Source organism: Thalassophryne amazonica, chromosome 8 (genome assembly GCF_902500255.1).
Source record: "Thalassophryne amazonica chromosome 8, fThaAma1.1, whole genome shotgun sequence".
Lineage (NCBI taxonomy): Eukaryota > Metazoa > Chordata > Actinopteri > Batrachoidiformes > Batrachoididae > Thalassophryne > Thalassophryne amazonica.
Window position 1 is genome coordinate 50,536,314 of NC_047110.1, and position 54,170 is coordinate 50,590,483.

The window sequence follows — 54,170 nt, forward strand, 5'->3', positions numbered from 1 at the left end:
CCCACTTACTCCAAGCAAAGGTGGGGGGTTGGAGCCTATCCCAGCAGTCATAAGCACTATCTGGTGTAATTTCAACATTACCAACAATTATTAGCTTAATTGACCACTTAAATGGTGACTTTTACCAAGTCATACTGTTTTTTATTTATTTTTTTTGCTGAAGCTTCAACATTTTTTACTTAAAACAAAAATACCAGTAAACACACACAAAAAAACATTCTTTACAAAAGTTTATTGGCTTTTAAAACCACTTTAAAAATCTCACCAGTGAGTACTTTCCATTGAAAAAAGAAACAACGCGTTTGCAATATTAACAAGCTACTGTACATTAAGCGGTACACCAGACAACACCACAGAGGAGGTTTAATTTTTTTTCTACTGGTAGAAATGGAGAACATAGTCAAACAGAGTTGGGTCTGGGTCAGTCAAAGGTAAAGAATCAGTCACTGCTTGATGGAGTTCCTGTATGTGTAACAGGTGCATTTCCTTCAATTTCAAATATCAGTGCCTTCTTGGTAAAGAACACAAATTAAGAAAATATCAATGGTTCTTCACAAACGCATTTAGCAAAAAGTAAAAATGTACATGGAACAGTTGTCAACATAACATACAGAACAGTTAACTTAGTAAACAGTACATAATGAAAATAATTCATGAAACTAGCACTGCCAGTTTGGTTAACAGAACCTGCCCAAATCACAGATGACAGTGGTCACTAAGAACACAAAGAACGTCAGAATTCGTCACACATGCGTGTGTACAATCATTTATCAACATAATAAACATGTAGGCTTTCAAAGATTAATTGAACTCCCCCACCCCTCGATGCTTTATATTCTCATGTATGAGAATGAGTAAGAATGTGTATCTCATTGAGATTAATGCACATTTTGCTACAAGACAATTAGTCATTTTCTGACAAATCATTTCCTTACTCATCTCATCATATAAAATATATATATTTTTAAATTTTATTTATTTATCTTTTGCGGGCATCCATCACTGTATTTGTCCATAAAGATGGGGCCAAGCCATGTGTCAAAAATTTAGTGCAATAATGTGAACCTCCAAAGTTTGCTAAAACATGAGCTTTTTTTCCAGTGTCTGCTGAAAGGCGTCGAGCACAATGTCTGTCACAGAGATGTTCGCAACCAGCTAACAATATCACAACTTTCCTCCCCATTAAACCATGCTATTGATCCTGCTCAAACCACAACATCACTTCTGCAACTGCAGACTTATCTTTGAACATAAAAAGAAAGGAAAAAAATATCAGCAAGCGAGACCAGACAGTATTACTTTTACGACACACTGAGCCAGAAATGTAACACACAACATACAGTATCTTGCCAACTATAGATCTGGTAAGCTTTTTTCTTTCTTTTTTCTCCCAATGGCACATACTTAACTAGATTAATGGCCATAATATAGTGTCTGGACACATCAAATCTCTATGAATCTATCCTATTTACAGATGGCGCTTTAACATGACTCATACAACATTGAGAATAGCCAAAAACTCAAACAAGCATCCTACTTTACCACATAGCCTACCTGGCTAGCAGTGATGGATTCAACATGCTTACAGGTCCATGGTTACCTATAAAACATAGGACAATGACCATTTCATAAATTTACATACTTTACATGAGATTTACGCAACTTAAATGTTTTTGTCAATTGCAGAAAAACATTTGACCATCTCAGAGGCCGCTTGTTTCCCTGTTGGTAATGGTTACTAGGAGTGCACGTGTAATAATCTCTTTTGTCAAGCAGGACATCTTTGGTATGGAAATAAGGCTGGATCTCCTTGAGCAATTTCATTCATCTTGAGCTCAAGATGACACCAATGCACATTAGCCTCTAGCCTTCTGTGTCAATGAGCCTTCTCCATACCACTGATATTCTTCTCCAAGCTCAGAGTAGAGCATGCAAAAAAAAAAAAAAAAAAAAAAAACCTGACTGAAAGTGTGCCTGCCATGGGTTTAATAAAATGATACCATATCATAGTCCTCTAAATACATTACTGACAAGGGCACACACAGTGTGGTCTTTAGCCTATACAATATGCATCTATACTGTAACACTGCAAAACAACAATTAAAAACAGAATAAGAAATAGTACTTAAAATATCAGAGTAACAGCTGCCTTGTTATGATTAAGCTCTGGATGGTTCCGAAGACACCTCATCATCATACTATGTACAGTTCCTCTCTACAGATGGCATAAGGCCTTGGACTTTGGAAATAAGGCAGCCAGTTGTTGATTCCTTTAAATGTATTATCCACTAGGTGGCCTGAATACCTGTCTTGTCCTTGCTTTTTCATCAACTCCCCCTTTTTTTTTATTAAGATTTTAAACAGTACAAGTATAGGCTTTAAGAAAGTTTCACTCTTGAACAATGCTCAGATGTGATCAGTATTCCACTGATTTGGTATATGATAAAGTATAAAGTTTATGTCATAAACTCAGCACCTGGTAGCATGCAATGCTACCCTTTTTAATATTTAGATATGGCAGGCAGATGTACTACAACTATCATGTGCACGCAGAACTTGAATTGCACACACTGAAGCAGTATACAATAGCATATTTTTTTGGTGAAGTCTTTTGTGCCAAATTTTCTCAGTCTCGCTTTCATTAAATGTATCTTTAAATACAAATATTGCATTATTAATTGATTATAATATGGAAGATTACTTTTCTTTCAACTCACATACCATAGTAATCTGCTCTTTGAAAGTTCTTGTGGCCATCAAGTACTCATTTACATAAAATGCCTACAGTTTTTTTTTCATATCAGATGAGGGACAAAAGAGTTGAAAATACTGTGACAAATGATAAAGGAGAGAAATACCTAAACATCAGTAGGAGAGATTATCTGGTGAGCCTGGCACTTTTATCAGGACAAATGGCAAAGTCCAGACAAATCCCAACAAACTATTGTTTAAAAACGGATATACTACATATGCACCAAACAAACTACAGGGATAAGAAATTAAAGAGCATTAAGATTAGCCCAACATTTCAACTGTAGTAGGCTGGTCTTTACTTTCTAACCAGTCAAAACCAGAGTTCACAGTATCACTGCATATCTGTTGAAAAAGCGGGTCATTCTTCAGTTCTTCCAGTGTTGAGTCTTCATATTGTTCCTGCTGCTGATTGGGGTCAAACAGCAGGTTGGTGTCCAATGTGTTAAGGTCAGTGATGCTACTGGACAGATCAGAGGTGAGTCTGATGTCATTTGAGAAGTCAGATGCCACAGCATTGAGCTCTGATGCTACCTGACCCACCAACTGGGAACTGGGGTTGAGCCCATCATCCCCCAACAAGTCCTTGACAGTGTTGTTGAAATCCAGCTGTTGTTGTTCATCCTCCACCTCCTGCTGCTGCGTGCTCTGGAGAAGGAGCTGTGGCTGTGTCTGCACAGGGTTCTCCTGGAGCTCCTGCTGGTCTTGGTCACCAGGGCCCACTTGTGCTTGGCTGTCTCCGGTGGAGAAACTCACCTGGTCTCCACTGCTAGTGGTGAGGTAGCCATGCTGTTGGATCTCAAAGGCAGCAGGGCTGGAGTTGACAGGCAGCTGTGTCTGGTGGGCAGTTCCTCCTGAGAAGCCAGGGGTGGTCTCCAGGATCTGCGTGAGATTCATACGGGCTGTGTAGTTTGAGGGGAGGTTGTTTATGCCCAGGCCACGAACAGACTCATCCCCGTCAGCTTCCATCTTGCTGAGAAGTACATTGGTGATTTTGGTGGTGTTGCTCTGACCCTGCACAGGCAGCATCTCACTCTGCATCATGATGTTCAGAGGTACAGACTGGCTACGCTGGACCATGCTGTGGACAGAGCTGACTGTCTGGCTGTTGGACAAGATGCTGAGTACTTCAGAGGTGATAGGAGAGTTAAAGGGAGAGACAACAGCACGGGTGGTGGTGGAGGTGGATGTGGTGAGGGTGTTAGTGCTGGTGGCTGGAGCACTATTGCCATTGCCACTGGAATTCCTCTGGCGCACTGCTGGGCTAACACTACGGCACCGGAAAGTGGTGGAAGCAGATGAGGTTGAAGCCTTGTTGTCTAATGGTGCAGGCACAGCAAAACTCTCTTGTTTAGTAGGGGTAGATACACCAGTTACCATCTGCTGTTGCTGCTGTTGTTGGTGCTGCTGCTGCACTGGGGAAATGGGGGTCAAACGGCCAAAGTGAGCACCATCCTGCCTCGACTGAGCCTGAAATGATTGACCAGGAATGGCAAAGGCATGTGGCTTACGGAACTGATCATCCACCAGATCTTGGTAGCTGGGCAAAATGCCAATGCTATGGTTGGACAAAGGGCCACCACTGTTGTTATAGCGGTTGTTGATCCACTCCAGTTTGGCCTTGTCAGGGTGAGTCGCCATGGGCCTTTGCATTGGCTTGACAGGGCTACTAGAAACAATGCTGGCATCATGATAACCTGTTATGCTTGAGTTAATGGGAGTGAAGGCAAAAGGGTTTCGACACTCCACTGGGCTCGGGGGAACACTACTACTGCAATTAGACAATGGAGTACTGATAGGGGTGTGGCGACCCATGGCACCATCTACAGGGGTGATGGGAGCTATGCGAGAGCACGGGCTCTCTCGTGTTATGGTATGTCCAAGTGCCATTTCAGATGTAGGGGTGGGAGTTGGGGTTGGTGTTGGCGTGGGAGTTTGGACGGGAGTTGTGCTGCTGTGGGTAGAGTGGTAGAAGGCAGTGCCAGACTGGTGAGCATTGAGAATGGAACCTTGACTGCTGGCTGACTGGCCTTGTAGAGACACATCAACACAGTCAGTGAACAGGCCCTTGAGCTTCATCTGCTCCTCCATTTGTACTAGCTCTTCCACAATGCTGTCCTGGGTCATGTCATCATCATTGAATGGGAAGTAGTCCATGCTAGGTTGAGATCCTGCAAAGTCAACCATTTCCTGTGTGAGGGTGAGCTGGGTTGAAGCCTCAGAAGGCTGAGCTATGATAGAAAGTTGGTCCGTAGTGGTTTGTTTGTGTTCTGCTGGTATCTGTTGTGAAAATGCCTGCTTGTGAAGCTCATCCAGCTGTCCCTCCTCCCACACTGTGCTCTTTAATTCACTCATCACAGAGGCTTCTTGTGCTCCTGAGATGGCTGGTATGGTGCGAGAGTCTCCAGTGATCTGCTGTAACAACGTCTGATCAGAATTGCTGTTTCCAGCTGCTCCAGTGCTGGTGTCAGTGTTGAGAGGGTGATCCTCGTGTTTCACCATCAATACCTGGGGTTTGACAACAGTCTGGGGGCCCTCAGCATGTGTAAGTGGTGAATCGGAGAGGGAAAGAACCTGTGTTTGCCCAATGGTGGTGTGTTTCACAGTCACTTTGCAGGGGGCACTCTCTGGTCTGGCAGGGGTTCCTGGTCTGGGGATTCTCTTCACTGCTGCGCTGACTCCTGGTTTGACACCATCAGCTGCAGCTAGTGGCTGTTGAGAGATGAACACCCTCTTCACAGGAATCACATGGGATTCCCCACCTGGTCCTGTACGTTTCCTGGGGCTCTTAACATCTGGGCAGGAATCTTTAGATAATGGACTAACAGCAGAGGAGCCATTGGATGACATGTTGCCATTGGAGTTGTGATTATCAACAGTCAAGTACAAAGTACTGTCATGGTAGTTACCATTATTGCTGTCCTGAGTCCCAGCTATAGCTACTGAGGTGGGAGGGGATATGGGGTCACTTTTTATTCTTGCCCCTTTATCTGGTCCTGGAGAACACTTAACCAGAAAGTTTGGTTCACTGGCAGCCCGGAACTTAGCTAATCGTTCCTCTTTAGCCCCAATAGCCGGGCTTTGAAGAGCACCCTGTTTCTCTGTGCCAGGAGTGGCGTTACTGTCATTTCCAGCTTCAGACACTACTTTGATGTCAGTGGATGGTGTGGCACTGGTTCTGACTACAGGAGACTGGGGGGCAACCAAGGTCCCACTGTGTGACTGCTGGGAATCATCTGAAGCAGCGGTGGCACTCACGCCTGCTGAGGCAGGCCGCACGGTTGTGCTGCTGTTGTTGCTAGTGCTGCTGTTGCTGGGAGTCAAAGCGATTGCCGTCATTTTCACCACATTGACTGAGCTGACGTGGGGAGTGGGCATTACAGTTTTTATGGGGCTGTTGGTGATGAGCAGGGTGGGGGGTGAACGCAGCGTGATGGCACTAGTGGCAGAGGGCTTGGGCAGAATTTGAGCATAACGTGTACCGTGCCGTGCTAGCCGGTCACTCACAGGACTAGCTGAAATATTTTGGGAAGTCTTGGGGGACTGTTTGATAGACTGAGTGACCACTTGGAAGTTGACAGGTAGCACCTTCCCTTCCGCCGTCCCCACAGGGCTGGGCGAGGTCATCAACTGCCTGCTTCTCTGTACCTTAAGAAGAGGCATTGAGAATCTTAGCATTTAGAGACATTCCTCCAAAACAAATTTCAATACAATAATAAAAATCTACAAGCAAATTATTTTCAGATTCTTCTTCCCGCTACATACCGTGACTGGGCTTGGAACAGCTGCTACAACAATCCCTATTGTGGGCTGCGGAGAGAGCAGAGCAGGGCTGCCACATGGGATGGTTGGACCCGGGGTACTGGCCTCAGTTCTCTTGACCTGGGTCTCAGTAGGCAGGGGCGAGTGAAGCTTCTGCTCCTGTTGCTTTTTCTGGATTTTGCGCTGAAGCTGCTGCTTTGCGTCAACAGAGGGAGAGGGCAGAGTCTTCACCTGGGGCTGGAAAGAATTTGCTTCAGCTGTGGGCACAAATGCAGAGGCTGGAGTTGGAGTCTTCATTCCTAAGAAAGAAAAAGAAAGAAAGAATTATGTCTAACAAGAAGCGACAGTGTGACTGATGTGAAGCATTTGTCATCAAATCAGCAAATACTACTGATACACAGTATTCGCGCTTCAGACCTGCATTTTAGGTCCAAGTTGTGCTACGTATAGCTAAGAAACATAAGTAGCGATGCCAAAAGAATGACAGCTGTTTCCAACATTTTAACATGTCAAATTTACTTCAATAAACTTTAATGTCAATCCAGCTGATGAGAGTATAGAAAACAGTAATAATAAGAAGATGACGATGACGACAACACATTCTTGATATACTCTTTAAAAGCTAATTTCTGCTGTTTAACTACAACTGTTCAATTGTACTTCCATTTTCTATTTAATACCCATTTCAGATGCGCTGACATTTTATTTTAACAATTATTTTCGTCTCAAACTGAAGCAAACTCAAGCACGGGCAACACCTCAATTACAGAAACTCCAATTTTACCCGCAAAAAACGCACAGCCCCCGGTCTTTCAAAAGGTCTTCCTCCACTAACCAGGACACACACTGCTTAGCTTCTGAGATCTGAGTGTGTGCATGCATGTGTGTGTATGTGGTGAGTATCCAGGCATTTTGATTGAAAACAATGTCACAGACAATGTTGATGAATTGTGCCAATTTCATGCAATGATTACAGACAGACATTTGCTCTTACTTCTACTCTTACTACTACTTAATTTACGGCTTCACTCTGTTCAACTTTGGACTTTCATCATGCCTAAAATTTGAGACACTCTTTATTATGGTCCAAACAAGCTTTTCAAAGGATTTCCAATGAGAGATTGCTTAAATGATGCAAGAATATTTCATTTCATACGGCAAACAAGCAGACACTACAGTGGGAACTCAAAACACAACATCCAGCAATACACCCTTCATTACAAATGTGGTAAACTGTGCTCAGTGAGACCCCAAACTAAACAGTGTTCACCACAGAAGGCCTGGTAACATTCCGTCTGTGAAAATGACGAAGGTCAAGAGTGAAGCCCAGTTTACTGTGGCACATACTGATGTGTTCATACTGATGCAGTCATAAATCCAGTTATAAGCGGGGAATTTCAATTGGAACACCCCTTGAAGCCCATATCGTTGACTCGTTTCAACTCCACATACCTCAAGTTCACAATCCAACATGGCAGCTCAGAGCATCAACAGTAGTAAAAGAAAAGCTGTAACTTTTACTGTAACGTGTTGTTTATCAAGTGGTGCCGTCAATGTTGCTAACCCACTAGATGATACTTACAACAGAGACTGGCTACACTGCACTGCAAACTAGGCGGTAAAGTGAAACACTAAAGTCTGTTAATGTCTGTTAACCATCTGTCTTCTTCCATGAGGTCTCTATGGTGGACCACATTTTTGTAGCACTTAATACTCCCAAAATATAGACACATGTATTTTGTTTTCTGACTTGGAGCAATGTGTTAAAACTGGAACAAATTTTATTTAGGTGTGACATCATTCCCAGTGCCAACTTCCAAGGTAACTGGAATGTGGCATTCCCTGGTGGAATGAACAGGGAGCCCCGAAGGAAGTTGTAGCTCTCTGTTGGTGTAGACGTCAAGGACTGCACCCTCATTTTCAGGAGGTGAAAAAGGTGTTGGACAGAAGGCTTCCAGTTCCAATGAGGCACCAACAAGGAAGACTCTTGGGCCCAAAAGCAGGATTGGGTTCGACTCAGAGCGCAATCTTAGAACTGCTTTGTGCAAACTGAATGCACAGCGTGTCCACTGGAGAGTGCATGAATATCAGTGACGTTTTGCTGATGCAAGAGCCAGTAATTCAGCTTTCTCAAAGAGACAGCGCCTTCGAGTCCTCCAGATTCACAGGATCAAAAGGTGAATGAGAGAGCACATCCAGCATTGTGTCAGCAGGTAAAACTGATTAACCCACTTCATAAAGTAACACACAAAAGCATTTTGACCCACAGGGACACCTGGAAAACCACATGGCAAGCTGAAACAGATGACAAATAGACCTTAATTGCTGGTAAGGCCTCACTTCCAACAAACCCTGCAGGAAGGAGAAGACTGAAATGAAACATGTTGTGCTTCACAACACACCTGTAATACCCACCATTTGCACTCATACAGAGATGGGGACAATTTGAATGGTGACTGTAAAACCGTGAGGAAGCTCAACTCCATTCAAATTTAACCTCTTACAAGCCAAAATCAATAAAGTGATCTGGAAGAAGATATATCTCCAAATTAACCTGGGAAATTAAATTATGATGTGCTGGAAGAGGCCACAGCTTGTGGGACAACGTATTGCTGCTATCCAGGAGCTGAGCGAGAATTCAGCACTAACTAGATGGACTTGCCACTGGAAGAAGTACAGTGGCACCCTCTTTTGGTGGAAATGAGTGCTACAATGTTACTTTGCATGAGGCAACACTGCTGGACTCGGACTCGTGAGTTAGTAAAGTTGAAAACATGTTTTCCAGCATTTTTGTGTTCTGTTTTGACACACATTAATTGTGCCCTTTGCAGCATGCCTGGTTGCACTGAGTGTGAATTTATATTAACTGTATTTGTGAGACTAATGTCTTTTACATGTTTGCAGGGGCACAGAACTGGTGTCGTTCATGAGACTGAACCTGGGCCATCTGTGCTGAAATGTTAAAGGTCACAAAATCATGGCTGGAAGAACAGTTATTGTGTAGCAAGCAGCTCACCATGGATTGGTACAGGTACCAATCCATGGTGACCCCCAGCTCATCCAACGATTCACCGCCAGGTACGGCGGTCACCTGCTTCTCCAATTCAGCAAAGTAAGCAAAAAGAAATAAAGATGCATTCAGGGCTCTCACTGTAGTGGCAGCAGATGATATGTTTTGCCAGCCTGTAATGCCTGCAGATGTTTAACCGTAAGGACTTAAGAACGCTAAGAAACACCTGTTTGGTGATGCATTTCACCTTTGGAAGCCTCTGGCCTGTATAATGTGATATGGATGCTTCCACAGTTCGCTTGGTTCAAACATGGCCAACATTTCAGGTAGTGTGTTTCGTCACATCCAATGGCTCTACAATACCACAGGTTTGTTGGTGTGCCCCGGTCACTTCTGCAACCCCATACATTTCCACTAGGGAAATCATTCCAGAGAAAGAAAGGTGAAACTGTCTTCCTCATTTGAACTGGGGAGATTTTTTAATCCTTCAGAGGAGTCAGAGAAGAGGTCATTGTTACCCTCCAGCTCCTGGAAGTCTATCAAGTCTACAGACTAGGTAGACGTATACTACATTCTTCTCCTGTATAAATATTTAGGTTTTCGGCACTAACTCCTATAATATTATGTAGTTACTATATTTCTTGTATATGTTGTTTACTATCCTGATTGTGTAAATGTCACTTATATACATGCTGTCTATATTCTTGAGCTGCTTAGGTGTGTAGGGAGAGTTCCCATGGGATAAAAAAGCTTTTCAACCTACCATCCCTGGTTCTCAAGACCAGGCACCTACTGTAAGTGGCTCTACTCTTCTTTTCTTCTTTTTTTTTTTAGATATACTTTAGTATACACTAGTAGAGTTCAACCTTAGAACAGGAATGTATAATAGAAGATATACCTTACTGAATTTTCATGAGGACTATGGAGCTGTGGTTATTCATCACACAATGGCATTCATCATATCTTCTTATCTCTGTGGTTCCAAAGTGGGGGCATGGAGGTGTTTTTTTTTTTGGGGTGGGGGGGGAGCACCAGGAAAATGAATGAGACACAGTTTGCTCATGTAGGATATTTTTTTTTTGTTTGCTTTGGCTGCATTGTTTGTTATAATACACTGAGCAACTGGGGCAGTTAGAATATTTATTTATATTTAGTTCAGATATTTTCTAGTTTTGTATAAATTACAATGTTTAAAAGAAATACCAGTGGAGTTCAGAAGGAAAAGATGCATACGTGTGTGTGGAGATGGGGGACTCAAAAATACACTCAACAAAAATATAAATGCAACACTTTTGGTTTTGCTCCCATTTTGTATGAGATGAACTCAAAGATCTAAAACTTTTTCCACATACACAATATCACCATTTCCCTCAAATATTGTTCACAAATCAGTCTAAATCTGTGATAGTGAGCACTTCTCCTTTGCTGAGATAATCCATCCCACCTCACAGGTGTGCCATATCAAGATGCTGATTAGACACCATGATTAGTGCACAGGTGTGCCTTAGACTGCCCACAATAAAAGGCCACTCTGAAAGGTGCAGTTTTATCACACAGCACAATGCCACAGATGTCGCAAGATTTGAGGGAGCGTGCAGTTGGCATGCTGACAGCAGGAATGTCAACCAGAGCTGTTGCTCGTGTATTGAATGTTCATTTCTCTACCATAAGCCGTCTCCAAAGGCGTTTCAGAGAATTTGGCAGTACATCCAACCAGCCTCACAACCGCAGACCACGTGTAACCACACCAGCCCAGGACCTCCACATCCAGCATGTTCACCTCCAAGATCGTCTGAGACCAGCCACTCGGACAGCTGCTGAAACAATCGGTTTGCATAACCAAAGAATTTCTGCACAAACTGTCAGAAATGTCTCAGGGAAGCTCATCTGCATGCTCGTCGTCCTCATCGGGGTCTCGACCTGACTCCAGTTCATCGTCATAACCGACTTGAGTGGGCAAATGCTCATATTCGCTGGCGTTTAGCACGTTGGAGAGGTGTTCTCTTCACAGATGAATCCCGGTTCACACTGTTCAGGGCAGATGGCAGACAGCGTGTGTGGCGTCGTGTGGGTGAGCGGTTTTCTGATGTCAATGTTGTGGATCGAGTGGCCCGTGGTGGCGGTGGGGTTATGGTATGGGCAGGCATCTGTTATGGACGAAGAACACAGGTGCATTTTATTGATGGCATTTTGAAAGCACAGAGATACCGTGACGAGATCCTGAGGCCCATTGTTGTGCCATACATCCAAGAACATCACCTCATGTTGCAGCAGGATAATGCACGGCCCCATGTTACAAGGATCTGTACACAATTCTTGGAAGCTGAAAATGTCCCAGTTCTTGCATGGCCGGCATACTCACCGGACATGTCACCCATTGAGCATGTTTGGGATGCTCTGGACCGGCGTATACGACAGCGTGTACCAGTTCCTGCCAATATCCAGCAACTTCGCACAGCCATTGAAGAGGAGTGGACCAACATTCCACAGGCCACAATTGACAACCTGATCAACTCTATGCGAAGGAGATGTGTTGCACTGCATGAGGCAAATGGTGGTCACACCAGATACTGACTGGTATCCCCCCCCCAATAAAACAAAACTGCACCTTTCAGAGTGGCCTTTTATTGTGGGCAGTCTAAGGCACACCTGTGCACTAATCATGGTGTCTAATCAGCATCTTGATATGGCACACCTGTGAGGTGGGATGGATTATCTCAGCAAAGGAGAAGTGCTCACTATCACAGATTTAGACTGGTTTCTGAACAATATTTGAGGGAAATGGTGATATTGTGTATGTGGAAAAAGTTTTAGATCTTTGAGTTCATCTCATACAAAATGGGAGCAAAACCAAAAGTGTTGCGTTTATATTTTTGTTGAGTGTAGTTATCAAAAAAGTTTGGGAATCACTGTCCTGGCTGGTGCCTGGTGTGGCCGACATGATGCAGTACTTGGTTTCAGTGAAGAAAACAAACCATGTCGTTAATGTTGTTAGAGAAAAACATTCTGTTAGGTGTGTGATTACAGCAACCATGCTGTCTGAGTTTTCTGTATGGCAGGGATCTCTAACCCTGCTCCTGGAGATGAGCCACCCTGCATGTTTACCGTGTGTACCTGCTACAATCACAGCTGTCAAGTCTGGTGTTTCTGTGCTCTTGAATGGATTACCACACCTGACTTAGTTAAGTAGCATTGGGGGCACCAGGGAGAGTTGGAAAACATGCAGGGCAGATGATCGCCAGGAGTAGGGTGACCCCTGCTCTAAGGTGAGATCAGATTACCAATATGATGTGTTTAACATCACATCTGTCGTTTTACAAAGCAATATGTTTTAGTTTTAAAGTAATGCACTAATTTTGAAGGTTTTAGCGTTTAGACACACATGCCGCATTGCATTATGGGTACATTAGTTTCCTGACATTAGTGATTGGTTGGTCGGTATAATACAGTTACTGAAACGTGTGGTAGGTTTCACAAATAAATCTGTATTTGTAAATATGTTATTTTTTTTCATTTGTTAAAAAAGTTAATTTGAAAACGGAAAATTCTGTTTGTTAAGTGATTCATCAATTTCAGCGAATCACTTTTCGCTTCTTTGCATTTTCTTTTTTTTATAATGAAATTTTATTTGGTTTTAAACATGAACAAGAACAAGCAGAAATGTCAACAACACTGAGCAGACTATATAGGAAGTAACATAAAGAAAAGTTACATAAAAACACAGAGGGCGCAAAATAAAAACAAAACACAACTGTTAAAGTAGATACGGGCATCACACTGCAAAGCAAAACCTTCCGGTCAATGTACAAGAGCCTTTAACAATAGTGTCTCTAAGGTTCCTGGGAAGGTAATCAATAAGAGGCTGCCACATTTCTGTAATCAAATTGTCACTGCCCCTCAGTTTTGCACTTATTCTTTCCATAGGCATAACACTAAAAATTTCATTAAACCACTCTGTGACTATCGGAGGTTTCTCCATTATCCACTTATTCAGGATACATTTCCTAGCCAGCTTTTTCGCATTTTCAATATTTCTTAAAACCCTGTCCACATATGTCTGGTTAGGTTGTGGTTGGGTTCCTGGTGTCACCGACCAAACAACCCCCCCTAAAAATTGGTCTGCCCTGCCTTCACTGCACATGTACCATTTCGGAGCGTCACCAGCGATTCACCGATTATCGCCTTGTTTCTTCAACAGTCATCATCTATCTCAGCGACACTTATCTGAAGCTTTTGTACACCAATCATTTCTACATAAATTCAGCACTATTTCATAATAAAAGATGGGAGAAGCGATCAGAGGGCACAGCAGCATGTCAGACACAGATGTGCTGCTGTGCCTACGTCATTTCGGAGCATTAGTGAAATGAGGCGATTATAGCCTCATTTCTGCTTAAAATGGCCTCGTTTCTGCCTTTAGAATGATTTAAGAGGTTTTACTTTGTCATCTGATGGTTAATCACACAGAAGTTGTCTATTGGCTTTGAGTAGGATGTTGTAGGCTAATCGGGAAGGGCGGATGGTGGTCACACACACACACACACACACACACACACACACACACACACACACACACACACACACACACACACACACACACACACACACACACACCACGTTCACTCATGAACTACATACTATCTGTCTTGCAAGAACAAATGGCATTTATGTGTATTTATGTATAAATGGTTCTGCCATTACTATACAGGGTTCTCCCCAGAAATTTTTAGTATAGCGGTGCTGTTGGCAATTTTCACCAGAGGCAGTGCACATTGCGAGTCATTTTGACTGGTTTTAGGTGCACTGAAAGCAAGAATAATAGTCAAAAAAATGACACTTATGTTATAATATCAAAGTTCTTTTCGCATGTTTCTGTCTAAGTTAATAAAATAAATAACATTGAAAAGTTTAAAAAACATTAATGTTTGATAGACATAACAGCTGCTCTCCTTTTCAAAAATGATCCACTGTACCTTTAATCCGGTAAGACAGGCAGAGTTTTCTTTTTAACATTTCTGAGTGGGATTGCACACTTAAAGAAAAAAACCAAAAACAAAAAAAAACCCAATATAACCCCTAATTGTCTTGTTTGAAGAAGAGCTAAATCTGGACTGATTTGATTGTCAAATCAGAATAAAATTTATTGCAAAGTAAGTTGTCACATACAAGTAATTTGATATGGTGTCACTGGTGCATAAACAACAATAATAAAAAAATTAAAAATTAAAATTGCTTCGCTGCTTTTTTACAGCATGTAGCGTCTGCTGTTCACACTTTTTCCTCCTCTCTCCCTCTCTCTCTTTCTGTGTGTGAAGAAACGAGACACTCGTCACTCACACCGTCTTTGCGGCTTATTTGAGCAAACTTTGGAAACATGAAGGCTTTCATCTGTAAAATAAAGCCTTAATGTGTCACTAGCTACGCAGGCAGAAGGAGCTCTTTTTACTGGAAGACTGTGACGGAGTTTTTGTTCTTTCACTGAGAGACCACGTGCTCTCTCACTGTGAGCTGCAGCGCTGTGGCTCTGCTCTGCTCGGCTGGCTGCTGGCGGGGAGGGGCGAGCAGGCAGCAGTCTGTTCAGCACAAACAGCCTGACTGCATTAAAAAATATCTCAGAGCACAATGCAGTATAACAGCGCTGTCATTACAGAATAATGGCACAATGCCGTTGTTCCATGGTCTGGGGAAAACCCTGATATATAACCAAAGGGGGGGATCACATTATTTCCCTTGATCGCGTTGGGTATAGAGAGTCAGACTCAGGTGTACTGAGTAACCCCGCTACATGCCATCTGCAAGCATACATGGTCATCCTGGAAAGCACTGGACACTATCTGGACTATCAGGATAATCAGGAACAAAGCTTTGGCCTGTTCAAAGTTCTGACACCAAGAGAATTAATTGGGAACAGGGCTGTGAAATGAAAATTGTAAAATTCGAAGTTAATTTGCAAGAGGTCTGAGGGGCACAGCCACCCCGGAGCTGGCGGTCAGAAGCCAAATTAATTTTGTATCTAATGATATATTTTCAACATGTCCCTGAAGAAAAAACTCTTGAAGTGCATATTTAAATGAACCTAGATTCAACCTTTCATTTTGTTGAAATAACAGAATATGACGTGGAAGTAGGACCTGGAATGATTTTCCTTTCAACTGTAAACAAAATTACGCATGAACTCAGAACAATTAAACGACATTAAATTCCTGAAGACTGAAAAGACTGTTAAAGCATTTCAAAAACCACTGCTAAAGCTTGGAGAATATTTTGAAAATCAAGGTAAAACATCAATAATATACTTTATAGTAAAAAAGTCACGTATTATTGTGTGAATTACTGTAAATCCATTAAAAGTCACAATGTCTTTTTTCGAATGAAAGTCTACGTGTGGAATCCGGTTTGAATAGCCCAATGCCTATTTTCCAGTGAAAGAAAAATTCTTACTGCACAAGATGCAGCACACATTCTATAAAAGGAACTGCTGCCTCAAGAAAAATTTCTGTAATAATTTGCATAGATTTTTTTAGTTATTTCAACTTTCAACTGAGTTAATGCCACAAGACATCTCTACTAAAGTTGAAATAACTTTAGTTAAGTTGAAGTAACTTTAAATAATCTATGCAAATTGTTGCATCACTTTTTCTCGTTGAGAACACTTTGCGATAGCCATTTTCCTAAGTTGATAACGATCACTATTATAGACCATCGGCAGAGTAAAACACTAACCCTCCCCCCGAAGAAATCTGCGGAATCCACAGCCCTGCGTTTTGGGGCTTCGGATGATGTTTACTTCCTGATTTCTATGTGTAGCCTAACTGGAAACTAATGGGAATGTGGACATTAGGCATAAACTCAAGAGCATGCATGTGATGTGTGTTCGCAGACTATTAAAATAACAGAAAGTCTGGTTGTGAGGAGTCCTTTTGCACATCATAGACCGAAATTATGCTAACTTACAGCAGATAACCAGTACAGACACTCAGATGTTGGAAGGGTCAAATGAGACAATAATATTTACCTGTTGGTGTTCCAGTCATAACAGTGAGAGCAGCCATGGACTTAGTACCGATGTAGTGGCTATTGAGCAGAAACCGGGCCAAGTCCTCCACATTATCAAACTGACGACTCAGGACCTTTTGGGCCCATTCACAGACAAGACCACAGGCGGCCGATCGCATTTCATCTTCAGCACTTGGCGACTGACCCGTTGGTTCCATCAGCTCGCACTTTAGTGAGACAGATAAAAAGTATAAAAAGTTTGAAAGTGTAATTAGAGACTCACTTTATAGTGCAAGTTTTTATAATTCACCTTACCCCATCACCAGATTTCTGCAGATCCAAGCTGGGCAAAGATGGCATGTGAACAAAAGCTTTCTTCCTTAAACCACTATAACAGTATGTAAGAATGAGTTAAGGTTTGTAAAATGGACTTAATTTGGGAAACAAAACATTATATAGGATTGAACAGATTGATAAAGTCATGGTAGGAAACTTTTTTCTGATTAAAATTGGCAAAAAATAGTGCACAAAATACATGCCCATGCCCAGGGTCATAAATGACCTCACTCAGTTGCTTGAGGGATAAACAAGTGAGGTCTCGACCAGCAGTGGACCAGTGTGCCACGACAAGGACAACCTGCACAAGATTGTGCAGGTTGTCCTTGCACCCAGTTGCCTCAAAGGGAAGTAGTAGTTTAACAGATCACAGTTATGCTGTGATCCGTAGCCAACCCCCACAGTTCGGCATGCATGTGAACAGCACATTGCAAAGTTTACATATGTGTGAATTTGTGTCATGGTGACTTGTTTTTAAAGTGATAACTGGATAATTTCGATGCAGTAAAATCAAAGTGAGTAGAAGTTAAAGCAGATACACATCGGTGTCAACCTGACTCCAGAAAGGACAAAGAGGGTGCAGGTTTCTTTGTAACCACCAACTCCACCAGGTGATTTATTTGATCTGAACTCATTCCATCCCATTTTCTGTTAATCAGTGAAATCATCTGGTGAATTTGGTGGTTAGAAAGAAACCTGCACCCTCTTTGTCCTTTCTGGAAGCAGGTTGACCTGTGGACACACGTCTATGTCATGCAGTCATGAACGCAGCCTGTTAAAAACAGCCTCACGCTCCGGTTGGTGCAGGCTCAGAGCACTTCTGGAACCCCCCCCCCAAAAAAGAGGCAGAATCTCTCTAAAATTGAAGGACTTGAGAACAAAGTGTCCGTCGTCTCTTCCGCGTGCAGCCGTGGTCCCACTAAACTGAGTGTCTCAACTGATGTGCATGCACAACCGAGCTGGTAGAATGTCCAGAGCTATGGAAAATAATGAGTATTCCCGACTTTTTCCAAATATCTGCTTGGCAGGACCACTGATTGACTCCTATCAGAGGGTATTCATCCTGAAAGGCTTATAAATAAAACTATAATTGCTAGCCTCTCTTTACCATCCTCATTGTTTCGAAAAAAAAATTTGAATTTATAAACGTAGATCAGCTTTGCTTAATTTCTTAATTTATTCATTGATACTGTTCATACTGCAATTTAATACAACAAATAAGCATTTTATTTTCAAACATTATGTAAAACATGACAGTTTTCATTTTTCCTTCAGGGCCACAGGCAAATGTTCTTGTTTTCACTGTGCATTAAGTTCTTTTAAAAATGAAAACCAAAGTAGTAACTGTCTTTTTATTTGATCTGTAAATGATCCAATTCAAACCATGGGTTTTGTGATCCCTGACAACCCTAGCCAACAGTTTTACTGATGAGCTCCTTCCATCAACTTAAAGTCATAATCATCTGTGAAATCACCTACTGAGGTGACTGGTAGCAAGGAAAACCTGCACTGTCTTGCCCTTCATGCCCAACCCTGGTCTAGGCTACATCCACCCCATGAGCAAGAACACTGGGATTCAGTCGGCGGCATTAGCGTTAAGGAAAACACCCCTTATTGTTTGTTTCTTTTTTGTTTGTTTTTTTTACACAAAGAAACCTCAAGCAAATCAAACTCACTGGGGTGGCTATTTGTTATGGCTATTCTATAAAGACTGAACAGACAGCACAATACAAGATGGACAGACCATGCAGTAAGAGGTAACTGGAAAAATACAACTGAGACAGTCAAATACCCTGTGTGCCATGGTGAAATAACTGAATACACAATGAGGTGTAGATGAGAGTCCCAGAGACACACACCGCACAGAATCTGCATGTATCAATTAGCGTGGACGTCACAGCCCTAGGTCCAATTCTACTCTTCATCACCTCATCATTGTACCTGTAAGACAAGCCCTCTTTTTCTGTCCAACTAGTAAAAACGTTATCCCACTTTCCAAAATGCTTAATGTCAAAGCCTTATAAAGTAAGTCCCTTCGGCATCTCCCTTCTTCTCACTCGGGGTCGACACAGCAGATCAGAGGTGGATCTGCATGCCGATTTGACACAAGTGTTATGCCAGATGCCCTTCCTGACACAACTCCATACTGGAGAACAGGCAGGGGTGGGCTCCAAACAAGAACCTTCCGCACTGGAAACAAGCACACTTAAACACGGCCACAAGGAGTTTATTTAGCATTTAACATCAAACAGTAGCAAACAGTGTGGAGCTGACCTGAATGTTTGCCAAAGAAAGGACCCTGACCATGAGACCAACGTGACAATCTTAAGGGCCCCTTCACACATAACACGAAAGATGCAGAAACCGGAAGAAAATCCACAAACCAAACATAAAATGGGGAACCATGAACCACCCACCTGCTGTCATGAGGGACGCATGGTCGCACAGGCATGCACGACACATCAGCACCGGTTTTGTGCACAAGTAGTTGGAACGTGTTGTAACACATCACGCCACTGATGTGGAGAAAAATAAAAACCAGCTGAATAATTAGTGAAAATCACCGGGTTGATATCAATAATAAATAAAAGAGGACATAATAGAGAACCCTGAGGACAAATAACCCTGATTAAATAAAAAATAAATGGCACTCAAAGGATTCAAACCTGCAATTTACAAAATTTCAGATTACTAGATGGGAACTTTACCACTGTGCTACAATCACTGTCTTATAACAGGAGCATAAAATGCTTAAAATCAACAAGGAGATAAACATATTTTTTTTAAAAAGAGAAAAAAGTGCCGTAATAACTCTGCCAGACAGGCGTGACATTCAGATCGCCTGCTGTGTGATCTGACGGTCCGTTTCACATGCAGGAGTCTGCCGAGGTGCGCTGTTTGCGGCCGCTGCAGCCCGGCTGTGTGCACTCAGACGTGGCCGTCTAGCCCCCATGTGATCATGTCTGTAAATACATATCAGCATGTCATGCAAGTGTGCTCTCCCCCTGCACGCCACATGTGTTGGGGGGGAGTGGGACACACACGCACACTTGCGATACACATGCACGCCATGTGTGTTGCTTTCTGCAACGCCACACTTATGGGGGCACTTAGACAAATTTCACATCCAGCTTGAAAGTGATCGTCTACTTACTATTTTTGTGCTAACAGCGCAAATGGCCACACATTTTCTAAGTCTCCAGCGAGCGGTGTTGGATGTTCGTGTGTGTCACCTGGAATTTGGCTTACACCTGCCGCAAGAAGGATTGAATGGGTTCTCACAGGGCACTCTCTGTCTTAAAGCAGCTGGTGTGCACGAATAGCTGTAGCAACAGGTGTATGAGGCATTGGAGGCAACTACGATTTTTCACGAATGGCATGCAATTCCTCCTTCGTGCGCTAGTCAGCTTCAATCGTGTTATGTGTGAAGGGGCCCTAAGGGAAAACCTCTCTGCAACATCTATAAATCATCTGGAACAACAATTTTCCAGTTTGGCATGTGGAAAGACAGACAGCCTTGCCTCCAATACTCTTGGCAAAGGGTGAAAGAAAATAATAATCATAATAATAAAAGACAAACAGATAAAGGTTGATACATAAATAACAATTAAAGGATATTTGGATTTGCCCCTCATGCCCAGTCGACGTGCCTTCATGTTAGGAAAGACATTCTTCATGATCTTTCCAAAGTCTGCTGCACTCAGTGGATTGTAGCCGAGATTGTCACAATAGCTCCTGCAAGAATTGGCAATGATCCTTAATTTTTAAAATAAATGCATTTTTTTAAGGCGTCACATGGGTGTATCAGTGATCATTCCCCCGTGCTCTTCGGTTATCTCTCCGGTCCTCCAACCAAGGATACAAACTTACTTGTATTCATCATACACCTCTTGCTTTGGGAGGGACGTCTCTGGGTGCTCTTCTAAGTGATTCCGTATCCAGTTGAAGGCATACATCTGTTGAGTACGGCTCGACGACATGGAACTCTGATCGCTGAAACAGTCAACGAGACAATAAAACTTGGTGAGGCATTGCCCTGGACTGATAAGCATCAGTTATTGTTGAGACAGAAACTATATTATACCATAATCCAGGAGTGGAGGACCCCCTCTCATTCTCAGTCCAAATGTGCAGAATTGGGGGTTTTGGGTGATGAATAGATATGGGGAAACAAATGACACACAGACAGCTAGGTATAGCAAAAGAGTACATTTAACAATGTCGGTTCATAATGATCAATAACCATGAATGAATATATGATACTTTCAGGCAAAATACATGACCAGTCAAAGGTTTGGACACACCAAGTGTCCAAACTTTTGAGTGGTCATGTATCTCATCTCTGTCCAATTTTGAGGGGGGTCAGAAATGGAATTTCATTGTAATAGCAAAAGGAAATTGCACACTGGGGACTTTTAGTTTAACACTTTAGGAGCCGTCAGCCAAAGTTGTGTCTGTGAGGCAGGCAGGGGACGATGAGAATTTTCACAAGCAATGAACAGCGGTGCAAACGTAATGACAGCCACAACAAAGCAGCCGTGTGCAAGAAATAAAAAGCCTGAGGAGCAAAATGGAAATGTGAATTAAGTGAGTGTGTCAGGTGGGGCTCAGTACCTTTTATCATTGCCACTGCTGGGACCAGAAGGCAACTTAAGGTAGAGGTAGAGTTTTTCAATGTCTGTAAACTTCTCAACATCTTGCTGTAAAAATAACATTGTACAAAAAAAATGTCAAAAATCAAATATGAACAGGTAACAATAGTCTGGCAGAATAAGATGTGTTAACGATGTATCCATCTCTCTTCTCTAAACCTACACTATCCCACTTTCTCCAATCGCATCACAGAAACCTAGAACTGCCTACTCTAGACCATTCTACCATACAGTATCATACTGTATACTCAATGATTGATATAAATGAAGTCAAAGACATATTCAGTGATTTGGAAATGTTCTTGTATCCATCTACTGAATTACCTGAAGAAAACTGGCTGTAAATATGTTCATTTGTATTAACAAAAATTAGGAGTGTCACAGTACACAGAAGTCACAGTTCGGTTCATATTTGTGGTTAGACATCACGGTTCGGCTTTTACATATAGTAGCTTTAATCGGTGAGCAGCATGAGAGCTACCATCAGACACTAACACCGAGATAAAGTGTAAATATAAACAGGTGCATTTCTGGAAAACATCCTACTCTGTAATTCTCTGCATTTCTCGGCATGTGATGTACATTTTAGAATGAGCTATCCCGATGGCTGACAGACCAACCTGGTCTCACGGCAAGTCGTGATTCAGCAGCACGAAATATACATAAATGTATTGGTTCGTGATATTGTGACGAAAAGTGCCTCATTTTCGTCACGGCAGCACGAATTCATTGTCATTCATTCCGTGACGGCTGCACAAAGTTAAAAGTGAGGCGGGGGGTCGGGGTGGTTATGGTTAGGGTGGGGAGAAAGAGCAAGATTAGGTTATGGTTAAGTTTAGGGTCGGGGGTAGAAGTAGGATTAGGAATAGTGAGTTAAAAACACCCTGTCACGAACATTTGATTCATTTCGTCAGGGGAGCAAAAAAAACAAACAAAAAAAAAAACGTGAGACTGGGCTGGACAGACAGAGTGAAACAAATGAGGTTATGTCCGATAACAAAGCTTTTGAGCTTTTATTTGAAAGTGATGGCTCGGACTTAAAGACAACGTAGGAGATGACGCACTTCACCCCGAAACTCAACTTTTTCGGAGTCTGTCAGATTTTGGAACCTAACGTGTGGTGACGCTGCTGTTTGTGTCACAGAATGCTTGTTTACTGCCAATGTGAACATGGACGTGGAACAATGACGCTGTTTTTCACAGGCTGCCTGGACATGCAGATGTATTCCTTACATTGGAAAAAGTCAGAATGCATTATTTTCAGGAGATAATGGACTTTCTATCTAAAGTGACAAAATTGTGACAGAGTGGCATGTTCATGCTGTTGTGCTGCACGCTGTTTTAATGCGCTCCACTTAGCTGTTTTATTGCCGTTGTGAACTAGAGCATGACACGGGAGTGGATTTTCACTCCCTTCCCATCCCGCTCCCAGAAAAAAAATCCCATCCTGTCCCAATCCTGGACTGGAGTAAAAAAATAAATCCCATCCCATCCCACTCCTATAAAGATGACTCCCAATCCCATCCCGCTCCCACTCAAAATCAGTCCCACTCCCATATGTCTCGCACCATGATGATCAATCAGGGACTGAATATGTAGTGACGTGGAGGTGTCTGGAGTTTCACTGAAGATGTGAACATGTCCTGTCTCTGGTAGCAGCCTGTGAGCAGGACTTATGTCTCTTGTCCTTTATTTCACAATTATGACAGAGTTTTTGGAGCGAGCAGCAGCACCACAGCAGCAGGAGCGGAGTTTCTTTTTCTTTTTATGTTACGTGCGCGTGCAAGCGAATGGAGATTATTTTACTTATTAACTACACAGATGTATAATAAAACAAATGATGACTGGTTTCTAAACACAATTATGACAGAGTTTTTTGGTGGAAGAGCGAGGTGCAGCAAGCAGCAGAGTTTCTTTTTTTTTTATTATTATTGTTTACATGTGCGCACGTGAACGGGACAGTTGGTCCTCAAGTTGGGTCCTGCAGAGGCGGAAGGACCACTGAAAGTAGCCGTCATCCAGACGCAGCTCCTGCAGCAAATAATGATACTTTCTGTATTGGGAGCTTTTCACAACAACTCACTCCGTGTGATCAAGGTCCGTCATGTTAACTTGACTGATAACTGGAGCCGGCGAGCGGAATGGAAGCTCCTCCTATTTGATGATGCACCGGGGTGAATTTTCGCAGCAAAAGCAGAGCGACACACTGGGCGAAGGAGGCGCGTCCATCGCCACGCGACCCCTTCGCCCAGTTTGTAGCGTCTGATCGCGCCCGGTGTGAACGCGGCATTAAACAGATGAAAATCATCATCTATTTTTGGCCTTCCCGCTCCTGCCCGCTCCCGTTCATTTTTATTCCCATCCCATCCCAATCACGGGATTGATAAAATTTTGACTCCCATCCCGCGGGAATCCCGCAGGAATCACGTGACCCACGGGAATTCCCAAAAAATGTCATCGTCTATTGTGAACATGGACGTTGAATGGCTCCGTGATGTTGTTTTTCACGGGCTGTCTGATCACACAAATGTATTATTTAGATTTTTCACAGTTATATACAATACTTATAAGCGTTTTGTTTTGATTTTAACAGGCTGCATTTACAGTTGTATGTAAAAGTTTGAGTACCCCTGATGGTTTCCATGATTTTCCTTTATAAATCATTGGTTGTTTGGATCAGCAATTTCAGTTAAATATATCATACAGCAGACAAACACAGTGGGGTGATTCTTTAACTACGGGCACTATTGGCCTTGTAAATGTAATTTCCACCACACCATTGCCTTAAAATATAAAGCGCCTTGGGGCAACTGTTTGTTGTGATTTGGCGCTATATACATGTGCTCTGATGTCACTGTTTATCTCCATAGAAACTACCCAAACAATCTTTCATACAAACTGTTTAAAGGGACATTAGTGTTGTGGTGGAAATTACGGCAATATTGTGGGACAACTACATTTTGTTTAAAAAAATCACTACAGTTGTATGACATTGAATACCCCAATTGTGTTTTGATTATTTTACTGATATTTTATTCAGAGACATTTTAAAACATTAGAAAAAACTTTTTTTTTACCATTCATTTTTATCATTGAAGATCAAGAGTCTAGGTGTGGGACAAGCACAAAACGGCAATATTTGCATATAATGATGCTGAAAAAAGATGAAAAAGTCATCATAGACTACTAGAACAAATTTCTTAAAACACTTTCATTGTAAAGATAACTATAAAAGTGTGAAATTTCCCCTTTTTTCTGTTTTTCATACAATATGATCAAAGGACATAATAAGTGCCCGTAGTCTAAGAATCACCCAGTGATATTTGAGAAGTGAAATGAAGTTTATAAGATTTACAGAAAGTGTGCAATAACTCTTTAAACAAAATTTGGCAGGTGCATAAATTTGGGCACATCATACAAAATGTCAACATTTGTCACAAGTTGGTAGCACTTTCTGTCTGAACTTGAAGACTGCTGTGTGGCCACGCCTCCTACTGCACCGAAGGGGAAGAAAGATTTCGCTTTCCTGCAAAGATCATGAAACTAGAGGGACACACAGGCTGGTAAAATGAGCTGAAATGTTGGTGAATTACAGAAACAAATAACCATGTGCCTATAATTATACTGCACAGTGTCGTACTGTATATTGTATGTGCAGTTCTGCGCACTGAACCGTCGTGTGTGTACCATATGGTTCAATACAAATACATGCATTGTAACACCCCTAAAAATAATCCTTACACTATTTTTGTGCAATTACTTATGGACTGAGAAAATTAAAGGACTGTGCATAAAAGTATGGCTGTCACCCCTAAATAGTCAATACAATGTTTTTATTAAAACCCTCAAATAAAATCCAACAATCTACTCTGCAAGCACACGTTGACTGTTTAGCTTCAATCCCATTGTGATGATGTACAGAGTCAAAATTACAAAAACTGTCATTGTCCGGATACTTATAGAGAGCATTTAAAATTCTTATTGGAGAATGTGCAAAACTAAAATAGGCCAATTAAATCATCTGTGAAAGGTTTTCAGAGAGGGTGGGGGGTGATGCATAGACTTCTACTGCGTGTTGGGCCGCCTTCTCGTAAATTCTAAATTTATTAAAGCGGTGTTTTCCCCGTCTACTAACAGGTGCAGCGTCACAGCTCTGCTCTTTACCGCTCTGTTGCTGTGGCAGACAGTGAGCGACTTTCAAAAAATGACTTCTGATTCTTTTCCTGCATGTACACCACTATAAAAAAATGGTCAAACTGGGTAAGATGATCAAAAATGCTATAATGCATCAGGGATATGGCTCTGTGTCCTGACTGTGCGATGACAACAGCACCCTTTAAAATGAGCCTTCCCTCACAGAGGGCTGCACACCAGCACGTTAGCTCAGTACACAGAGTTAACGTATCTTGGCAATGATGGTCCTCGGCATTTAAGATTAGGAGATGCTTAGGAAGAGCATAAGGTTGCTGGATAGGACAAAGGTGTTTGCGGTGCTGATTTAATTTCAGGAGAGTAAAGGTCCAAATCTTTAGAGTCTGTGCTTTCTGTCCTACTGTACGGTTGTGAGACTGACTTGGATGTGAGCCACTGATTGAAGGAGACGATGAGATGTTTTGTTTTGTTTTGTTTCTCTGCCAACGACTCGGCCTCTGTGTGGAGGGGGTTGAAAGAGATCACCAACTACAAGCCCAAAGCACCTCGTTCTATTGACGACCTGAAGCTGGTCAACGACCTGAACGTCTTCTATTCACGCTTTGAAGACAAGGACTCACACCTCCCCACCCCCCACACAACTGGATATTCAAACACTCTGGACCTCCCCCCTCTCACTGCTGCCCTCCCCACTCCCCCTGTTGCCCTCTCGGTCCAAGAGGAGGACGTGAGGAGACATTTCAAAAGGCTGAATCCACGTAAGGCCCCGGGGCCAGACTGTGTCTCTCCTGCCACCCTGAGACACTGCGCTGATGAGCTGGCCCCAGTCTTCACGGGGATCTTCAACACCTCCCTGGAGTCATGCCATGTTGGACATGTAATGTGGTGGATGCGGCGATGCAGAGCACCAGCACATGCCCCCTGACCTGACCTGACCTTTGGGAATGTCCATGAGATGCAGAGACGGTCATTTTTGTAATGTTAGGATTTGATCCATAACGGGACTGTGGAAAACCAACCAAAACTAATTTTCCTTGTGCACCCATTACCACAACTTTTATCCAAACTGTAAATAAATAAATGAAACAAAACAATTAATTGTTTCAAAGATAACAGACGTCTTTGAGGCAAATGATTTAACATCAAAAATACAGTTATTTGCTTTACAAATATCTCAGCACAGATATCATAAAAACCTAAAGTGTTGCTAAATTAATTTTTTCTCCTAATTATTTAGCCCTGTTGCAAATACGGGGTATCAAAAACTGTTATATACTGCGGAAAATTTAATCTACATGTTGCAGATGCTCGTATGTCAAAACTAGTATAATACATAAAGAATGTGTGTATTTAACTTTACAATAGTAACATTGTTTTAACAGACACAAACAATAAATACAATAAAAACCCTTTCTAGTTTTATTTTTTTACTGGATCGTAAATTACAGGTACACATATTTATCTATCATTTCTTGTGCTTTAATATTAACTTGCCACATTGCATCACATTTTGAGCAACAAAACATACAATTTTAAGACATTGTTTTATTCAGATATTTCATTTCATTATTCAGCGGTGTTTCTACTCACCAATATGTTGTCCACTTTTGATTGTACAGATTTGCTGCAGTGAAAAGAGCACAAACCAGAGTGTGACCATCATTAAAACACATTTTTCTAAAGGATCGAGACATTAGATTGATTCAAATCAATAGAAAGTTTGTCCCATCTCCCATTTACAAGCTGTTAGAAATGATGACAAGTACCTTGTTAACAAAATGAGTCATTATGTGTCAATAAAAACCACAACAGTCAGACCACATCAATGGTGAGTGATGAGAAGGAAAATCTGCAGGCTGTGCTGTTTATGGAATACAGAAATGTCCATCCCACATTTAATTTAAAGGGGAGCTCTTAGAGGTGCGCGTATTTGCAGTTGATGGTAGAAAGTATATAAATTTGGCCTACGACAGAGATTTGGACTCCATCGCCCACTGAGTTTTTCAATCCAGGAAAACTGCGAAACATCTGTGAACCACTGCTGCTCCTTTGCTACAGACGGGGGGCGGGGGGGGTCTGAGCTGAGACTTGTGTCTCACTGAGACGAGGATTCGAGCAGTGAAGCTAACAGGCAGATCTGTTGCTGAATGCCGAAAACCCAAGACAGCAATGTGCAATATTTGCAAAGCCACTGTTTGTTTCAGCGGACGCTCCGTTGTGACCTGAATCAAACATCTGAGAAAGCGTCACATTAAATAACGCAAACATTTTTTTAACCGGGGCAAATGAGGAAATGTCTCTGTCCCGAAAATGGTTCATGTATTCGGAGGGGGTCTGCCATCTAGTGTTCAAGAGATGAAACTTCAGACACTAACCCCACAATAAATAAATGCATTTCATTCTTTCACCAAACCATCAAATCGAGGCTTGCATCTTAGATGTACCTTCTGGCAGATTGTAGCTGTAGATTTGAGATCTGCACAATAAGTGGTCTCAAAATTACATTTATATATATATATATATATATATATATATATATATATATATAATGTATTTCATTTGTTTAATCAATTTAGCTTTGCTAAGGGGCTATATAACCCATTCAGAAACACTTCCATTATAATTTTTACACTTAAGTTTATATCGCAATATACTGTTACCGTGAAGGGATTGAATTTATACCGTAATATGAATTTTAGGTCATATCGCCCAGCCCTAGAGACTCTATACATTTTCAACCTGGACTTCATTTTTTAAATGTTTCTGGGTTAAGCCTGGACTTGTTCTTCAGCTCACAACAAGAATGTGCACCTCATCAATGATTGACTTGAAATTACTTTGTGCAGAGCAAAACGCAGACGTTACCTGTATAATAATGTGAAGTAATCATGCACATGTGCACATCCATCAGGATCGTATGCATGCTATCAGACACTTCTAATGGTATAATCTGCCTATTATTGGTGACAAGATGTGGTTTATATATATTCTAAAATAGCATGAATTCATTTTTCTTCTCAAAACTCTACACAATGTGAAAATGTTTTTTTTTTTTGTTTATTTTTTTTGGGGGGGGGGGGGGGATTTTTGCACATTTCTAAAAAAAAAAAAAAACAGCCTTTGCCATGAAGCTCAAAATTGAGCTCAGGTGCATCCTGTTTCCATTGATCATCCTTGAGATGTTTCTACAGCTTAACTGGAGTCCATCTGGGGTAAATTCAGTTGACTGGATATGATTTGGAAAGACACACTTGTTTACATATAAGGTCCTACAGTTGACAATGCATGTCAGAGCACAAACCAAGCATTAAGTCAAAGGAATTGTCTGTAGACCTCCAAGACGGGATTGTCTCGAGGCACAAATCTGGGGAAGGGTACAGAAACAATTCTGCTGCTCACACGGACCAATATCTGCTCTTTGGCTCAAACCACCCCCTTGAACACAAGCTCGGGGTGATCAGGACGCTTCGACACAGAGCCCTACAGGTGCCCATAACTGCAGAGGGAAGGGCTAAAGAACAACAACTTGTCCGGAAAGCCCTCACAGTATGTGGGTACCCATGATGGTCCCTGGACAAAGTGCAGAAGTCCCAGAGAACAAAGAGACCAGATAGACAGGAGACGGAGACAAGAAGAAGATCATTCTTCTCGACAAGAGTCAAGACAGAAGTCAGACCACCAGAGCAAGAGTTTTAGCTGAGGAAGCTTCTGCGATTTGAAGCGAAACGTCCTCGCGTCAAGCAACCCAGTCCAGTCGAAGATTCAAGCTTCTCTACTCTCAGACCATGAAAAACAAAATTCTCTGGTCTGATGAGACAAAGATTGAACTCTTTGGCGTGAATGCCAGGCGTCATGTTTGGAGAAAACCAGGCACCATCCCTACAGTGAAGCATGGTGGTTGCAGCATCATGCTGTGGGGATGTTTTTAAGCGGCAGGAACTGGGAGACTAGTCAGGATTGAGGGAAAGATGAATACAGCAATGTACAGAGACATCCTGGATGAAAACCTGCTCCAGAGCGCTCTTGACCTCAGACTGGGGCAACGGTTGATCTTTCAGCAGGACTATGAACCTAACTACACAGCCAAGATATCAAAGGAGTGGCTTCAGCACAACTCTGTAAATGTCCTTGAGTGGCCCGGCCAGAGACCAGACCTGAATCAGATTTAACATCTCTGGAGAGATCTGAAAATGGCTGTGCAGCGACGCTCTCCATACAACCTGATGGAGCTTGAGAGACACAAAGAGGAATGACAAAACTGTCCAAAGAGGTGCACCAAGCATGTGGCATCATATTCAAGAAGACTTGAGGCTGTAATTCCTGTCAAAGGTACATCAACAAAAGTATTGAGCAAAGGGTGTGAGTACTTATTTACATGAGATATCTTAGTTTATTTTATTACATTTGAAAAAGAAAAAAAAAAAAACATTTTCATGTTGTCATGATGGGGTGTGAGTAGAACTTTGAAGGAAAAAAAGTGAATTTACTCAATTTTACAATAAGGTTGTAACATAACAAAATGTGTAAAAAGTGAAGCACTGTGAATACTTTCCGGATGCACTACATATGGGCAAAATATATACAGTAAAACCCGCATATAATGGATTCAGGTGGAACACCAAATTTTGTCCGTTATAATCAAAATCCACTATATGTATAAAACGGACAAAATCCATTATACGTATGTAACGGATTAGTTACAGTCAGGAGGTGCTGAGAGATCGCCAAATGGGGAATCCCTAGCACCAAATAGGCTTACGTATTCTGTTGAATAAATGCATGAGCTTGACTCTGGACTTGCTTCATTTAATGACTGGGTCAAAACTTCATCTAAAAAAATAAACGCCTGCCTTAAATAATCACCACCTTTTAAATGCACATAATGGCTGGTAATCACCAGCCATTATGTGCATTTAAAAGGTTGCATTTGGTGAAGTCACTCTTTTTTCTAAGTCCACTGTGGAGTGGTACCTTAAAATCTTAAAGCCTGATTTATGCCTTCTCAAGCTCCGTAACTCTGTGGCCATGCAATGACGTCAACAGCAGCAAGCAGCATTTTGTTAATACCACCTGCCTTGAATTATGCCCTGCCTTGCTTAGGCGCAGGGTTTGAGCACAGTTTGAAAAAATAAACACTCGGTCTTTTAATCAAGGAAATTTGGTACCCACTTTCCTCGAACTGGCGAGTGCTACTGCTGAACTTCAATTCTAATCTCTGCCACTGGGCAGGTCCAGACTGCTCTGTCCAGTATATGCGAAACGTTTTTAATGGAAATGCATTGCGATCAGACGGGGCATTTTGTCCAATGTGAGTGAAATTTTGTTATACAAAATCCATTATATATGTTGTTCATTACATGGAAAACCATACAAAAACATTGGGACTTTTGCTTTTGTCCGGTGAGTGCAAATATCCGGCATTCATATATATATATATATATATATATATATATATATACACACATACAGTGGTCCCTCATTTATCGCGGGAGTTACGTTATAAAAATAGCCCGCGATAGGTGAATTCCGCGAAGTAGCAGCATTATTTTTTTACAATTATTATAGATGTTTTAAGGCTGTAAAACCCCTCACTACACACATTTTCTCACTTTTCTCTCCTGTGTAAACACTCTCAAAGTTCAAACCTTAGTAGATAAGTCCAGTATTATAGAATGAAACAAAAGATCAAAACCTGTTTTTGTTTGAGAAATAAAAATAGAACGTTTTCCTATAAATAATTATGATGGCTTTTAGAACTAACAAATTCAATTTTAACGATCAACCTACGAGGTTGGACACATAAGAAATTATTAATAGTAACTGACCAGTATTTCACAGTTCCTCTGATCGCGCCTTCGTCGTGGCGCCGCTCCGCGGCGTTTTTTTCCACCTCGGGGCAGGTGTCTTTTTCCGAGTGATATGGGTAGTTGTTGGCACTCTTTTTTTTCTTCTGAGCGAGAAGATTCTTATAAACAGACACACGCAGAACACAATGCGCGTGCTTTTTCTTCGCTGCTGGAGCGCTCTGCATCAAAACAGCGAGTGTAGTCTCTGGACCTGTTGCCAGATTTTGGCTGCAACTAAGCACAGCAGACAGTTAAAAAAAAAAGAAGCATGCAAAATTGCACAAAAAAAAAAAAAATCCGCGAAACAGCGAGACCGCGAAAGGTGAACCGCGATATAGCGAGGGACCACTGTGTGCGTGTATATATATATATATATATATATATATATATATATATATATATACACACACACACACACACATATATACAGCTAAACTTGCCTAAACTGTCATAAAAAATGTCATAAGTGTAATGTAAACAAATGTAAATAAATTGGCTATATATATATATATATATATATATATACACACGAGGTCTATTAGAAAAGTATCCGACCTTATTATTTTTTTCAAAAACCATATGGATTTGAATCACGTGTGATTACATCAGACATGCTTGAACCCTCGTGGGCATGCAAGAGTTTTTTCACGCCTGTCGGTTACGTCATTCGCCTGTGGGCAGTCTTTGAGTGAAGAGTCGCCCACCCTCTCGTCGATTTTTTCATTGTTTAGGAATGGCTCAGAGACTGCTGCTTTGTTTGATCAAACTTTCAAAACTGTAAGGCACAACTGAGTGGACACCATTCGATAAATTCAGCTGGTTTTTGGTAAAAATTTTAACGGCTGATGAGAGATTTTGGGCTGGTAGTGGCGCCGTAAGGACGGCCCACGGCGCCTGATGGCGATCTGTGCTTCGAGGCGGCAGCGTCTCGCCGTTTCAAGTTGAAAACTTCCACATTTCAGGCTCTGTTGACCCAGTAAGTCGTCAGAGAACAGAGAACTTTCAGAAGAAGTCGGCATGAGGAGTTTATTCGGACATTCCATTGTTAACGGACATTTTGTAATGAAAGAACGTGCGGGCAGAGTCGCATGTCGGGCCGGACGCGACAGGAAAAACACCTCCGTTGGAAACCTTAACGGGCAAGTTGGAACATGCCCAAGCTGTTAAACAATTTCTCAGTTACTCACTTGTTGAAAGCCATCAAAAGCCGCCTGAATTTTACAAATGGTTTTCAACACGGAGGTGTTTTTCCTGTCGCGGCGCACACAGATTCACCGAGTCGTCATGGAAACGACTCGGCGAATTTGCGCGCACGTCTTTCATTACAAAATGTCCTTAAACAGTGGAATGTCCGCATAAACTCCTCATGCCAGCCTCTTCTGAATCTTCTCTGTTCTCTCACGACGTCCTGGGTGAATTAAGCCTTAAATTAGGATGTTTTCAGCTTGAAACAGGCCGACGACGGCGCCTGGAAGCGCTGCAGGACGTCCCGCTCCGTGGGAAGTCCTTACAGCGACAGAAACACCCCATAATCTCTCATCAGCCGTTAAACTTTTCACCGAAAACCAGCTGAATTTCTCGAATAGTGTCCACTCGGATATTCCTCACAGGTCCAGAAAAAATTTTGATAAAGCAACGCACGCCGTCTCGAGCAGCGTGTAAAACAAAGGAATTCAGCCGAGAGGGCGGGACCACATCTCACTCAAGGCCTGCCCACAGGGAAATGACGTCACCGACGCGTGAAAAAACTCACGCATGCGCACGAGGGTTCAAGCATGATTGGTGTAATCGCATGTCAATCAAATCCATATAGTTTTTTTTATATAAAACTGCCGGTTAGTTTTATAAGATACCTCGTATATATATATATATATATATATATATATATATATATATGGTTATATATATGGTTCCTTTATAAATACAGTTCCCTACAACATCTAAATTCAAGAAAAATACCAAAGTCAAGATGCTAACATACCTATTATACCCATTGGTATAAAATAACCACATCACTTTTACAGCCAGAAAACTCTCTACAAAAGCTAATTTCACCAGCTGTATCAAAAGTTGCATAACTGGTGATGCAACCATTTTCAGGCTATAAAAGAGAACAGAGAAGACTTTGTTCCATGAAAGCAGATCAAATTTAAGTCAAAGTCTCCCATGTGCCTTCTGGCAAAGTGTAGATGAAATTTAACAAAATCCCTCTGTTCCACTCTCTACTGAGAAGCTGTATAACTGTTGGTGCAATAGACAAATGTTTCATTATGCAGTTTCTCCAGTCATGGCCACAGAACTCTATAATTCCTTCAGAGATGTCAAGGTGTCTTGGTGGCTTCCCTCATTAGTCTCCTTGCACACTCACTCAGTTTTTGAGAGCTGCCTACTACAGACAGATTTACTATTGAATATAATACTGTTTGTACTTCTTATTGACTGATGTACATTAAGTCCAAGACATTTAGTGATTTGTAAATATTCATGTATTCAGCCTCTAACTTGTCGAAAGAAAACTGGATGTAAAAGCATTTATTAGTTGTTATTCTATAACATGTCTACACTTAAATTATACTGGTTATACTTTTATTTAGATCACACTGTCAAGAATTGTTTTCACTGTGAATTTAAAATGAAACAATTATCGAACATATAATATAAAGAATGCTGAAAATTTAAATGTATAAAAAAACCCAAAGGTTTCAAAAGCTTTTCATGCCACTATATGCATATATGTTCTGTGCAGTAAGCAAATCTGAAATATTCCAGAATTGGACCTGGACCATGCTGTCATGCTACAATGCAAAACATCCAGAAATGTGCAAAGCCTGGAAGCAGAAATATTCTTCAAATTTACAAACTTTTTACGCATTTGAGAAAAATTAAACCTAACCTTTATCCTAATACATGAAAGATAAAGTAATTTGTATAGTTCTTAGTAGTAATGCAGTAATTCACCAATCAGGATAAGATCAATTAAAAGATAGAAGTATATTAATACATGGAATCAATCTAAATGTACTCTGAACCAGATGATACTACAATTGTTAAAGGTTGGCATGAGACTTTCACGAGACTGGTCACAGGAATGCTGACTCTGCAAAACAAAATCAACATGCCCGCAGTGGAAGGTCCTATGAGCAATAAATGTACCCGCCTATATTCAGTTCATTACTTGTCATTACTGTTGTACATGGTCAAATCAGGAAAGCTATGCTATTTATGCTAGGCTAACAACAGCTGGCTTCTTCTATGCTGTGCTTTCTGCTACTGTATGCAGTGCTGCCCCCAGTGGTAAACAAAATGTGAGCCGATGCAGTGCCAATGTGTTGTTGAACAGTAGCAAAAACCTGAAGGTCCTTGGTTTTTTGTGAAACATGTATTTGAAGGTAAACAATGCCACTTTTGGCTTATTCTAATCATGGAAAATGAATGTGGGCATTAATCTAACGACTGCATCGGACTGCATCATATTGCAATGAATTTAATCCTTCCACAATAAGATTATTTGTAAATCATATCGTAGCCCATCTACCTACATACATATCGGATTATTTTATAAGAAAGTACTGCAAGCCCGTAGGCGGCCTATCCAGACTATACCCTGTCTCTCACCTAATGAGTGCTTGGATAGGCTCTAGCCCCACCCCAGTGACCCTTAACTGGAATAACTGGGTTTAGAAAACAGATGGACAGATGCACACCCCAAGTTGCTTGGCAGGTGATGCATAAAGTTTAGATCCTCTTTTTGACCCTGGAAGCTTGTAGTGAGTGCTCTTCCAAAAACACCAGTCAAATTCAAGAGTACAAAATAACAAGTTTGTCCCAGTGTGCAATCTGCATGAAACATGGCTATATTGGCAAAGAAGGAATTACCAACTATGCAAATGATTTCATCTTAAATGGTTTAGAGTTTCTATATGTAGCAGCCTTACGGCAGACTGGCGTGTACCGAAGGTGTACCCTGCCTCTCACCCAATGACTGCTGGGATAGGCATCAGTCCCTCTGTGAGCCTGAACTGGATTAAGTGCATTAAGAAAATGAATGAATGGTTTAGGATTAGAATGAGAATCTATCTTAGGGGATCATTTTTGTAAAACACATAAAATGTTTGGAAATTTGAACAATGTTTCCGTACCACGGGTATGCATAATTCCCAAGCTTGATTTCAGTTTGGGACCCCGACAAGGGCGATCGCATCTCCTCCACTCTCCCTTATCTCTGTTCTCTGCTTTAACCTTCAAGTCCCTACTTCACCAGACTGTCAATTCCTCAAATTATATTGGATTCTGGATCTATTGGACTACTATTGGATTAACCATGGAATTGATCAGCTGGTCTCTGAACACTATTGACACCATTTTTTCTACAAGAAGGTCAGGACCGGAGGATCCTACCTGCCCAGATGGAACGCATCCTGCGGGCTATGTTCTCGACTCCTGGAGTTCCTGGTGTGTGGCATGCTTGGCGCCTTTCTCCGTTGAGGACGTCGAGGATTTATTCATATTTGGTCTTATGGTAGCAGGGCTGGTACCTTTTGGCTTATGTGCTGCCCTGATCTACTGGAAAATTGGCAAGACAGCGGCATCAACAACCACGGTCCCTCGCTTGTCTGTCATGATTAACAAGGTTGCCAAGGCAGTGCATTCTCAGACTGCGATGACTCTTGAACTCAGACGCAAATTGAATGACATCTTGGAGCAGATGCGTGCCTTGCAGTTGAAGTTGAAGATTTCAGAGGCTGGTGAATATTCTTAATTCATAATTGGGATTTGGTTGTTCAAGTGGAACTGTTAAAAGTGTTTTTCACTGCTCAAACCACAACACTATAGGCTTATCAAGCCTGAAGGTCAAATTGCCCGACTGTTTTCCCTACAGAGGAATTTCTTCGGCCTGGAGATCATTTGGCTGTTTCTTATCTCAGCTCACAAAGACAATAAACTGCTTTTCACAGGACTGAAGCATGCTCCATTCCCCCCCACCCCATCCCCCTCCTATCCCCCATCAACACTCCCCACTCTGGCATCTGCTCACGTCGCTCCTTTCCCCTTCTGCGGGGGCGGTGCAGTTTTAGCTGCAACCCCCGTTCTTCCCCCAAGCTGATGGCGGCGGCGCATCTCAGGGTTGCTGCGTGGCCTTCACCCACTTGCCTCAATTCGGATAACGGACTTCTTTAAACTTAGTGCACATAAACAATGTCAAATGTGTATGTGCTGTCTTTAATTCTGATGTGTGCCATTATTACGGTAAACAAGTAATAATTGTGGACTAATTGCTGTCTGAGGTAACTGGAGTTTAAACATAATTTCTCCACTGTGAGATCAATAAAGTATATCTCATCTCTCATAATTTTGGGAATCTTGCACAGTAGCACCATTTAGATATGGGCCAGGTTCAATTTGGGAATAGTTAAGATTGGCAAACTGAGCAGAACATATATAAACACACAAATACAAAATTGGCATGTTTGAGAAGACAGAATCAATCAAAGATTGGCATATTTGTTGCATAAATGATTCAGTCACGAATTATTATTAGTAATCTATCAAACTAGGTCTCAGTTGTCTCTCAGTTGACTCAATGCTCAAATGATTGTTGTTCCTGCTTTAACTGGTGGCAGATGTTTGTTTTTTGAACCCTTTACGACGTACTGGCTGTCTGCTTTGACACCTGTCATGACGACGGCCTCTTTTAGCTCCATGCTAACGAGCAGAGCTTCTGCGGGCAAACCTGCGTGTTACACCTGTTTAATAACGCACACGGGGTGTTCCTGATCTGTCCGCAGATATCAGTGGTTTAGCGCCGCCGCTGGGTTCTCGCTCTTTGTGAACAACAGCTCCACAGGCTAATGATGAGCCTAGCCACAAAAAAAAAAAAAAAAAAAAAAAAAGGCACCGTGCGTGTGTCACGTCCAGACTCACCAAATTGAATTCTTGATTTTGAACTGTAACGCGTTAGCTTCTGGGCCCTGGAGTCCCGGTACCACCGCTGGAAGAGACCCTAATCCGGAGGCAGGCTTCTGAGCAGCTTGTTGTTGATCATCATCCATCGCGGCGGAGGGGCGGTGTGGAGCTTTAACAAGTAGGCCTCATCTCTGGCTGTGCACCGCACCGGACCCACCGCTGCTGGAGCGGCTCAGGCAGCTAGGACAGCCCGCTCGGCCCCCCGCACAGCATGGCCACCGAACGCTGAGAGCTCACCCCCCGGCACGCAAACCCAAAATTAAAAAAAGGTTTCACTCGCCCATACAAAAGCATTTCGCAGAGGTCTCCGCTGCCGCAAATAGCACGCCTGCAGCAGGCAGGAGCGCCACAGACCTGCGCCAAGCTACACGCACACAGCCACGAAACGGCCCCGACTGTCACAGCGACTTCCGCTTTCAAAAGTAAGAGCTTAGACCGTATGTCAGGCACTTGTATTCATCTTGGCGTCCTCCGTCCTGTTCGTATGTCCACGCTCAAAAATGGCTCTCTGGATGAATTCAATTCAGTTATGTGCAGGATTTCCATCTAATAAATATACGTAGTCCCAACTCAAATAAACACATCAATGCAAGATGACATAATTTAATTTAGTTGGGACTACGTATATTTATTAGATGGAAACCAATCCAATAAGTCAGTTTTTTTTGTGTATCATTAAAGCAAATGACTCATTGGATGAACTCAATTCAATTATGGGCCTGATTTCCATCTAATAAATATATGTATCCCCAACTCAAATAAAACACATCCATGCACGATAATGTCATTTACTTTAGTTGGGATTACATAAATTTATTAGGTGGAATCCAATTCAGTGAATCACTTTTCTGAGTGTATCACTCAAACAAATGACTCATTGGATGAACTCAGTTCAATTATGGGTAGGATTTCCATCTAATAAATATATGTAGCCCCAACTCAAATCAAACACGTCCATGCAAGATAATGTAATTTAATTTAGTTGGGACTACATATATTTATTAGGTGGAATCTAATCCAACGAGTCAGTTTTTTTTTTCTTTTTTCGTGTATCACTCAAACAAATGACTCACTGGATGAACTCAATTCAATTATGGGCACAATTTCCATCTAATAAATATATGTAGACCCAACTCAAATAAAACATGTCCATGCAAGATAACGTAATTTAATTTAGTTGGGACTACATATATTTATTAGGTGGAATCCAATTCAGTGAATCACTTTTTCTGAGTGTATCACTCAAACAAATGACTCATTGGATGAACTCAGTTCAATTATGGGTAGGATTTCCATCTAATAAATATATGTAGCCCCAACTCAAATCAAACACGTCCATGCAAGATAATGTAATTTAATTTAGTTGGGACTACATATATTTATTAGGTGGTATCCAATCCAATGAGTCAGTTTTTTTTCTTTTTTAGTGTATTACTCAAACAAATGACTCATTAGTTGAACTCAATTCAATTATGTGAGGGATTTCCATCTAATAAATATATGTAGTCCCAACTCAAATAAAACATGTCCATGCAAGATAACGTAATTTAATTTAGTTGGGACTACATATATTTATTAGGTGGAATCCAATCCAATAAGTCATTTTTTTTTTAGTATATCACTCAAACAAATGACTTATCAGATGAACTCAATTCAGTTATGGGCACGATTTCCATCTAATAAATATATGTAGCCCCAACTCAAATAAAACACATCCATGCAAGATAATGTAATTTAATTTAGTTGGGACTACATATATTTATTAGGTGGAATCCAATTCAATGAATCCGTTTTTTTTTTTAGTGTATCATTCAAATAAATGATTCATTGGATGAACTCAATTCAATTATGGGCAGGATTTCCATCTAATAAATATATGTAGCGCCAACTAGATTAAATTAAATTATCTTGCATTGATGCACTTTATTTGAGTTGGTGCTACATATATTTATTAGATAGAAATCCTGCTTATAATTGAATTAAGTTCATCCAATGCATCAGTTTTTTGAGTGAATGGACACACAAAATACTTGGCTTGGGAACGCCAGGGGTTGTGCACATTTTCTCCTCCATGTTGTGGAGTTGTGTCAGGAAGGGCATTCAAGGTAAAACTTGTAACCCATCCAAAAATTGCTCTATTCCTGATCTAGTGTGGCAACCCACAATAAATTTGTGTAAAAAAAAATTACAGGAAAATAAATGAATACAAAGTGATGCATTGATGTTTGTTGAGTGTAGGACTTTAGGGTGCTGGAGCTACCTGTCTTACTGCATGGTTGTTTGACTTGGTCACTAACCAGTGTCTGAAAGTGCCAAATGGATATCTTTGGTACTGGGTCTCTTCAGAGGATTGGGTACTGCCAGAATGACTTTGTGTCAAAAGAACAGTTACTGAGGGAGACTCAGATGAGAAAATCACTTGCATTGTGAGGGAGGTCCCAAGGTAGCATGGTGTCATGGATGCAGTGACACCAGCACTTGCTCCCAGACTTGACTTGACTTGAGTCTATGTTTGGAAGAATTTGACACAAAACTCAGCATTATACTACCAGTCCAAAAGTGTACTTAGAGGTGACTTGAAAGCCAGGCCAAGTCTGGAAGCATGGTCTAGCGCTGCATGTTGCCACATACACCACACTACAGAACTGCCTGGGTCCTGGCTGGCAACCGCCGTGACACTCAAATGATCAGTCATCACCTCGTGAAAGTAGCTGTCTTTCTGTCGCAGCTAGGTAATATCTGGGAACTCCTTTGACCCTTTTCCAGTTGTTGGGGTTCTCAGTACTTGGCCATCTGAGTGCTGAATCATACCCAGAGAATCCCATGATCAAAATGTTGCAGTTTAATGTTCCCTCACAGTCCCTTTTCTGAGTCTACCTAAATACTACTTTCTGAATAACTGCTCATTTGACACAAAGTTGCACCAACAGTACCCCAGGATCCTCTGGATGTACTGAGTACCAAAAACAACCACTCCTGATCTTAGGCTGCTGTTTAGCATCCCGCTCTTACAACTATTCAGTAAGACTGGAGGCAAAATAACCCTCAAGACTTGGACCTGCATTCATTTTATTTATTTATTTATTTAACTTGAAAGGATAAACCCCTTGAGATTTATAATCTTGTTTCAAGGGGGTCCTCAATAATAACAACAAGACATCCAATGGGCAAGACATGCAACAGTACATACATAACAAAATATCCAAACAAAGGCAACAATACAACTACAAACAATTAATTATACACAAACATAACTACATTCACACACCAACAACCAATCACACCACACACACAAACACACAAAGCTCTCTAACACGCTACTACCATACAAAATGAATAACATGAATTGTTATGGACAAACGAAATCAAAAACAGTGTTTTTTATAACATATGTTCTTAAGGTGTTGTACAAGGGCACGTTTAAATGCAGACAAAGAGGTTATAGAGTGGATAGAGGAAGGAAGGCTGTTCCAATCAAAGGGTGCTTTATGTCTGAATCAGAATTTTCCAATTTCCATATTAATTCGTGGGACAACGAAAAAAGATTGAGATGCATTCCTCAAACTATAAGAAGAACCAAATGGAGTCAGATATTGTTTTAAATATTCTGGATAACTAAGATTAATACATTTAAAAATAAATATCTACCAGTGAAATTGTCTTCTAGAGGATGGAGTAAGCCAAGACAACTGGTTATAAAGGTCGCAATGGTGAGTCATAAAGGGGCAGTGAAGAATAAACCTACACAAACTGTAGTAAACTACATTAAGTGGTTTAAGATGAGAAGATGCAGATGTCTTTCCTCTGCAGATACATCTGAATCTCCAAACACCTCTGCCCAGGAACCTCATGACGCCATTAACTCTTCAAAGATGTCTCTCAAAGTCAAAAATCAAGGACCTAAAGCCATAAACATCACTTTGACATCATACTGATACACTTACATTGGTCAAGTCCTGGACGTTATTGGATTTTATTCTTGATACAGAATAATCGCGAACCCAGACAAGCTTTCTAAGTACTGCACTCAGGCCATCTATTGAATATGAGCGACTGTATTTTGTGCTAAAAATTGACAGGTTTATTATCATTCTTGTTATTTCTTGATCTTCTTGTTCTTTTTCTGAGGCTCTGGATGTTACAGTATCGGGCTGTTTTGGTAGTTTCTTTCTGGAAAAGGCAATAAAAGGATGCTGGGTAGAAGATTTTAAGTAATTGTTGAACCTGAGAATTAGGACAAACATTGCGGATCATTGAATATTGGGTATTAAATATAGGAGAAAATTGAAAAAGGAGAAGAATGGGAGTATGAACACTTGGCTTTTGGGGAGTTTGTGGGATGATGTGCTGTTATTTTTGGAAACTATTCATTGTCTGCCTGCTTTGAGAACTGAATCTGACCTAACAAGAGTCCAGATATGGACTTCTCTGACATTTGTCACAGAAGTCTAACACATTAAATTGAAGTCTAAATTTATTCTGAAGCAGTGAAATTTCTGCATGTGTAATTGTGGGACTTTGAGAATGTTTAAAATCAAATCACTCAATCAGTGACTTATTTAAACTATCAGACAAAACATTTTTAACTTCATATATGTATATTCAAGAATAGCTGATGAGAAATGATTTTTTGTTTCATTCAATGTATGCGTATACTTGGTGGAATGATAATAAACCAAATCTTGAATCTTTATTTGTCACCTGATTTGTGTATCAAACAACTGCATCCGGCATAAAACTTGTGCCAAATATCAATGCGGATCTGGTTGTATCCGCTGTGGCGACCCCGAACGCACACACACACACACACACACACACACACACACACACACACACACACACACACACACACACACACACACACACACACACACACACACACACACACACACACACACACACACACACACACACACACACACACAAAAACGGGAGCAGCTGAATGGACAACAACATTTGTGTATCAAACAACTAAGCAGAAAAAAACAACACAGAATTCCTACAATGTATTATGTATTTCTAGATGTCTTTTATTTAGACATTGTCACCGGATGTTTTTTTTTTTGTCTCATTCTGACTGACTTGATGCTAGTTTTCCCGCGACAGTTCCTGTGTTATCCAGCAGGGGCGCCAGTCCAGGCTGAGCAGACTGACAATGACAGTAAACAGGATGATATCACTGCCCGTGAAAACCCATCATTTGTTTGTATCATCACTTCATTTATCTGTACGATCTTTTCGTCAAACTCTACCAGAAACGATTCTTTCATGTATTTTACTCTTTATAAATTCTTCCCATGTTTTTCTTATTCGTCACAGGCTTCTATTTTTTTTTCCTGCTGCTGTAATTTGAGACACAGCTGGTATTTAAAAAACAAAACAAACACAACTGCTGGATGAACTGAATTCGCACAGGTTTTAACTACATTTATAAATATAACCTTCACTTTGGTCACGTCAGTAATTTAGTCAGACCTTTTTTAATTATAAACATGAACAATACATCAGGTTATAACGACATTACAAATAATTAATAATGACACGAGCAGGGTTTTCATGAAACAGAAGAAGTCGAAATCAAAAGAATGAAGTCAGCAGGTCAAGAAAAACAAGGGCTAAAATAAATAAATAAATAAATAGGTAAATCATTTCAGCAGGTCTTATTTTATACTGCCATCTAGCGTTGGACGTGTAATATTACAGCAGAAAGACGCGTTAATCATCTGACGTCATATAGGACGATTAATGACAACATGATCTCAGTCGGATGTGCTGTTTAAGCTCATGCGTTTTGATAAAATACAACCCCTGGCAAAAATTATGGAATCACCGGCCTCGGAGGATGTTCATTCAGTTGTTTAATTTTGTAGAAAAAAGCAGATCACATGACACAAAACTAAAGTCATTTCAAATGGCAACTATCTGGCTTTAAGAAACACTATAAGAAATCAGGAAAAAAAAATTGTGGCAGTCAGTAACGGTTACTTTTTCAGACCAAGCAGAGGGAAAAAATATGGAATCACTCAATTCTGAGGAAAAAATTATGGAATCATGAAAAACAAAAGAACGCTCCAACACATCACTAGTATTTTGTTGCACCACCTCTGGCTTTTATAACAGCTTGCAGTCTCTGAGGCATGGACTTAATGAGTGACAAACAGTACTCTTCATCAATCTGGCTCCAACTTTCCCTGATTGCTGTTGCCAGATCAGCTTTGCAGGTTGGAGCCTTGTCATGGACCATTTTCTTCAAATTCCACCAAAGATTTTCAATTGGATTAAGATCCGGACTATTTGCAGGCCATGACATTGACCCTATGTGTCTTTTTGCAAGGAATGTTTTCACAGTTTTCGCTCTATGGCAAGATGCATTATCATCTTGAAAAATGTTTTCATCATCCCCAAACATCCTTTCAATTAATGGGATAAGAAAAGTGTCCAAAATATCAACGTAAACTTGTGCATTTATTGATGATGTAATGACAGCCATCTCCCCAGTGCCTTTACCTGACATGCAGCCCCATATCATCAATGACTGTGGAAATTTACATGTTCTCTTCAGGCAGTCATCTTTATAAATCTCATTGGAACGGCACCAAACAAAAGTTCCAGCATCATCACCTTGCCCAATGCAGATTCAAGATTCATCACTGAATATGACTTTCATCCAGTCATCCACAGTCCATGATTGCTTTTCCTTAGCCCATTGTAACCTTGTTTTTTTTTCTGTTTAGGTGTTAATGATGGCTTTCGTTTAGCTTTTCTGTATGTAAATCCCATTTCCTTTAGGCGGTTTCTTACAGTTCGGTCACAGACGTTGACTCCAGTTTCCTCCCATTCGTTCCTCATTTGTTTTGTTGTGCATTTTCGATTTTTGAGACATATTGCTTTAAGTTTTCTGTCTTGACGCTTTGATGTCTTCCTTGGTCTACCAGTATGTTTGCCTTTAACAACCTTCCCATGTTGTTTGTATTTGGTCCAGAGTTTAGACACAGCTGACTGTGAACAACCAACATCTTTTGCAACATTGCGTGATGATTTACCCTCTTTTAAGAGTTTGATAATCCTCTCCTTTGTTTCAATTGATATCCCTTGTGTTGGAGCCATGATTCATGTGAGTCCACTTGGTGCAACAGCTCTCCAAGGTGTGATCACTCCTTATTAGATGCAGACTAACGAGCAGATCTGATTTGATGCAGGTGTTAGTTTTGGGGATGAAAATTTACAGGGTGATTCCATAATTTTTTCCTCAGAATAGAGTGAGTCCATATTTTTTCCCTCTGCTTGGTCTAAAAAAGTAACTGTTACTGACTGCCACAATTTTTTTTCCTGATTTCTTATAGTGTTTCTTAAAGCCAGAAAGTTGCTATTTGAAATTACTTTAGTTTTGTGTCATGTCTGTGATCTGCTTTTTTTCTACAAAATTAAACAACTGAATGAACATCCTCCGAGGCCGGTGATTCCATAATTATTGCCAGGGGTTGTACGTCTCAGCACTTTTTCCTGCAGTGGTCAGATTTGTACAAATCACAGGGTCAGCTCACATGACAATTTATTTATTTAACCAGGTTAGTCCCATTGAGATCTAGATCTGTTTTGCAAGGGAGATCAGGACAATTACAAGGTTTCCAATTCACCTAACCTGCATGTCTTTAAATGTGAGGGGAAACGGGATCACCTGGAGGAAACCCCCACAAACACAAGGAGAACATGCAAACTCCACACAGAAAGGCCACAGGTGGGAATCAAACCCATGACCTTCTTGCTGTGAAGCAACAGTGCTAACCACTAATCCAAAATATCTGTGGGTTTGGTATAGAACTATTAACATGTTACTGTAATACTTAGAAGTTAGGAGGTCAGTGCAAGCCAGAATTCATTAGGCTTTCACACATTTATGCAGTCTGTTATCTCCTCACAGATATATTATGTATTTTTTATAGAAAATGAATGAATGCAGAATCATTGGGTGCTCTGATTGCATGACTTGAGAAGCTGAGTGAGGAATCAGACTGTCTGTGTTTGTTATGGTCTCAGATTTCAATGACTTCCTGGACTTGGCCATCAGAAGTCTATCTGTAAAGTAAGTCTTTCAGTCCTTTCAGCATCTCACTTTTTCACTCGGGGTCACCACAGCTGGTGGATTTGGCACAGATGTGGGTGATCCAGCATGTAGGTTGACCCCAGTGGCTGAAGAAGGACCAGACAATGCCTATGTATCACCTGGTTGCAGAAGATACTTTCATGAGGTGCAGATGGACTGGATTGTCTGGCTGGTGGTTGCCATCCAAGGCCATGGTGTGGTGGATGCTGTGCATACTACCAGATCCCCGACTCCACTGATTCTCACTAACATACTGTATACATATCGCCTCCCTCACATATATCATACATGCATTTATTCTCCCATCCTCACTCGCATACAATGGCTGTCACACACAGATAGTATGAGGAATATAAAGATCTGAGCTGGCAGTTGTTCTGGATTGTGTCCTCCTTGTATTATTTCTCAGTGTTTGATTGATTTCAACTTGCTGACCTTTGTGAACTCGGGTTTTCTGACTTTATCCTGCTTTGTGAAGTCCAGTGAAGAGCACTGAGGTGTACCACAGAACGACGTCTTTCATACTTGTGGCAATCAGGCTATATAACTCCTCCCCCTTCTGCAGCATAAATACATAATGAACAGAGTTATTCAGAATTATTCAGTTATTTAGTGTTATGTGCTATTTTTTCAAACATCTCATGCAATATATCTAACCAGTCATTTTGCATAAATTTGTTGTACTTGTAAAAATAAGTAAATAAATAATTAAATAAAATTGATTGATTGATTTCTGTTTAATACTAACACTTTCTGTAATTGTATATTTAACTACACATTGTTAACTGGTCACTGTTTCTGTACTCTGGCAAAATAATTTCCTTTGGGATAAATAAAGTTGATCTTTATCTTTATCTATGACCTTGGACTGATCTTAAAGAACTCTGCTTGAACATATCGTGCTTGTTCTCTGCGCTGGCCATGTCTGAACTCAAATCATTACAGACAGGGTTTGGTTTTGGGCCCACTGTTATTCTCATAGTAGTAATAGCATTTGCCAGGAACAACAGATATAAATTAGCCAAGGGCTATAATCTTGCTTGTTTACGTCATTGTATGGTGATGTACACGAACTTGCACTATTCCTTCAGAGATAAATAAATAACTTTTGTTGGTCTGATTATACATTGCCTATGAACAGTATTCATAGTCTTGGGCTTTTCCACATTTTAATTACTTTGCACAATTTTGAAAAAAGTAATGCAGGCTTCTCTATATTAAAATTTCTGAAAAAATATTTTCTTTAAACTCAAAATGAAAATACATAACTCCTTCATTTATCTTGTGTATCTTGGTGGATTCCCTCGCTAACCACCTTCTTGCGCATTCACCCAGTTTTTGAGAACTGCCTACTCTAGACAGATTTACCAGACTGTTTGTTTTTCTGAATGACTGATGTAAATTATGTCCAAGACATATTCAGTGGCTTGGAAATGTTCATGTATCCATCTCCTTAATTGTCTGAAGAAAACTGGTTGTAAAACTGGTGATTTACATGTTATACTAACACATGCCATTATGTCACCCATCATTTTGACTTTGATATTTTTTTTTATTTCATATCAAGTTGAACAGGTTTGTTTGCAGTTTTAGTGTGATAACCCGTCACACATAGCCAGAATCATGCAGAATGGCGTCAGAATGATGAATCGGCGCACATCTGAAAAGTGTTGGATTTCAGTTCTAAAACACTCTGACAGCCATCTCCAGAAGTCCACACAGTTGGTCAAAATTGGCTGGCGTCCCCGAGTGTGATACATATTTTCAAAACCCTCTGGGCACCGTCAAGATGGGACACCTATCCGATGGCGGTCTGAGCGCTAGCTGACCACAATTTACATATTCTGAAGGCGGCATAAACAGGATCCGAAACTATTTGAATGCGTATGAGGAAACCTCAAGATGGATCGGGCATGGCAAAGCCTGCTGGCATGACCTGCACATGCCACTCATCCACTTATGTTCACCTCCATTTCCCCCGAAGCCAAGTTGACTGGTTTGTTCCAGCTTTCACCAAATTAAATATTTGTTCCATTGAAAGAATGTAAAAACATTCATTATTTGTTTTATATAACAGCTAAAATAGATCCTTGTCATTTGATATTTTATTCATTTATAACAGAAAAGGGACTTACATTTTGGTGTTCTATCCATTTTTTCCGCTTTATCCGGAGTCGGGTCGCGGGGGCAGCAGCTCAAGCAAAGCCGCCCAGACCTCCCGATCCACACACACCTCCTCCAGCTCCTCCGGGGGAACCCCAAGGTGTTCCCAAGCCAGCCGAGAGATGGACGCTTCACACTCAGGCTGCAAACCGCCCCAGTGCACGCTGAAGGTCCTGATTTGACGAAGCCAACAGAACCACATCGTCCGCAAACAGCAGAGACAAGATTCTGTGGTTCCCAAACCAGACCCCCTCTACACCCTGGCTGCGCCTAGAAATTCTGTCCATAAAAATAATGAACAGAACCAGTGACAAAGGGCAGCCCTGGCGGAGGCCAACGTGCACTGGAAACAGGTTTGACTTACTACCGGCAATGCGAACCAAGCTCCTGCTGCGGTCGTACAGAGACCAGATAGCCCTTAGCAAAGGACCCTGGACCCCGTACTCCCGGAGCGCTCCCCACAGGGTGCCCCGAGGGACATGGTCGAATGCCTTCTCCAGATCTACAAAACACATGTGGACTGGTTGGGCGAACTCCCATGAACCCTCGAGCATCCGATGGAGCGTGTAGAGCTGGTCCAGTGTGCCGCGACCAGGACGAAAACCACACTGCTCCTCCTGAATCCGAGGTTCGACCATCGGTCGAATTCTCCTCTCCAGTACTCTGGAATAGACCTTACCGGGGAGGCTGAGGAGTGTGATCCCCCTATAGTTGGAACACACCCTCCGGTCCCCCTTCTTAAACAGAGGGACCACCACCCCGGTCTGCCAATCCAGAGTCACTGTCCCCGATCGCCACATGATGTTGCAGAGGCGTGTCAGCCAAGACAGCCCCACAACATCCAGAGACTTAAGGTACTCAGGACGGATTTCATCCACCCCAGGAGCCTTGCCACCGAGGAGCTTTCTAACCACCTTGGTGACTTCGGCCTGGGTAATGGATGAGTCCGCCTCCGAGTCCCCAGTCTCTGCTTCCTCTTCGGAAGACGTGACAATGGGATTGAGGAGATCCTCGAAGTACTCCTTCCACCGCCCGACAACATCCCCAGTCAGGGTCAACAGCTCCCCACCCGCACCGTAAACAGTGCTGGTGGAGAGCTGCTTCCGCCTCCTGAGGCGTCGGACTGTTTGCTAGAATCTCTTCGAGGCCGACCGATAGTCCTCCTCCATAGCCTCCCCGAACTCCTCCCAGACCCGAGTTTTTGCCTCTGCGACCGCACGGGCTTCGGCACGCTTGGCCTGCCGGTACCTGTCAGCTGCCTCTGGGGTCCCACCTACCAACAAAGATAAGTAGGACTCCTTCTTCAGCTTGATGGCATCCCTTACTTCCGGTGTCCACGACCGGGTTCGGGGATTGCCGCCGCGACAGGCACCAGAGACCTTTGCGACCACAGCTACGAGCAGCCGCATCGACAATGGAGGTGGAGAACATGGTCCACTCAGACTCCATGTCTCCAACCTCCCCCGGGATCTGGGAGAAGCTTTCCCGGAGGTGGGAGCTGAAGACCTCGCTGCCAGTCGTTCCCAGCAGACCCTCACGATACGTTTGGGCCTGCCAGGTCTTACCGGCTTCCTACCCTCCCAGCAGATCCAACTCACCACCAGGTGGTGATCAGTCGACAGCTCTGCCCCTCTCTTCACTCGAGTGTCCGAGACACGTGGCCGAAGGTCAGATGATACGACTACAAAGTCGATCATCGACCTCCGGCTCAGGGTGTCCTGGTGCCACGTGCAGTTATGGACACCCTTGTGCTCAAACATGGTGTTCGTGATGGACAAACTGTGACTAGCACAGAAGTCCAACAACTGAACACCACTCGGGTTCAGATCGGGGAGGCCATGCTTCCCGATCACCCCCCTCCAGGTCTCACTGTCGCCGCCCACGTGGGCGTTGAAATCCCCCAGGAGAACAATGGAGTCCCCAGTCTGAGCGCTATCTAGTACCCCTCCCAGGGACTCCAGGAAGGTCAGGTACTCTGCACTGCTGCTCGGCCCGTAGGCCGAGACAATGGTGAGAGACCTGTCCCCGACCCGAAGGCGTAGGGACGTGACCCTCTCGTTCACCGGAGTGAACTCCAACACTTGGCGACTGAGCTGGGGAGCAGCGGAGAGCAGCTCTCCGCCTCTCCCCCGTGGGCAACGCCAGAAAAATGAAAAAATGAAGCGTCCAGCCCCTCTCCAGGAGTTGGGAACCAGAGCCCAAGCTGTGCGTGGAGGTGAGCCCGACTATCTCTAGTCGGTATCTCTCAACCTCCCACACAAGCTCAGGCTCCTTCCCCCCTAGTGAGGTGACATTCCACGTCCCAACAGCCAGGGGCTGTGAGCATGGACCGGGCCGCCGGGCCACCCGCCCTCGACTGCCACCCAATCCTCTTTGCACCCAGCCCCCATGGCCCCCTCTGCAGGTGGTGAACCCACAGGAGGGCGGGCCCACGTCACTCTGTGCAGTGTTCCACTGCTGCTAAAGTCCAACATGAACTTTAAATAGGAGTCCAAATTGTGACATGTAGTCCAGTGATGCTGTGCACTTACTTCATACCATAAAAAAAAAGACTTTGTGTAGTTCTTCAGTGCAGCCAAAAATCACATCAGCTTTTTATCTGAACAGCGCTTCATGCATCCAGCGGGCTTACAGCGGAGTGCATTTGTGTGTGTTACAAGAACTAGCACCATCAGTTAGCTCAATCAAATCGTCATCCTGCATGCGTGTGCGCCCCACACCCCTCTCTGGATCTACCCCTGATCTGGATCCACTCAATTAATATTCCCAACAGATTTTGTGTTTTTTTTTTTTTTTTTTTTTTAGTTTTTTAGATATTTTCTTCACACATACAGATTATTTGACTCTGAATGATCTAAAAGTCAGATTTATTTTTCCCAAAACTTAAGAGCGTTAACGTTGAGGTACGGCCAGAAGCTGCAATGCCAAACTTTGTTTTAACTGAGGGGCTAAAAACTACAATCATTTGACTCATCTGAAAATTTTACACGTGTATTATACTGGTTTTGTTTCTTTAAGAATGAATAAAAGAACTCTTTCCTAGCAATGACTGGATCATTCTGACCTTTTACTCTTAACCTCTGGGCCAACAGACTCATTTAACACATGATATCCATAACAGTTTGAGGTCTTCATTCATTCATTCATCTTCTACCGCTTAGTCCAAGTAAGAGTCGTGGGGGCTGGAGCCTATCCCAGCAGTCATAGAGTGCAAGGCGGGGTACACCCAGGACAGGACGCCAGTCTGTCGCAGGGCCACAAACAGACAAACAAACACAGACACACCCACCCACACACACACACCCGCACACACACACGCGCACACACACACGCGCACACACACACGCGCGCACACACACACGCGCACACACACACGCGCACACACACACGCACACACACACACGCACACACGCACACACACACACGCACACACACACACCCCTACGGACAATTTTAAAGATTCCACTCCACCTAACCCACATGTCTTTGGATGTGGGAGGAAACCGGAGCATCCGGAGGAATCCCACGGAAACACGGGGAGAACATGCAAACTCCACACAGAAAGGCCACGGGAATTGAACCCACGACCTTCTCGCTGTGAGGCAACAGTACTAGTCACTAAGCCACCGTGCTGCCAGTTTGAGGTCTTACTTTTTCCAATTTAAATGTGATCGGAGGTTGAAAACCTGACTGTCACGGCTGCTGACGTGTGATCGTTTTAATTTGTTCCATCAGTTCTTCTTCTTCTTTCCTGAGTCATCACACACATCCATCAAAATGGATCATTTACTGACTTGTTAACAACACCGGCGGTGTGCCGTGGTGACACTTCCTCTGGAACCGAAAGGTTGTTTCCTTGTTAGTGCTTGTTTTCTCACCCTGTTTTGACCTTCTGTCTCTGTCTATTCTCGACTGATTTATTTCACTGTCAATCTGCTGTCACTTCTGATTTGGGTTGAAAGGTCTCATCTCAGCAGGCTTTGCCCTTGTTCGTTCTTCCAAATGGTAAGATTTCCTTAAGATGTTTTTTTTTGGTTTAGACCACAGCACATATGATGCCATCGCTACAGTTGGTTTGTTCATTACCTCTGCTAGGAAGGGGCGGAGCCGGGATTTTCTGTAAAATGTATGTTCTGGCAATCTTAAAGTGAGATTTCATGTTTTCTTTAAAGCAACTTTGTTAGTTTTTAGCCACATAAGCTTGTAATGGAGTTGTCATAGCGGTCACCATGATTAAGAACGCTACTTTATACTCATCATGTCCATCGTGTATATTCATGTCATTCCACCTATACTTTTAACTGCTGCAAGCTTGCTATCAGTCTTGTGGTTAGTCTAGTTCTGTGTTCACTTCAGTTTTTCTGCACCTGCCTCATCTACCCTTTGGAGCGTCCCTGCTGTTCTGCCCATAGGACCACCACCACTGTGCCCTCCTTGCCAACTCCTAAAACATCTCTCTGGACCTGCTTCCCTGGTCTCCAACCACTGGTCCTATCATCAGCTGTGATTCCCAGCCTTTCATTATTCACATCTGCTGCAGTGAACTCCTCAGACTGTTTTCAGTGTCTTTTTTGGTCCAGTTTTACACCCAACACAAAGTACAGCCGAGCCCACACTCAAATGTCATTGTGAGTTTACACCCCATGCAGTTGTCATGTTGGTTCATCACTGAGACTCTTAAAATAAACTAGCATTTCAATAAATATACATAAATATACATAAATATGTCATGCTTCACGTTTTGGAGTTTGTTCCTGATCTCCGTGTTACTGTGTTTGTGGTGCTGTTCCTCTGCATTTTATGGTTATTTTACATGTTCCTTGACAAATTATTTCTGTTGCTTTTACTTTGTAGTTTCTTTTTCTTTTCTCCTCTGTAGCTTAACTTTCTTTTTCTAACCTTCCAGGTTCATGTGTCCCCGCACTTCCACGTTTGACTGTTTAGTTGTCTTTATATAATTCCTAAATAGATCCTTGTCATTTGATTGGTGGTTTGTTGATCGTTCGTCCCATTTGGCATTTTGTTCCATTTACCGTGCAATTTTGGTTCTATTTACAGTGCAATTTTGGTTCTATACATTTTGTACCATTGCACACGGCTTAAAAACAAACATGGCGGGTTTGTTTTGGTGACAGACAACAATTTGAACGAGCTTATTGATGCTGCTCATTCTTAACACACACACACAAAATCAAATACAATACGCAATAAGCCATCGGGAGGTATTTGCAGTATTTTCTGGGATGTCTCTAGCTGAAGTAGAAATGCTGCTTGATAAAGCACTCGACAAATTTCTGTTGCGATTTTTCACTGGACTGAGGAAAGCAGATGGCAGTCTGTACACAAAGAAATCAATGCGCGGCATCAGATTCAGATGACATCGTCAGGATTGTTATTGAACTATCTGACTGTTTTTGCATGTTGACTAAGAAGAATTTTGGATTGGATTGCTATTTAAAGTTCGTGTTGGACTGTTTGGAACCTCTTGACCTCAAAGGACCAGTGATGCACACCAAAATGTAAGTCCCTTTTCTCTTGCTTAAAAAAATAATAAAATATCAAATAACAAGGATCTATTTTAGGCGGTATATAAAACAAATAATGAATGTTTTTTCATTTGTGCAATGGAAAGAATATTTCATTTGGTCAAAGTTGGAACCATTGCACTCACAAATATTATTTGTATAATATAGTCACTGTTAGAGCATTCCCTCATCGCCAGATTGTCTAGGTTTATTCCTGCTTTCCAGTGTTCACTCTGTTACAGACCTTCACTACCATTTAAAGGTTCCTAAGGTTTTGCCTGCCATCTTGGATTTGTTCTCCTGGTATGGTAAATTTAATGGACTGACTTACTGCTTGTATTTTACATAATCCGCTTGCTGCCACCTTAGGCCCCAGGTCCAAGTAGCATTTTTTTCTGAGTGGCAGCATCTTTTTTCAATTGTTCAAAAATGAGAACAGCGTGTATAGTCAACCCAGTCTCACGGATTGTCGTGATTCAGCAGCACGAAATATAATTAATCTATTGGTTTGTCATATTGTCACAAAAAGTGCAAAATTTTTGTCATGGCAGCACAAATTTATTCTAATTAATTCCATGACAGGTGCATGTAATTAAAAGTGCAGCAAAGTGGTCAGGGGTGGTTATGGTTATGGTTAGGGTTAGGGGAAGGAGTAGGGTTAGTAATAGTGAGTTTAAAAAAAACCCTGTCACAAAAATTTTAATCACTTCGTCATGGGAGGACAAAAAAAATGTGAGACTGGGCTGGTATAGTTGCCTCCAGAGAAAACTCCGCACCCAGCGTCTCAGAGCACTTTAAGGTGAAAATCCCACAACTTTTCAGAGAGGCGCTATGATGTCACTGTAGCACCTGTTCAGGCAAACAATAAGAGAGGATCTGTCACTCAAAATTGACCACAATAAAGACAAA

The 54,170-nt window shown here is 41.9% G+C and overlaps 1 protein-coding gene across 4 annotated transcripts; it reads right to left on the reverse strand.

Annotated features, from left to right (window-relative positions):
- Positions 1 to 220: 220 nt before the first annotated feature.
- Positions 221 to 37,835, reverse strand: LOC117515582 (DNA-binding protein RFX7). 4 transcript variants are annotated; one of them, XM_034176201.1, is made up of 10 exons: positions 37,428 to 37,835; positions 27,250 to 27,283; positions 21,470 to 21,555; positions 20,940 to 21,026; positions 20,726 to 20,848; positions 20,474 to 20,590; positions 16,835 to 16,919; positions 16,539 to 16,746; positions 6,517 to 6,770; positions 221 to 6,399 (listed from the first exon to the last, which is right to left on the reverse strand). In XM_034176201.1, exons 1-10 carry the CDS (start codon positions 37,553 to 37,555, stop codon positions 3,016 to 3,018), a joined length of 4,506 nt encoding a protein of 1,501 aa, XP_034032092.1. In that variant the 5' UTR covers positions 37,556 to 37,835; the 3' UTR covers positions 221 to 3,015. The 4 variants fall into 4 exon arrangements, with proteins under 4 accessions (XP_034032092.1, XP_034032093.1, XP_034032091.1 ...); XM_034176202.1 differs by having other exon boundaries at positions 6,517 to 6,812; positions 20,940 to 20,978; positions 37,428 to 37,834; XM_034176200.1 differs by having other exon boundaries at positions 6,517 to 6,812; positions 37,428 to 37,834.
- Positions 37,836 to 54,170: the final 16,335 nt, after the last annotated feature.

Coding starts and splice junctions, on each gene's coding strand:
- LOC117515582 (XM_034176200.1), bottom strand. CDS start 37,555: ATGGATGATGATCAACAACAAGCTGCTCAGAAGCCTGCCTCCGGATTA. Junction 16,747..16,834: donor TGCAGAAATCTGGTGATGGG/GTAAGGTGAATT, acceptor GTCTCACTAAAG/TGCGAGCTGATGGAACCAAC. Junction 6,813..16,538: donor TATGACTGGAACACCAACAG/GTAAATATTATT, acceptor TTTCTTTCTTAG/GAATGAAGACTCCAACTCCA.